This window comes from Phoca vitulina, unplaced genomic scaffold, assembly GCF_004348235.1.
Source record: "Phoca vitulina isolate PV1807 unplaced genomic scaffold, GSC_HSeal_1.0 scaffold19, whole genome shotgun sequence".
Taxonomy (NCBI): Eukaryota; Metazoa; Chordata; class Mammalia; order Carnivora; family Phocidae; genus Phoca; species Phoca vitulina.
The window spans coordinates 12,465,377-12,537,465 of NW_022589722.1; the positions used below are offsets into that span (position 1 = coordinate 12,465,377).

Below are 72,089 nucleotides of genomic sequence, written 5' to 3' on the forward strand. Positions count from 1 at the left end.
GTTAATGTTCCTTCTCCCCTGGCAACCTTTGCATGTATAGCATGTATCTGTAAAAATACTCACTTGATCTTAGCTTGGACCAAGCATGTTATCTCATTTGTACAAAATCATACTCTTGTGAGGCAGAGCAGGTAATGTTACCTTGTTAATCATTTTGTGATAGCAGCCCTAGCAAACTAATACAGTTTCTTTGGAGAACTGCTAGTTCTCCAGCACTGCTGGAGAGGAAGAGAGAGAGAAAGCTATTGAGGTAAAACAGGAGTCAGATCAGTCAGGACCTCCTAACTAATTTGGATTTTATTCTGAGGGCAAAGCAAAGCTATTATTCAAGACTATGACAAGGTCAGCTCTGGCTTTACAAAGAATGTAAAAAATAAATAAATAAAATGGCCTCGAGCTGTTGTTTCCAGACCAGTACCCTATGAACAAGTTAGAAATGCAAATGTTCAGGTCCCACCCCATACCTACAGATTCAGAAAAGTCTGGGGATGGGGCCTAACAATCAAGAGTTTTAACCAGGCCTTCCAAGTGATTCTGAGGGCCAGCTAAAGTTTGAGAACCACTGGAGGTCCCACTTAACCTGACAGCATTGTTAAGAGAATCAAACAAGGCACAGCATAGGGAATATTGTCAATGATACTATAACAGCGTTGTATGGTGACAGATGGTAGCTACACTTGTGGTGACATAGCATAACATATAAGAGAAGTTGAGTCACTATGTTGTACACCTGAAACTCATGTAACATTGTGTGTCAACTATACTCAAAAAAAAAATTTTTTTTTAAAGAATCAAATGAGATATACATAAAAATGTTGTAAAGCAGTATATATATAGTATATATATACATGTCATTATTTATACTGCTGCAGCTCTAAAACTGTTACTTCACAGGTTCCAGCTTCTTTCCAAGTTTGGACATCTGTACTTTCCTAGAATAGCCCATTTGCTGGCTTGCTATAACTTTGAAACAATTTGAAATCCAGTACTTCATTTTAACTTTAACTTCTACAACCATTATATAGGAATGATGTCAGGAAAGAGGCTCTGAAATACAGATCCATATTTGAATTCCCACCTAATAGATCTGTGATTTTGTTCTTTTCCTCTAAAAACTTTCCAGGCATTTATTCTTCCAAGTGGATTTATCCACTACTATCGAATGCTCTGAGCATTTATTTCACCTGTTTAATAACCTAGGTTTCTCTTTTGAGATTATTTTTAATCAGTTACCTAAGACTGATGAGCTGATAAAATGGAGCCTTTGGAAATATAAAACTGAAAGACTGAATTCTGATAAGCCAAGTGATTTCCCAATTTCTCACACTAATTCCAAAAGAAAGGTAGTTATATTTATAAAAGCATGTGTTCATTGTAGAAATCTTGATAAGTACAGAAAAAATAAGAAAATAAAAATTACTTGTTCCCCACCACCTAAACAAAATTACTACAAACATTTCTAGTCTTTTTTCTTTGTATATATTTTAAATAAACACATATTCATACACACTGTTCTTTACAGAACTGAGATCTTACTCTAATATGGTTCTCTATTTTTTTCTACTTATTTTTACTTAATGCTTTATTGTGAAAATCCTTTCATATTCTTAAGAAAAATGTCAAGAACATGACTTTTATGACCATCATGTAGTATTTGGTCATCTGCTTTGTTTGAGGTGACACCTTTAAATTCACAACCAAGCTCTATGCAAAACGGAATAATGAAAAACAAGTCAGCTGTATGTTAATAACATTAAAAACTTCAAAAAGGAAAATGAAGGCAGTTATCCAAGTGATATGGAAAAAAAACTGTCAGAACAGTTTTCTGACAAAGTCATTCCATTGATTTATTTTTTAAGCTGTGGCTTCACATAGGAATATCTTTTCACTGTTTCCCAAGGTTTTTGGTATCAATGCTGAAACATTCTAAATTTTTTTTAAAAACCTAAAACATAAATAAATAAATAAATAAATAAATAAATAAATAAAACCTAATACCTGTTTCAACATAAAAGGTAATTTTTAAAATTTTTATTTTTATGAATATAACAAAATAAAATGCCCAGTCTTTTTTTTTCAATCAAGAAATTTCACAGGGCAGTAGAGCATGTGACTCTTGATTTTAGGGTCATGAGTTTGAGCACTATGCTGGGCATGGAACCTACTTAAAACTAAAAAAAAAAAAAGATTTAAGAAATTTCACAGATGATGACTCAAAAAATCCTTGAGCAGGAGAGAAGGATGAAATCCAGAGTACAAGGGGTGGCGTTCTTTCTGATAGGAGTTCTCTGTTTTCCATTGAAACAAAAAAGATGCAAGAGCAAATGAGCACAGAAATGACCTTCTTAAGTTGAGGCATTCCCTGCAGATGGTTTCCAGTTTCTCAAGTATGATGCAAGTTCACCAGCTGAAAATGGGGACAGGTGGGGGGAAAAGGATGTAAAAGATTTGAGTAGAGAAGCTAAGGTGTGAATGGTTAATCCAGTGAACGAATAGTTTTGCCAGCCGGTATGAAGTGCTCCCATGAGGTCTGAGGTCATGAATTAAAACCAGTCAGCCCTGTCATATGATTTTTCTATAGCAATCTTTGCTACTTGGATACCAGCAATTGAATGGAAAAGTTTGTTGCAGTAGGGTTCAGTCCAAACAAGACTAAGTTTCTACCTGGAGGTTCCTCCAAGTAAGAAAGATAGAGACATTGGGGTAAGAGAATTGAAAATGTCTGCAAAAGAGCAATTACAAGGATTAATTGAGGAATCTAAGTTGGATGAGTTGGAAGTGTTTATGATGTCAGAATCATATTAATAGTTTTTTTTTAAGTATTGGGCCTAATGGATTGGAGGTGTTAATAGTTCAGTGAGAGTATAATAAATGAGCTGAGGAAAAAGGCTAGTGATTGACAATTGGGATGCTTGAAATTGAGATTTAGAAGGCAAAACAGTTATTGATGACAAGGTTCAAAGTCTCACCACTTGGAGTGGATGGATGATATGGAATAGAGGAACAAGTTGTTGGAGATGAAGAGGTTAAAAATCTAAAAGGCCAAGTGCTGAGGGTGCCTGGCTGGCTCAGTCAGAAGAATATGTGACTTTTGATCTCAGGGTTCATGAGTTTGAGCCCCATGTTGGGTGTAGAGATTACTTAAATAAATAAACTTTTTTTTTTTAAAGATTTTATTTATTTATTTGACAGAGAGAGACACAGCGAGAGAGGGAACACAAGCAGGGGGAGTGGGAGAGGGAGAAGCAGGCTTCCTGCAGAGTGGGGAGCCCCATGCGGGGCTCAATCCCAGGACCCTGGGATCATGACCTGAGCCGAAGGCAGACGCTTAACGACTGAGCCACCCAGGCGCCCCAAATAAATAAACTTTAAAAAAATAAAAATTAAAAAAATAAAATGATGGTGTTGCCCAACAACAAGACAGAAGAAAGAGAAATTAAGGAGTCGATCCCATTTACAATTGCACCCAAAACCATAAGATACCTAGGAATAAATCTAACCAAAGAGGCAAAGGATCTGTACTCAGAAAACTATAAAATACTCATGAAAGAAATTGAGGAAGACACAAAGAAATGGAAAAACGTTCCATGCTCATGGATTGGAAGAACAAATATTGTGAAGATGTCAATGCTACCTAGAGCAATCTACACATTCAATGCAATCCCCATCAAAATACCATCCACTTTTTTCAAACAAATGGAATAAATAATCCTAAAATTTGTATGGAAGCAGAAAAGACCCCGCATAGCCAGAGGAATGTTGAAAAAGAAAAGCAAAGCTGGCGGCATCACAATTCCGGACTTCCAGCTCTATTACAAAGCTGTCATCATCAAGACAGTATGGTACTGGCACAAAAACAGGCACATAGATCAATGGAACAGAATAGAGAGCCCAGAAATGGACCCTCAACTCTATGGTCAACTCATCTTTGACAAAGCAGGAAAGAATGTCCAATGGAAAAAAGACAGTCTCTTCAACAAATGGTGTTGGGAAAATTGGACAGCCACATGCAGAAGAATGAAACTGGACCATTTCCTTACACCACACACAAAAATAGACTCCAAATGGTTAAAAGACCTCAATGTGAGACAGGAGTCCATCAACATCCTAAAGGAGAACACAGGCAGCAACCTCTTCGACCTCAGCCGCAGCAACTTCTTCCTAGAAACATCGCCAAAGGCAAGGGAAGCAAGGGCAAAAATGAACTATTGGGACTTCATCAAGATAAAAAGCTTTTGCAAAGCAAAGGAAACAGTCAACAAAACCAAAAGACAACTGACAGAATGGGAGAAGATATTTGCAAATGACATATCAGATAAAGGGCTAGTATCCAAAATCTATAAAGAACTTATCAAACTCAACACCCAAAGAACAAAGAATCCAATCAAGAAATGGGCAGAAGACATGAACAGACATTTTTCCAAAGAAGACATCCAAATGGCCAACAGACACATGAAAAAGTGCTCAATATCGCTCGGCATCAGGGAAATCCAAATCAAAACCTCAATGAGATACCACCTCACACCAGTCAGAATGGCTAAAATTAACAAGTCAGGAAATGACAGATGTTGCCGGGGATGCGGAGAAAGAGGAACCCTCCTACACTGTTGGTGGGAATGCAAGCTGGTGCAGCCACTCTGGAAAACAGTATGGAGATTCCTCAAAAAGTTGAAAATAGAGCTACCATATGATCCAGCAATTGCACTACTGGGTATTTACCCCCAAGATACAAAAGTAGGGATCTGAAAGGGTACATGCACCCCAATGTTTATAGCAGCAATGTCCACAATAGCCAAACTGTGGAAAGAGCCAAGATGTCCATCAACAGATGAATGGATAAAGAAGATATGGTATATATACACAATGGAATATTATGCAGCCATCAAAAGGAATGAGATCTTGCCATTTGCAACGACGTGGATGGAACTGGAGGGTATTATGCTGAGCGAAATAAGTCAAACAGAGAAAGACATGTATCATATGACCTCACTGATATGAGGAATTCTTAATCTCAGGAAACAAACTGATGGTTGCTGGAGTGGGTGGTGGAGTGGGAGGGATGGGGTGACTGGGTGATAGACACTGGGGAGGGTATGTGCTCTAGTAAGCGCTGTGAATTGTGCAAGACTGTTGAATCTCAGATCTGTACCTCTGAAACAAATAATGCAATATATGTTAAGAAAGAAAAAAAAAAAGAAGAATGTAGCAGGAGGGGAAGAATGAAGGGGGGGAAATCGGAGGGGTAGACGAACCATGAGAGACGATGGACTCTGAAAAACAAACTGAGGGTTCTAGAGGGGAGGGGGGTGGGAGGATGGGTTAGCCTGGTGATGGGTATTGAGGAGGGCACGTTCTGCATGGAGCACTGGGTGTTATGCACAAACAATGAATCATGGAACACTATATCTAAAACTAATGATGTAATGTATGGGGATTAACATAACAATAAAAAATTAAAAAAAAGAAATTAAATTGGCAATAAAATAACTTTTTCTGGGAAAAAAAAAATGATGGTGCTGCATGGGCCATCTATAAGAATGTTAAATTCACAGAGACTATAGACAGGAATGGTGGGGAAACCTAGAGCAAGGAAAAACAGCCTATAATATCTGAGGGAGAGTGGCCAGAAAGTTGATAAATGATAAAGATGATAAAGGGTGATTTAGCTAGATGATATGAACTTCAAATGTTTCTGAAGGAGGAAAGAGGGCAAATGTTTTGAAGTATTAATCAGGAACAAAGAAGCCACCCAAACTCTGTAGCCCAACCTCTAGGACTTAAGGTACACAGAGTATGAGGGAAAAAATAACTCCTACTTAGGAGCTCTACAGCAGAGTTAAAAGCAAAAATTACCTTCATCACTAAAAATTAATAGTGCTGGGGATATAGCTGGATGCATCTAGGACAATTCCAAGTCTGAATTGGGTAAGTCATGACTTTGTGGATGATGTAGAAAGGCGATCTCACTGTCTGATAGCTTATGACATCAACCATGTCTCCTGAGAAATGTAGAATCTGCAAGTAACCTCCAGTTGATAGTGTCTAAGGATAAGAAAAGGAGAGACAATTAATGAAAGGGAATGAAAATGTTTTTGCTCAAGGAATATTCATTTCAAGGATCTAGAATGCAGTTCTTTGTGAATTATATTATCTTTACTGTTGGCCTGTAGGGCATAGTACTTGTCTATTTATTTTAAAGATTTTATTTATTTATTTGAGAAAGGGAGAGTGGGGATGGGGAGAAGCAGAGGGAGAGGGACAAGCAGACTCCATGCTGAGCTCAGAGCCCCACATGGGGCTCAATCTCATGACCCTGAGACCATGACCTGAGCTGAAATCAGAAGTTGGACGCTTAACCAACTGAGCCACACAGGTGCCCCATACTGTGTCTATTTAAAACAACTTGCAAAAACAAGCGAACACCTTGCAAACTCAACAGGTGATTTTTTTTAGCGTGTGGTTAAAAAGTAGGATGAAAATTTAAAAAGATTAAAATTTAAAATTTAACCTTTAAAAATTAAACGGCCTGGAAAATGGAAAAATATCTGGTGCAAGGGCCCTTTCAAAAAAGTCATTGCACTATCCTTGGGTGATTCTGTGACTTCATCATTGTATTCTACTCACATCAAATTTAGGTAGAATATTATCCTCAGGTATCAGTGATGCCTGCCTCTTTAAGGATCCATTTCAGGGACCAGGCTGCTCAGGTTACCTCAGACCATAGGGCAGCTGTCAGAGCCCGGAGACCCTTCTATGTACCCAACCTGGTCAGATCATATATAGTCCTGGTAACTCTGACCCTTTTCAGATACAGCAGCAAAACCTACCTTTTAAAAACTGTTAGTACAGTCAGGCCGGAGCCAAATTCTTCAACTTGCTAATTCAAATAGGGTAGCATAGACCCATCAACTGTGTTCTTGCCAAGATTATGCAGACTGGGACTATCCCACATGTATTAATTACATTTGTGGTGCAAAATCATGGTTCTTTGCCTCTCAGCTCAGTTACCCCTATGAAGATAAAAGCAATTGCCTATGCGCCCAGGAAAGCTGTGGGGAGAAAAATGAGGTAACTTTCACAAGGCATCCTAAAAATGTACAAAACAATTTGCTACTTAAAGTACAATTTTTAATTTGCATTACTAGCTTATTACTATTGCTTAAATATATGTAATACTGAGAGTTTTAGAAAATAATTTAAATATAAAATTGCCCCTAGGAAAAGAATCCATCATTAAATAGTGTCTCCTCAATTTGAACAAAATAAAATGACTTAACTCATAGGGAACATTTTTAGTGAAGGCATTTTTTAAAAATTTCCTCAAACTTAAAACAACCATGCAGAAATCAGATAAACATTTTTTTAAAAATTTAAGCAGCTTATAAAAGTTTGGAGGTCAGAATTTGGGGGAAATGATTAAAGTACCCTAAATGCAAGGTCAGTTTCTTTTCTTTCTTGGAGGAAAGCTTCTTGGAACATATATATATATATATTCGTTAAGAAACACAAATATTTGTCATCAGTGTTGTTTTCAGGAAGACATTTTAATCTTACTACATTTCTGAGACTTTTTAATTTGGATCAGTAATATAGGTTTGATTAGGGTTCCCAGCCTGATTATAGGTCACCAGTCTATTCTGATTGAAATGTAGGTATGCACCATTTCAGTTATCTTAAGTTGCCCATTAAGGCATTACTAAACGTTTTGCTTCATCCTGTTGTATTACTAAACATTAGATTTGATTAAGTTATGGTAAGATACTTATGTAAGACTAACCCAGAGATGCTCTCAACAAAAATGCAGTTGTGCCCCAATGTCCAAAATGAAATAATTCAGAAACGTTCCAACCTGTAGGGTAAAAAACGAATGGAGTATCTGACGATACAATTTTGTCACAAATTCAGGGGCATTTTAAAGTGCCCAGTAGTCGAGGTCTGGCTTTTCCTGAATTTCAGGAACAAAAGAAGCGTTCGCAAGCAGAGAGGGATTTAACTGCTTGCTCTCACCCTTTCCACCCCCCAGGTAAACCAAATCAAGGAAGATGAGCGCCGACAGGCACGCCTTGCTCCTTTTCTTTCCCTTCATGGTGAGCGTTTGGGGAAGGAAAGGCTGTGGTCATTCTTCGGTAAATCAGTGTCCTACGATTTAGAAAGGCCCAGCCCAGGGTCCTCGCAGCAGGCGTGAAATTCGACCCGTTCGAAGGCGATCGACCCCAGAAAGGAAAGCTTCTTCTCAAGCAGGGCGCGGGGGAAAGGAAACCGCACACACAAGTAGTACGATTTGTCCCTTATCAGCGTCTTAGGGGAAGGGTGGAGAAAAGGGAAACAGAAACGGACCAGTCGCCCAGGATCCCGCCCGAGCGGCTTTTAAACTGCGTTTCTACAACCTCTCGCACGGTGCAGCGGCTAATGGAACCCGCGCGAGGGCTCCTACCAATCACCGCCCGGCTTCCTCCCACCGCGGACCAATGGCGGCGCGCGTTCTTGGGGCATGGGCGAAACAGGCTGTTCTCTCCTTGCTTGTGTAGTGTGTGGGCTGGGGTTGGTGGAGGCTCCTATCTTGGCCGCACTTGGTCTGCACTTGTGCTTGGGGGGCTTTTGTGTCCGGCTTTTGCTTTGCTTTGTGTGTGCGAGTTTTTGCTTTGCTCCGCGGCATTCCTCCCGGGCGGGAGCCGTGAGGCTCGAAGGCGGCAGCGCGGTCCTCCCCCCCCCCCCCCCCCGGGCAAAGAGCGAGCGCGCCGGCGTGAGCTGCGGGTGTGAGGTCTGCGGGGAAGGGGATTCGCCGCGGAGATGCCGGAGTTCCTGGAAGACCCCTCGGTCCTGACGAAGGAGAAGTTGAAGAGTGAGTTGGTCGCCAACAATGTGACGCTCCCGATCGGGGAGCAGCGCAAAGACGTATACGTGCAGCTCTACCTGCAGCACCTCACGGCGCGCAACCGGCCGCCGCTCGCCGCCGGCGCCAACAGCAAGGGGCCCCCGGACTTCTCCAGCGACGAGGAGCGCGAGCCCACCCCAGTCCTCGGCTCCGGGGCCGCCGTCTCAGGCCGCAGCCGGGCCGCAGTCGGCAGGGTAAGGACGCCCGGCCGGGACCACAAAGGCGGGCGGTTGGCGGTTGTCGCCCCTACCCCCCCGCCCCGCGCGCGCTCGCAGCCCTTCCTCCTTGGCGCCCCCTCGGGCCTCCTCGGCGCCGGGGCTGTCCCCGCGCGGGACCGGGAGGCAGGCCTGTGGGTCTGCGGACGCAGGATTCGGCTCCTTCGCCGCGGGCTTGCAGGCTCTGGAAGGGGAGGCCGCTGGAGGGGAGAGTCGCGAAGTTGGGGCCGCGGACTAGAGGTTGTGTGTCTGGAAGGTGTGAAGTTGGCGTTTGCTCTTCTGTGGCTCGCGGATAGCTCGGTGTTCCTTGACCGTCGGGAGTGGGTATTTCGACGGGGACTTCCGTGCCCGATTCGGAAAGCCTTTTGAGGAGGGTCAGCCTGAAACTGCAGTAGGTTACGTTCGAGCGTTTTCCCGCTTTATTAACTGAAATGACTAGTAATCGAGTCTCAGAGCGCTCCCTGGAGGGCAATTTGTGACATACTAATTTCTAACCAAAATTTGAAATAAAGAAATTCCCGCCTTTTTATGGTTTTGCATATGGAGGGCTTTTTGAACCGTTTGTTTTTCTTGTTTAAGTTTTCCAGCAACAAGCCATCTTTTGGCGGGGCAGTGTTCTGATTTAAAGTGAGCCCTTAAAAATAACATCTTTAAGCGGTTATCCTATACGCTCAAATGTTTGGAAATTGTAGTTACTGAGCTTGGGTTTTTGTTTTGTTTTTTGTTTTTTTTTCCTTTTTGGTAAATTTTGGATAAGAAAAGGAAAGATTTCGGAACTCATTTCTTGACATTCTGACGTATCAATGATTGCAATTTGGAATATCTAATCCTAGTTAAATCTCAGATTGGTTCTACCAGATGCGTATTCTGTTTGAGAACAGTTTTTGTTCTTTGGGTTTTTATATGCTGTTTTGTTGGCGTGAACTGCCTACTCAGATTTCAAATCATGACAGACTGTAGTTAAAACTAGTGATTGGATGTAATATACGTTGCTTTGTAAGACTTTATGGAGTTTAGAGTTGTTGAGTTTTGGTAACTCAAAAGTACTGCGTCTTTGAAAGTTGTGTTGTTAGTTTTTAAGAAATCTATCTGATGTGTTTTTCTGGACTACCAGGTGGAAATGAAAGATGTAATGTAGATTTAACTGAAAATCTTAGCCTGAGCTTTAGAGAAATTCAAAATCTTAATGTCTTAAGTCAGTGCTTGGCAAATAGGAGTGTCAAATATTTGTGTGTTAAATGAAATACTGACTGCACTTTATTGCTTCTGATGTCTTTGGATTTGAAGAAAGCCAATTTACTTCTCCATAATAAAGAGAAGTTTAAGAGATTTCTTAAAATAAAGAGAAAGTAAAGCATATCCGTTATCTGCTTTTTCCCAACCCCTATGGAAAAAATACTCAAACGATTTTAGTAAAGATTTTTGGTGGGAATGAAATCTTTTCCATTTAAATCAGCACACTTAAAAAAAGAGAGTCTTCTGTAGAACCCTATATTGTCTTCTGTGTAAATGTATTATTCTTGAGCCATGGAACTACTTGGTTGTGTTTATAATAGGATTGGTCATTCTTACTTATTTTTATGATTCGTTTTCAAAAGAAACCTCCACCTCGGTTTTGATGTTTTTCCTTCGGAAAATTTTTTAAAGACTATGTCCCAACTAATATAACATTGTATGTTAACTATACTTCAATTTTTAAAAAAAAGTATGTCACAATCTACTCTGTGTTCTTGGAGGTGTAAAAATTTCAGTTCAGTTATCCAACATTTTTGAATTCTACCAAGTGCTGGTAACTACTGGAGATTGATTTCTGCAGACCCTGTCCAATACCATAATTATATAATTTGTTGGATTTTTTTGTATGTTAATTGATCGTGTTTGTTACTCACACATTTCATATCAAATTTCCCATGTTATCAAAGTTGGTCAGCACCACGCAAATAAGTTTGGGTGAAAGGAATTAATATTTTAAGAGAATCTATAATGTCCAGTGGCATGTTAAGCCCTTTATATCTCATTTAATGTTTTAATCCGTATTAAGAAGAACTATTTGATAGCCATAGATTCAAGTCTTACCTGCCTTGAATTTTTAAAACTCAAATGCCAGGCTCAATGGTGTCAACAATTTGAAAAAATTAATAGTGGTAGTTGGGCATGGTAGCATCATTTTCTGTTTTAAAGCACATTAAGTAAAAGTGACTTATAATTGAATTTAGGAATATGATAGACTTTGTCAGGCATAGGAAAAATAATCTTGAATTTACAGGAAAAGAGCCTTAGGGCATTTATAATAATCGATAAAATTATTCTCCATGGCACATTACTCTTATGTGTACAATATTTTATGTTGTGGCCATTGTTAGCACCATATGTAAAATAATGTCACATTTCTTAAAGAATATAATCTAGCAGAAAGTCAAATTATGTTTGAGAGTTGTAGATAAGGCAGATTTTTTTAAGTGGTACATTTTTAGCATTTTAAAACAAACATTACTGTGGATTGGCCAAGGACAGAGCATAACCTTCTATTTAAACGTGAGTTTATGAGGAGTATTTTTAATTAAAGGAGAAACTTTCCATTTAGCCATGGCCACGGTCTCTTAGATTCTTTTGGTGTGATATGACAAAAATACTTGCATGTTCAAAATTTGGTTTTGGTTTTCAGTTTTCTTGTTTCTAAGCTTTTATTTAATGCATCTTGATGACACCAGTGTTTTAGGTGTTGAAATTACCTAGATTGTTGACACAAAAATAAACAATCACAAAGTTGGCGATCTGCCTAATCATTCCAAGGTACAAAGCGCAGGTATAGCTATTTGGAATCCAATGGAGCATAGCATTCTTGAATGGTCTGATCTAGCGGATCATGAATTTTTAACAGCAAATATTTAAAGACGTGGAACAGAACAGTAAAAAGTGTGTTAGCGATGGTGAGTTAATCATAAATTGACTGCCATACTCTACAGTAAGGTGTTAAAGTGTAGAGACTTTTCAATCAGAGTGTTCTACAGTAGGGATTAAAATTCCAAGCCTGCCGCTTATTCGTTTATTCGGATGACTTTGAACAATGAACATTGTCTATCAGATGCTCAGTTTTCATCTGGAAAATAAGAATAATCTAGTAACTACTAGTAGCTACTTAATTGAGGATTATTAAAGGTTGCGTTTGTTAAGGTGTCTAGTGCTCAGCAGTTGATACCTATTACAACATGTGATTTCTGAATGTTGTTGTTATTTAGCTCCAGAGCAATACAATGTTACCATAATATTTTTTTCAGAATTGGATGAGGTAAGTTTTGAAAGTGATACAGGCATAAAGTCTGTTCAAATGTTACTGTATTGCTGGAGTTAGCTGTGCAACTTTGGCCTTCAGTTTCCTCTCCTAAAATGGGGTTGTTAGTATCTCTCTCATAGGATTTTTAGGATTCTGTTAGGTTAATACATGTAGGAAGTTATCCAGAACACAACTTGATATATACTAAGTGCTCAGTAGAATCTATTTTATATTAATTATTGTTGTACTTCATCTTGCTACTAGTGGTGGAAATTTAAAAATAAGAGTAGCTGGGGGCGCCTGGCTGGCTCAGTCAGTAGAGCCTGCAACTCAAATCTCAGGGTTGTGAGTTTAAGCCCTACGTTGGTCGTTGGTCGTGGAACCTACTTAAAGTTTTAAAAAGTAATAAAATAAATAATAGTAGCTCATAGGTGATATTATCAAAGAACTGTTGGATTTTAAAGTTGAAAAAGACATTAGAGATCATCTGGTAGTTGGGAAGAAACTGGAGAGCGAACAGTGCCTGGCACATAGTAGGTACCTGGTATTTTTTGACCGAATGAAACTAAGATCCTTTGATTTACTCAGAGGAATGAAACTCTGGATGCAGAAATCGGTACAAGTAATGGTTCCTTCTTCCTGATTGAAACTGCTGGCTTGATAATTATGGTAAGACACTACGTGTCTCCCAGTTTGTATTCCTGTTAAATTTAATATTTCATAAAAATAGCATTACATTTCTGGAACTTTTCTCCCTGCAAATTAAAGATAAAAATCAGGTAACTTGTTATGAATTCCTCCTTTATTTGACTTAAGCTAGTTTATTGGCCTCTTAGATTTCTTTGTACAGCTGTAATCTTTCATTAAGTTTTAAGAAAATATAAGACTGTTGGGTTCCTCTTTGATTTGATAAGCCTTTGTTATTTCTTTTTTTTAATATTATTATTTATTTATTTGAGAGAGAGAGCGGGGATGGGCAGAGGGAGAGCATCTGAAGCAGACAATCTACTGAGCGCGGAGCCAATGCTGGGCTCCATCCCATAACCCTTGAGATCATGACCTGAGCCGAAATCAAGAGTCAGACAGACACTTAACCCACTGAGCCACCCAGGCACCCCAAGCCTTTTGTTATTTCTTAATAAGAAATGGGTTTTTAAAAATTAATGACTTATTTCTTCCTCCCTAGATGGCACTTTCATTCATTCACTCAACAAAACATCTGTCAGATACCTACTCTTGTGTCAGGCAGTCTTTTTTTTATTTTAGATGCTTGGGATACAATATGAATATGACAGTGCCTCTTCTTTCTGCTACTATCTTAAATGCTGCATCCAAAACACCTGAGATACACGTTAAAATACAGATTCTCAGGCCCAAGATTAGGACTCAGACTGGGGTAAGACTTTTTAAAATAGGGGTTAACTTTTCCAAAAGTTTTGAAGTTCTGATAACCAGACTTAGGGACGGTTGCTCAAGGAATTAACCATCTGGAGAAGAAAAAGTATGTTTACAAATAGGTGGAATGTGGTGAGTGCCAAAGAAAGAGATTTCTTGAAAACCTCAGGCTGTTGTAAGAAATTAAAATTCTTGGATGTTTTCTTGATAATAAGATTTGAAAATTCTTAGGGTGGGAGGGATTATCTACCAGTAATCTGTACTTGATTGATTTTCTTTTATTTAAAGTATTTATGTTATACAGGGGAGTTTTTCTTCCCAACCTTTTGGAAAATTCAATTAGGTCATTAACACAGGATTTGGTCTATTTGATGAAAAAAGAAGTTTTTTCTCTAAAGAATTCAAGGCTATGCTATATAGAACTCTTAGACTCTTGGTAACTATTTTGACATTACTGTGTAAGTTGCTTAAAGATTTGAGCCTGATCCTTTTTCAGTGCAATATGTGTATTAAAGCCTTCTGAAAGTACCCTCACTAACTTCGATTGCCATTTTTTAGTTATATTAAAGATTTCTCTTGAATTGATGTCATTGTTCTTATTAGCAGTTATCTTTAAAAAACAATTTCTCATAATCTTGCTTTATATAAAATATTTCAAATTTTTATTTGGCTAAAAAATAGAAATTCTAACACATGGCCAAATCATGTCTGATATTTCTTTTTCCCCCCCTCAGAATCATTGAAAGTAAGCAGTCCATACAACTATGGTTTTCACCATTTTGCATAAAATATTTCTAGGATTCAGTATTGACTCATTTGCCTTAAATAGTAATTTGGGCCTAAATTGACTTTGATATTTGTGGCCATTATTTAAACAGCCGTTTTTTTGTTCAGTTCTCTGATGCTTTCTGGGGTTACAGAGGCATTTTGTAAGGCTATCTGCCACATCCCTAGAAAGTACCCATACTTCTGCTCTCTTCTCTTGCTTAGCCTTGGAAGTTTATATAGTTTAGATAGTTTTTCAAGTAAATACTGCCATTGCTTAAGTTATTTTTTTAAAAATTCCTTTGAAATTTCTCTCAAAGCTTGTTCCATGTTCTTTCACCTTTGCTAAGAAAACGGCCACATAGAACTCAGTGTGGTGACAAAGCTGTGTCAAGAGGTGATAGCCATGAAGTGTGACTTCTTTCCTGGGTCAGAAACTGGCCACTAAAGTCACTGTATTCATTTGGGCTTCTTAAATTCTGATATGCTTGTTTAAGGAAGTCATTTTTAAATATAACTAATATCTTTATGGTATAGTCTTAAACTTCCATAGAATAAACTTTTAAGGATTTTTAAAAGAGGTCAGTAGTAAATCGTATTTCTGAATGTCTGGGTGAAAATGTTTAATCCCACTCTGTTTACTCTTGAATTTTTTACGCCATCACCTCTTCTTTAGATAGGCTAGCCAAAACTGACCATTTTAATGGTAATATCTTTAAAATATGAGTTACTTGTTATAAATCTTCAAATAATGAGTTGCTTTTAATTAAATTGCTAAGGCCTAATAAAGCTATAAATCGACGGAGGGTGAGTCTGCATGTTTATTGTATACAGTGTTATATAGTAGGTCAACATTTTTTAACTGGAAATAATAACTGGACTTTGTTAACAGAAAGCCACAAAGAAAACTGATAAACCCAGACTAGAAGATAAAGATGATCTAGATGTAACAGAGCTCACTAATGAAGATCTTCTGGATCAGCTTGTGAAATACGGAGTGAATCCTGGTCCTATTGTGGGTAAGTTGGTAAAATTTCCTTTTCTGTGAGTGCCCCACATTGTTTTCTTGTCTTGTCTAGCAGTTAGAGTTTGGGTTCTAAGGAACAGTGTATCATTAATTATTTATATGACCCGGACACAGTTTCCTTAACTATAAATGAGGAAAATGAGAGAAATGAATTTAGATAATCTCCAAGATTATCTCTGTTGTTGAAATTGTTTCATATGGTGCTCATGTCACAACTACCTGGTGAGACATAGGGATCTTACATGACAATTGAGGAAAATCTGAGGTGACATAGTTGGCCAAATTCATCCAAGTCAGTAAATTGGTGACAGACTTATTAATATAACTCAAGTTAATCAGTTCATAGCACAGTACCCATTTTCAGTTATCATTAAAAGTACCGTTTTTAAAGTCTTGTTTTGATTGGAAATCAAGAATGATCCCTTAACAAACTAAAAGAAGAAAACTTGGTACTAAATACACTGGATTTCCATCATTTGGTTACTGTCGGTGATTTTTGCCTTAATTTTGGAGGGTCTTGACAAGTAACCTCAAGATGAGAAACGTCTGTTTTGGTCTTCTAAGTTATGTAAAATTTTGAACACTGGACAAATCATAAGAGACTTAACCATAGGAAACAAACTGAGGGTTGCTGGAAGAGACGGGGGGGTGGGGGGATGGGGTAACTGGGTGAGGGGCATTAAGGAGGGCACGTAATATAATGAGCACTGGGTGTTATACGCAACTGATGAATCACTGTTAACTCTACCTCTGAAACTAATAATACACTATATGTTAATTGATTGAATTTAAATAAAATAAAATTTTAAAAAATTTGAACACTGGAGATTTGGGATTTTTTTTTTCCTATAGGTGAAGTTGCAAACAAAAATTTAGAATGTTGTCTTTCATTTTATTTAGCACACTACTTCCAAATAGCTGGTAATAAGCCTATGAATATAATTACCAACACACATTTGATACCCTTTTTAATTTTTCATTTAAAATTCCAAAAGGGAGATGCTGCAAAAATGTATATTATATATCAATATATATTAAGTTATATGTTAGCATACCAGCAGTTCATTTTTTCCCAGCTTTTTTGAGGTATAATTGACAAGTTATATATATTTAGTGTGTATAATTTGATGTTTTTGTATTATATATTGTGATGTGATCACCATGATCAAGCCAATTAATATATCCATCACCTCACAGTTTTATTTTGTGTATGAATGTGTGATGAGAGAGCACTTAAGGTCTACTTTTGCAGATTTCAAGTATATTAACTATAGGCCATTATATATGTTAGATTTCCAGAACTTACTCATCTTACAGAAATTTTGTACCCTTTGACCAACATCTTCCATTTCCCCCTCCCTAGCTGTTCATCTTACAACTACTTATATAACATTTTGAGATGTGTTGTTTCTAAAAAATGTATATTTATTATCATTTTATTCATCTTATAGGAACCAGGGAGATATACAGCTAGTCTAAAATAGAAAATAAAAGCTATTTTTGGTGGTTTTTTTTTTTTTTTTTTTTTAAGAATTTATTTATTTGACACAGAGAGAGCGAGCGACAGAGGGAACACAAGCAGGGGGAGTGGGAGAGGGAGAAGCAGGCCTTCCGCCGAGCAGGGAGCCCGATACGGGGCTCGATCCCAGGACCCTGGGATCATGACCTGAGCCGAAGGCAGACGCTTAACCAGCTGAGCCACCCAGCCACCCCGAAAATAAAAGCTACTTTTGGCTTTAAATTGTCATTCATGCTGAAATGTGTTAAAAATGTGTTTATAATCCATTTTACTTTGTTATCTAATTGGTATGTAATTTCTGCTTGTGGCACACATTTTCCATAAAAGGTCATTTTAATCACAAAGTAGTTTTATCTAAATGTGATTTAACACCTTAAATTTATACAGATTTTTTTTTTTTTAAGATTGTATTTATTTATTTGAGAGAGAGCACGAGCGGGTAGTACAGGGAGAGGGAGAAGCAGGCTCTCCACTAAGCAGGGAGCCTGATGTGGGGCTCAACCCCAGGATCATGACCCAAGCCAGAGGCAGACACCCAACCCACTGAGCCACCCAGGTGCCCCCAAAATTTATACAATGTTATATGAAAATCAACTGAAAAAATGATTTATATGACTTTCCTTTTCCCATAACTGAGTGGCTCTTTTTAGGCATATTAAACTCTGAGAGTTGTGGGGTTTTAATCATGGTATTCAGAGGAATACAGTCTGTTTATAAAAATGACTTTTTCTACAAGGGAAATACTATTACATACTACTGGGAAAAAATATACAAAGTCCAAGACTTTTCAGTCAAAAATACTTGGTCATACATGGCTCTTTAGTAGCTGATCTGTAGTAAGATTTATATCAATCTATGTATTCCACGTTACTAAAAGAAACATTGTTGTAATCATGTATTTAAATCTCAGAAAAACACCTGTTTTAGAAAAGAATCTTTTATATAGTTTTTAAAGCACTTAAATGTAGAAGAGGAAAGAGTGAATGTAACATTTTAATGTTGCTAAAGACAATGAGCAGGATCTTAAATAAGACAATACAAATGCTAAAGCAAGTTCTGCCTTAATACAGGAACAACCAGGAAGCTGTATGAGAAAAAACTGTTGAAACTGAGGGAACAGGGAACAGAGTCAAGATCATCTACTCCTCTGCCAACAATTTCTTCATCAGCAGAAAATACAAAACAGAATGGAAGTAATGACTCTGACAGATACAGTGACAACGAAGAAGGTAAAATTTTAAATGATGTTAGTCAAATATATGTAATTTTTTTTCAGACTCATAAGATACAGTAACCATGAAGAAGATAAAATTTTAAATATTACCAAGTTATATGTAATTTTTGTTCATATCATCAGTAATCCTCCAAGTAATTTGATTTAAATTCCTTTTGTTGAGAATTATAAGAAACAGAAATGTACAAATGTCTGATTTTTTTTTTTTTTGTCACCTAAAATTGCCAGGTACCTTTATCTTTTTTGCTTCAAATTTCATTTTTCTAAAAGAATAAAGTATTAAAAATAAACATGAAGTTTCCCCACTTACCCTTTCCAAGTATTATTAACACAGAAGCAACCACCATCATTAATTTGGTGCTGATCTTTCCAATCCTTTTTAAATACTTTTTTTTTTTTTTTTTTGTGGGCTTGAATTCATGACCCTGAGATCAACACCTGAGCTGAGATAAAGAGTTGGACACTTAACTGACTGAGCCACCCAGGCGCCTCTAAATACTTTTTCATATGCATCTAAAACATAACATTATTTTGAACTTTAAAAAAACTGTATAAATATCATGCCAAATTTTATCACTTGCTTTTCTTTATTCTGTTATCCTTTTGAGACCTTATCCTACTGATAGATTACATGTGTCCAGTTTATTATAATTAATATATAGTGGTAGTATTTATAATATGGCATATATTCTCTGTTTTCTATTGCTATTTAAATTTATAGTTTTTGCTAGGTAATGTGATTTCAAGGCAGCTATGAAGCAAATATTTTGACATATTTTTAGTAGACTATTTTAAGAAAATTTGACCATAATATTTAAGTAGTTTTTGAAACTAGTACATGAAATTAATGACCTTTCTATAATAAGAACAACTTGATATTTATAAAGTTTTAATTCATATGACTTGTTTGTCAGTTTCATGATTATTTAATTTGACCCAAATTGCTTATATCTTCATAAGCACTGCCTGCCAGGGCACAGTGTGTCGAATTGCTTGTTCAGAATATGAAATATAGTCTTTTCCTTCAACAGCACTATGTTAGCAAGGAGGCAAAGAATAAAATCAACTTAAACACAAGTAATGCTTAAACTTCCTGCCTCTTTTGCCTCTACAGGAAAGAAGAAAGAACACAAGAAAGTGAAGTCCACTAGGGATTTTGTTCCTTTTTCTGAACTTCCAACTACTCCCTCTGGTGGATTTTTTCAGGGTATTTCTTTTCCTGAAATCTCCACCCGTCCTCCTTTGGGCAGGACTGAACTACAGGCAGCTAAGAAAGTTCATACTTCTAAGGGAGACCCACCTAGGGAACCTCTTATTGCCACAACCTTGCCTGGCAGGGAACAGTTGCAGAAGTTAGCCTCTGGAGGGAATTTGTTTACTTCCTCCAAGTCTAGCCATGATAGATGTGTAGAGAAAAGTTCTTCGGCATCTTCTCAGCATGAACTCGCTGCCATGTTGGTCTCTGCTGCAGCTTCTCCTTCACTGATTAAAGAAACCACCACTACTTGCTATAAAGATATAGTAGAAAATATTTATCGTGGAGAGAAAAGTGGAATTCAACCATTGTGTACTGAGAGGTCCCGTGTTTCAGATCAGTCAGTTCTCTCCAGTGAAAGGAAAGCACTAGAAGAGTCTGAGAGATCACAAGTAATTTCTCCACCACTTGCTCAGGCAATCAGAGATTATGTCAATTCTTTGTTGGTCCAGGGTGGGGTAGGTAGTTTGCCTGGGACTTCAAACTCTACACCCCCACTGGATGTAGAAAACAGATGGAAGAGAATTGATCGATCTGATTATCAAGACACTGAATCCCTGTCTCCTCCACGAAAATTCCCTAGGCTAAGTGAAAAGTCAGTAGAGGAAAAGGATTCAGGTTCCTTTGTGACATTTCAAAATACACCTGGATCTGAACCGATGTCATCTTTTGCTAAAACTGTTGTCTCTCATTCACTCACTACCTTAGGCATAGAAATGTCTAACCCATCACAACATGAGGAAATAGATGCCCCAGAACTATCTTTTCCCTTCCATGAACGTATTTTAAAGTTAATTGAAGAGGAGTGGCAGCAAATTGACAGGCAACTGCCTTCATTGGCATACAAGTATCCACTTTCCTCCAGAGAGGCAACGCAGATATTATCAGTTCCAAAAGTAGATGATGAAATACTGGAGTTTATTTCTGAAGCCACTCCACCAGTAGGTATTCAGGCAGCTTCCACGGAGTCCTGTGATAAACAGTTAGACTTAGTACTTTGTAGAACATACGAAGCTGCAGCATCAGCATTGCAGATTGCAACTCATACTGCCTTTGTAGTTAGGGCTCTGCAGGCAGACATTAGTCAGGCTGCACAAATTCTTAGCTCAGATCCTAGTCATATGCACCAGGCACTTGGGATTCTGAGCAAAACATATGATGCAGCCTCATTCCTTTGTGAAGCTGCATTTGATGAAGTAAAGATGGCTGCGCATAGTATGGGATCTTCCACTTTAGGTCGCCGCTATCTCTGGCTGAAGGATTGTAAAATTAATCCAGCTTCAAAGAATAAGCTGGTGGTTACTCCCTTTAAAGGTGGAACATTATTTGGAGGAGAAGTATACAAAGTAACTAAAAAGCGTGGAAATAAATGCTAATAAAGTTAAGAATAAAGATACCTATTTGATCTTTGATATGGGGAACTTAGCAGCTTCCCTAAGAATTTCAAGTGCTTTTATGCCAAAATTTTCTTTGAAGATCTTTTTATTTAGTCTCTAGGTTGGGCTATTTTCAAAGTCAAGCTTCTACCCATCAAATTACAATATAAAAGTATTTGCTTACATAGAACTACCTTTTTTTTTCAGTTGCACAGATAGAAAAAGCCTGATACAAACAATTTAAAGATTTCTAGGTCACATTTTTGCCTCATACAGTTCATTCTCTCCTATTAAGATTTTACAATTCTCCAAAACTAAGAAAATGCTAATAACTAGAATGTAAGTGGAGTCTTCACTGATTTAAGTATTACTAAATATCTTTTCACTTTCTGGAACTTGTCTATATTTTTTTTTCTTTTATTCTTTTGTTTGTTTTTTACTTCTGTATTCCTTCGTAATATTCTAGATCAATGAAATTCAAAGTGCCAGTCTACAGACAGTTACTGACACAGATAAGTATGCACCAGAATTTGGATCTAGAGACACTTTTTAGATCAATGACGGTGTTTGTTTTTGTGGCAAAATTTTATTGATAAAACAATGTGCCAGTTTACATTCTGATACAAGTGTCTAATTTCTTCAAGGACTGGTAGCAAACAGTTCATGGACCACACCTTACAAAATACTTCTCTAAACCATATAATTCTGGAATAGCGCATTCTCATTATCACTATAGTTTGTCAGATGAACTAGACACTGGAAAAGTGGGGCTTTTTTTTTTTTTTTAATACTTTCAAGTTATGTTGTGGTTCATGGATGATTAGGTTTAACCTAAATTCTAAAAAGCAAATTTATTAGTTTTTTAAAAATTCATAAGAAATCATACTATATTCCTTTGTATAAAGCAGTATATTATTCTGTGTTTTCATTTCTATGATTGTAAGATGAGTCTAACTGTAGAGGCATTTAATAATCAAATTTCTTTGTATTTTTATGGAAAACAGTAGTATTAAGTATCAGCAAAATACAGTCCCTTTGGTACTCCAGGCCATTATTATATTCTTAGTATACATGTCCATCTTTGCAGCTTCCTGGGAGTAATTTTATTTGTTATTTGTCTTCTGGAATGTACATGTATACATGTACCTACTAAGTGCTATGTGACTTTTTTAAAATGTATTACTGTAGAATGCTTCTGCAAATTCAATAAAGTTGTAATTTGAACAGTTTTGTGTGGTCTCCAGAAACCTGTTGTATGTGTGTTTTATTCTTGGAGTTGCAACAAGTTAGGTATTTGTGCATGAACATCCCTTTTCCGTTTCTTCAGTGAAACTTGCTTGAGATTCCAATGGTATAGTTGAAAATATTCTATTTATTGTTGTGTGGTTTTTCTTCTATTAAAGACCAGGTTTTTAGCTGTTGGAATTTAAATTTGAGAGGAATTAATCTATAACCAGATACTTTGTTTAATCAGTTTCTGCTTAATTACTACTGGGTTCTTTACTTTGTGATTTCTCATTCTTAGATTTTGAGTTAATAAAACATAAGGTTTATAATGCTAAGGGTTGTCCCTTAATATATAAATATATCAATATCCACCCATTAATAGACATTTGGGGAGGTGGGGGTGGGGTTGATACTTTAATCCTAAGTAAAATTGAACTGTTTGAACTAACATGGTAAAAATCACTGTTTGGGGGAAAATTGCAAGTAGACTCTGGACTGACTAGTACTAGACTAGATAGTTAGCAAAACCTAACTGTCCTGACTACTTTTTAGCACCAGTGCATCAAGTTCATGAAAAACTAAGCTTTTTAAGAATTGACTCCATTTCTATCTCTGGTAGGAAAGTAATCTAACTTAAATTTATGGTAATAAGTTTTAGTAGTCACAACAGACATTAATTTTGCTATCCTATGATTAATGGCCACAAAAATGTGGGAGTTAACTAAAACTTTTACAAGTTTTTAAAAATCTAGCTCTTCAGGGGTACCTGCCTGGCTCAGACGGTAGAGCATGTGACTCTTGGGGTCATGAGTTCAAGCCCCATGTTGGGTGTAGAGATTAAAAAAAACTGGCTCTTCAAATGGTGATAAAAATCAAGGCCAGGAGAATGGAATATTGAAGACTATGAAAAGATATATTTGAGCTGTTTGGCATCATGGTGATATGCTAATTAATATATATGAACTAGCTTCTCTTTAAAGAAATGTTATTTTTATTATGGAGAGGAGGAACTCGAGAAATGACCTGTGAGTGTTATTTTCTGTGAACAGGATTCTTCCTTAACTCCTCAGTTGTACCCAGGTTTTTTTATAATCACATTAAAACAGAAGTGAGGACTTTTATTTTATTTATTTATTTTTTTCCAGAAGTGAGGACTTTTAAATTGTACTAAAGTAGTAACATCACTGCACTTACTTGTTATTAGAGGCTTGATACCATACAGGTGTTTTCAGTCTTAAAATTCCTTATAGCTTTCTTCCATATTTCAAATTTTAATGACTGACCTTTGTTTATATAGTAGTAATGCACTGTATGGACAAAAGAATATTAACAACTATGTGTTTTAATATCCTTTCCCCACATCCAAGTAGTTTTTTGTGAAAAGCCTCCATGGGCAGTTTGAATTCACTTTATGTTTTAGGCTGTTAGTTCCAGAAAAAGGAAAGAATAAATAGGAGGAAGCGGTGATCAGATGAAGGAGTCGGGGAGATAAACAAAAATGGGATAAAATAAGAATGGGAAAGTAAAGTTTTTAAAGACAGAAATTGCAGTTGAACAGTCATGGTCTGTTGAGGTAATAACCAATAGGCAAACTTGTTTTACATAAGAATGTGCCTAAAACCAAGGTTCCAGAGTAATGTTAGGATGACATTATAGTTTATTATGTATTTCAGAGAGTAATGTTTCTCCGATGTTATTTCCAGACTCTAAAATAGAGCTCAAGCTTGAGAAGAGAGAACCACTAAAGGGCAGAGCAAAGACTCCAGTAACACTCAAGCAAAGAAGAGTTGAACACAATCAGGTATCTTTAGTTTTATGATCACTGTGTTCAGGTGTAAGTAATCTGACAACACTAATTTGCTTGTGTCCTAGCCTTTGGTTAAATTCCAGTGTACTCAATGAAGTGTTCATTCCATTTTTCATTAAATGGCATTAGAAATCTAAACTTCATGTTTTTTGTCAGTAGTGTAGCCTGTGCTTACTGCAAAAGCAAGTGTTTAATAAATGTCTCATTTGTGTTTGATTCTGTGCAGAGCATGGTTCAAAGTCAGTCATACTGCCTTTTAAGGGAAACATTTTTAAAGATGGAAATAAATGCCTACCTAAGCATAATTTTTTTTTAAAGGACGGGAAGGATTTTATACTTATTAACTTTGCCTAGATTTCTAACTTTGCTTTTACTTTTGCTTGTCTTCTGTGACTTTTCCCTCAACTCCGAAGCTAGTCTGTTCCTAAGACCACACTTTACTTATCTGAGGTGAAAATTTATCTTTTTCATTGTGGATGAGGCAGTATACAATTTTTCAAAAGGAAAATGTAGGAAACTAAGGGAGAACTAATAAGCACAGGTATAAATGAACTAATTTACAGAGAACAAATTATTGACTAATCTAGCATTGATTTGGCTGACCTTTACAAGATGGCTATCCCTGGAGTCATTTTCCTTACCCTTATTTTGTCTAGCTGGAAAGATTTGTCTAGTTGGTTATTTATCTTTTCCATCTTCTCTTTGTCATTTTAAAGTCACACATCCTCAGAGAAGTTCTTGATTTCTTAAGCCATGTCTGTCTTGGTTTGATGTACTTGATAAGTTGAATTTCAGAATTATTTGTTAGAAATAAACTTGGTGATTATGGAGAATGTATAGAGCACTCAGTGAAAGATTTTGTTCAATATAGAACCAAATACTGGAATAAAGATATTATTGCCCTTTTATCTCTATTACTAGGGGAGAACTACAGGGTCATGCTGAAGAATAAGGAAATAATAGAGCAAGAGAAACTAGGAAAATCTGGTGAAGGACAATGAAATAGACAAGTATAGAGAATTTTAGTCTACAGTATGACGGCAGGATGGTATAGTGCCATCAGGAATGCTGGACTGGTCAGATAATGGGTTAAGAGCCGGGATGAAGGATGGTATTAAATAAAGATGGTTTAATTGAGTTGGGGAATCCAAACTGAGGGACAGGGTAAATAGTAGATTTAGGAGATGATGATGGCCTTATACAAAATTTAAAACATCAAGAAAATGGGAGGGAAGAGTTTAATGACCCTTTAGTCACAGAGCCTCGTAAGTTTTAAACATTTTACTAGTTTTGTTTCATCTTCACCTCTACCCTCCAGCTTTTTAAATTCCTTTTGGTTTTGTTATCTTGTTTTTTGCTGGAATATTTTAAAGCGAATCTCTGACATCATTTCACACATTAAAGTGTTAGTATTTCAGTATATATCTCTAAAAGATAGGAGCTATTTCATATATACATACATAATAACAGTGCTACTATCACATCTAATAAAATTAATAATTCTTTCATGTCTAATCTGTTTAGATTTCTCCAGTTTCAGAAATACCTCTTTTATGATGATATTACTCAAATCAGGATCCAAACAAGCTACACATACCGTTTGGTATTTTTTTTGTTTTGTTTTTATCTCATAAGCCTATAGCTATCTCCACTGTAAGTTTCCCCTCCATTAATTTGGTGAAGAAGCCAGGTCAGTGCTCTCCAGAATTTCCCAAACTCTGGATTTGGCACATTACTTCTTCAAGTGTCATTTAATCTTATTCTGTAACTCTGTGCTTTCTGTAGACTGGAGTTAGACCTATAGTAGAACTGGGTAGTAGACCTTTCTGTGATGATGGAAATGTTTTTTATATCTCCTGTCCATTGTGGTAGCCATTAGCCACATGTGGCTATTGAATACTTAGAATGTGGTTTGTGTGGTAGAGAAACTAAAATTTTAATGTTAAATTTAAATAGCCACATGTGGCTAATAGTTACCATATTGAACAGCATAGATTTAGAGGATTGGTTAGATTCAGGTTCAGTTTCTTTGACACGAATACTTCATAAATGGTGTTCTCGTTTTCATATTGCATCTCAGGAGGCAAATGATGCTAATTCCACATCACCCTTTTCATTTAATGGTTACGACTGCCATTTATGATTATTGCCTAGATCCACTATTTTGTTTGAGGTTGTAAGGTAGTGATTTTTCTCATTCTCTTACTCCATTACATCTATAACCGGAATTCTTTTTAAATAACTTTTCCCTCATGATCTGCGTAGTTATCTTCAAATAAAATTCACACAGGAGAGCCAGCATAATTTGCCAGCTTTCAAATTAAAGCCTAGTCATTTTGAAAGGTGATCAATAAAATTTTTTTTTAACTAGTAATGGTTTTTATACATTTCATTTATGATCAGTTACACTCATCATTCTTTTTCCTTGTTCAAATTGTGCCATCTTTAGTAATTGGGTTCCTGTGTCATTCTGTGTTAGTTCCTGTGTCATTTTATTGACCCTGTTTGTCTTTGATACTTTCTTGTTTTCTGCCACAGTAAGATGTCCCAGGCTCATGTATATTGCCTGCCTTTTACCAAATCAGCCATTTTTCTGTAGAACCCTAATCCTTTCCATTGAAAATATTTGGGGTGTTAGGTTGTTCATTTCTGCTGGGTTGTCATTGCTTCTAGGCCTTTTTACTAGGTAGAGCTAGGAGTACTTATTTTTTAGAAAGAGAAAATAAATCATGAGTTCATCAAAATTATGAATGCAAACTATCTAACTTCTGGGTGTTCTACCTATCTCTCTTTTATGCTGAGTATCTTGGTTCTTAAAATGTGACTTATGTAGTTATCACTATATAGATGTTTCTAAATAATGACAGTACTCCTGATCATAATGCTGCTAAATGGCAGTTTTGGGGGTTTTTTGCAGTTTTTCTTGTCTTTTGAGCATAAAATCAAAATACTGTGCATAAAATTACTTGAATGAATTTTTTTTCTTTCCTAACTATTTTTTAATTATTGAGAATATGTATATAGTTTTGTTTAGGCAAAATAAGATGGAGTCTGAAATCTGGCTTTTATCTTTGTTCCTTCCATTTATAGGTAGCTGTTTCTATTAAGTTTGGGTTAATATTTTTTTTGAAAACAGTAAGTAAATACATAGATTTATACACTTATTTTTGCTCCCCTCCTTACATACAAGGCAGTGAACTTGCACATTTCTACGTTTCTGGTAATCTAAACATGGAGGTCACTCCATATCAGAATACAGTATAGCCATCTTCCTCATTGCTCTGTACCACTGCATGTCATTGCATTTTATGGATATACTGTATTTTATTCAGCCACTTTCCTTTGGTGGATATTTGGATTATTTTCAGTTATACTGTTTAGGTAATGCAAAGATGAACTGATGAACAGCCTTTTACATGTATCATTTCATATTTTAGCCAATTTATCTTGGGGAAATCTAGAATTGAAATTACTGGGTAATTTTGCTAGATGTTATCAAATCCCCTGCATAAGAGCTGAAGCATTTTGCATTCCCACCAGCAATGTATGAGATAGGACACTGTTTTGAAAAAGTTAATATGAGTTAACCAGATTACTAAATTGATAGTTCTTCGGAGTAAAGTGGCTTTTAATTATACTATTTCTTTTTATAACTTAGTTTTATGTAAACTTTTTGTTTAGAGCTTGTATTTTTACTGAGAGATCTATAGCCTCCTTTAATAGCCCAGCTCCTGCATTCTCTTGTGCCTCAACTGCCTACTGTCTTTTTTGCCTGATAGCTTATTGAAAGGCAATATGAGAAGGTTTCTGTTTCTTTCTCCTGTTGGCTTCCTGATAAATTAAGAGGAGTTGTTGGAGAACATCTTTGTTGAAAGTAGATGACGCTGCAATTAGTATTTGGACACAGAGTATATAGCAATCACATTAACTACTAATTTTACATAGCAATGAATTTCTTTTCAATCAATAATTTTCACTTGTTTATAGTGGACTCTGGTAGAAAAACTACAGAATATCTTTTCTGGTGTGTGAAGAGTTGTCAATTTTCTGTGAAGGTGATTAATTCTGAATTAGATATTAATAGTGAAAGAACTAATAAAACTAGTTGACAGTCCTCAACCAAAGAATTTAATAAACCTGGACAAAAGGAAGTATAAATGATTTATAGTGAAAAGTTTCTTTCCCGCCCCTTCCCAGCTGTTCTCACAGGCAACCAATGTGTTTCTTGTGTTTCCTTCCATAGAAAAAAATAAAAGAATCTTTAAATGGAACTTGACCTTAATGTCAACGATGACTAATAGAAATGTAAACATGTTTTTTTTTTTATTAACTATAATAGTTTCAGTAGGTGTTGGTAAAATTTTTGATGAAGAGATTATTTCAGTTCAAAATATAACATGGAAAATCCTGGAATTTGGTAGATAAGGAAGAGCGATATTTCCCCTCACCCCCACCTTCATGGACAAAGATAAAATATCTGGTCTTTATATTTTATCAGTTTTATTAGCCCTTTTAAGAAATATAGGGGCGCCTGGGTGGCTCAGCCGGTTAAGCATCTGCCTTCAGCTCAGGTCATGATCCCAGGGTCCTGGGATCAAGCCCCTCATTGGGCTCCCTGCTTAGTGGGGAGCCTGCTTCCCCCCTTCCTCTCCCTCTGCCACTCCCCCTACTTGTGCTCTATCTCTTGTTGTCGTTCTCTCAAATAAAATCTTAAAAAAAAAAAAAAAGATGTAGTGTTTTAGGGGCACCTGAGTGGCTCAGTTGGTTGGGTGTCTGTCTGCAGCTCAGGTCATGATACTAGGGTCTTCCTCAGCGGGGAGTCTGCATCTACCTCTCCCTCTGCCCCTCCCCCGCACTTGGGCAAGCACTCTAGCGCACTTTCTCTCTCTCAAATAAAATCTTTTTTAAAAAAAGAAATGAAGTTTTTAATTCTTCGAAGAGTTTTAAAATACTTAGTATACACTGATAATACCAGATAGACTCCTCAAACCAGAATATTTTTAAAATACTGCTTCTAATTTACTGGCACTGAGCAACAATTGACTATGAAAGAGGAAGCAGAATTGAAAGTAATTACAGGAAAATACTTGACTTTGAGATGCATCACAGTTCAGTTACAATATCTTAAACCATGTGTTCTCAACGCTGGCTGCATATTAGAATCCCCTCAGGAGTTGTAAAAATTAACTATGCCCAAGGCCCTTCTAGAAGAGATTCTGACTTAATTGGACCAAGGTAGGGTTGGGGGCATTTGATACTTCTCAGAAGCACCCCGGTTGATATTGTGCTGCCAGGATTGAGAACCTCAGGTTAAAACTATTGTTCCTTTCTATTCAAATAATCAGGAATTTAACTATTAATGAGCATTTATCATATTTTATGTAACTTAACAGATTTGACTGACCTTAAATTTGCATTCAGCAAATATTTCTTAACTGATAGCAGGAAAAGGAACCCAGAGTTTCCAATTGCGAGTTAAAGAGAAACTCTTATAATGTTAATCCCAAATATAGATAGATATGAAATTAGTTATGTGACTATGTTTGTACCTTGTGGGATTCTGGTAGTAATGTTTCCAGTGAAATAAACATTCTTATTGGATAAGCGCTCTTGTCCCAGGATAAGAGTAAAATACATCTGTCTTTAAAATTAATAGGCACTCACTTGAATACAAAAACAACAGTTATTTAGATAAATTATTAGCTTGAAAGCAGAAGTGACAATATAAGCACACTCTAGTATAATACTAATCACTGATGGATGTTCTCTGGTTAATTTATCTGGTAATAGTAGCTTCAAAGTTGAATAACTTGCTTCTTGGAATGCAGAATCTCAGGCCCTACCCCAGAGCTGCTGAATCATAATCTGCACTTTAACAAAAGCTCCAGGTGATTGATATGCATATTGTAGTTTGAGAAGTACTAGTCTAGTGGTTTTCAAACTATTATGTAAGGACTACTGAATTATTTTTTAAATGAAGAAAAATCAGTTGCCTTTTCAGGGAGACAGAAATCTGAGACTGGAAGATACCAGTGACCCATCACTATTGGTATCTTTCTGTAGTGAGGAGTGGGTAAGCATTGGGTTTGGCATTGACGTTATAGGCTTGCCAGTTTGTGAAAGAGGTGACCACCAGGTTTTTGTTGCTCAATATTAATATCTGTTTCTAAGAAAAAGTTTGACACCTGGGAACTTTTAAGTTCAGATAGCTGCGTGTAGATTATAATTTAAACTGAAGCTATTTAAATAATCCTAACTACTTGAAAAAGATAACATTTAATTTGTGCTAATAATTACAAAATTTTATTTTGTTTTTAAAGGAAACTGCCTTGTTATAATAAATGACTTTCTTATAAGTCATGATCAGCCTGCTTTTTGTTTAGAAAGCCAAAGAGATGCAGTTGTGATACGAGAGCCAAATAGCAAACAGCAAGTCACAGAAGGAGCTGGTGATAAATTATGTGCTTTTTTTCTTCTTGCTTTTATTACAATTTGTGAGCTCCTGTGTATTTTACCATAGTTTAAGTGTTTTCCGATGCCTACATATTGGTTCAGTCAATACATTTAGAAATACTTTGAGGGCACGGCATTGTTTGTAAATGCTGGCATTTGGAGATTTTTCATGACTTCTCAGTGTGCTAGCTAATGGCCATCATTAAGGTGTTTGATATTAGAATATGACTTTTTTAATGTGTCGATGCTTGAATAGAGCTATTCTCAAGCTGGAATAACTGAGACTGAATGGACAAGTGGATCTTCAAAAGGCGGACCTCTGCAGGCATTAACTAGGGAATCCACAAGAGGGTCAAGAAGAACTCCAAGGAAAAGGGTGATGCAAGGCTTATTGCTTAGAATTGGGTTTTCAGATTGGTAGGGTTTTAGTGATTATTTTATATTTATTGTTTTTGTTTTGTTTTCAAACTAACAGGTGGAAACTTCAGAACATTTTCGTATAGATGGTGCAATAATTTCAGAGAGTACTCCCATAGCTGAAACTATAATGGCTTCAAGCAACGAAACCTTAGTAAATATGTTTCATAAACTATACAAGTGGTATTCTTTGTAAATTACCCTTTAATTAGAATTGGGGAGGTGGTAAATTTTGGCAAATCTCAAACTTGTGTTTTAAACAATTATATTTTAAACTCATTTTCCCCATATAATTCTGAATTTTAGAATTTTTCAGTATAGCCAAGTTACATATATATATAAATTTGTACAAGAATCCTACCTCTAAGTATTATAAGGAAACTTTTTTGCTAAAATATTTAGAGTGCTAAGGCTTCACGTGAGAAGTACTAAATATGTTCATTTCTAGGTTCTTTTGCCTAAATTTTTATTAAGGGAAGTTTTCAAATATTACAGAAATAGAGTATCTTTTTTTCTTTTTACATGTCTTTGCTATGTTTGGATAATTCTGAGTCTGAATAATTTGAATCTTGGCAGGTTGTCAATAGGGTGACTGGAAATTTCAAGCATGCAGCTCCTATTCTGCCAATCACTGAATTCTCAGACATACCCAGAAGAACACCAAAGAAACCATTGACAAGAGCTGAAGTAAATGCATAAAATTTAGATCGATGCTATCATTGATCTTTTAAAGAGGAAATTTTTTATATTTGTTTTTTGCAGTGGGAGGGAGCAGAGCTTTCTTAACTGGGTGGGGTGTGTTTGTGTGTGTGTGTGTGTGTGTGTGTATAATTTTAAAGATACACTTTTATTAGTGACAATCGAAAGTAATATAGTATGATATGCTAATACTATCTGCTTGCTACTGTGTGCCTCTTAAGTTCCACTTTTCAAGGGAGTATTCCTTTGTGTGCTGCTTCTAATATGTTCTCTTTGTTATTGATGTGGGTTGAAAGTGTTACTGGGCTGTTGGGAAAGCTATACTGTCTTTCACCGAAAGGTCAAATAATGGGACTTTAATGGGACTTTGTGTGATGCTTGAATTGATTAACTCCTGTATAATTAAGCTTTAAAGTACTAACTGCATGATACATTTAATGAATTTTCACCAAAGGTGGTTTTGATCTGGGCATAACAATAAACAGCAAAACAATCAGGTTGTTTAAAAAATCATTTTATGGTTTTTTTAAGTTAGGAAGATTGAATTGACTCTGTAGTTAAAAGATACACTAAAATGTGTTAAAGATCCATGTTAATTTGATATCTTCCACATTTCATCATTTATTTTATCACAAAATTCTCAACAGAAGAAACAGTGTGCTCTTAATATTAATGAAAAGCATGGGAAAATCCAGTGGGGGAACTTAATGCTGCCATATTAGCTGTGCTGAATTTTAGTTTTGTGGGTTTTTTGTTTTTTTTTAACTTGCTTGAATGTGTGGCAATCCCCCATTACCACATTAACGTATCTCCATATTGAAGAAATTTGAAGAGAGCTTTGGAAGTATATGGGTACTTAGGTAATGAATTCAGGAAGGGCAGTGGTAAAAGCTGGGGCAGACTTGAATGCACTCTGTTCTCTGAAAGCTTTTTCTAAAAAAAAAATAAAAATAAAACAAATAAATTATGTTTTAATTACACATTTATACTAAATGTTAACTTGTGGTTGTTTGTTTCTTATTAGGTGGGAGAAAAAACAGAGGAAAGAAGAATAGAAAGGGATATTCTTAAGGAAATGTTTCCCTTTGAAGCATCTACACCAACAGGAATTAGGTATTCAGATACATTAAAACAAGAATTAGTGTATTCTACTAGTGTGTTTTTACTTATTTACTTATTCTCACTTTTATTAAGGTGTAATTGACCCATAAAAGTTGTATATATTTAGGATGTATAACATGATTATTTAATATGCATATATAGGAATTTTAATTTTTAATTCTTCACACGGTTATTGTACCTGTGTTCTCAGAATTAAACTGTTCTTTTGAGAGCAGTTTAATTCTTCTAAGTCACTAGTTCATATTCTTAAAAGTTGAGTCAGATTCAAAGTTAACTTTGATAAACTGAAGTATAATAAATAATTTGCTTACCATCTAATTCTTTTCTCTAAACAAAAACATAATAAGAAGGAAATACTTGTTTTCCCTGAAGGTTTCCCTTTTCTAATCGAAAAGACTGTTTAGATAAGAGCTGAATTGTTTCCTGACTGAAAGAATCACAACCAAACTACCTTATTTTTTTCCTTCTATCTCCTAAATATACTGGCCCTGAAAAGAAGACAAGTTTAGTGAATATTTATCAGTGTTCTGAATATTATTTTCTAATAGAATGAGCATCCAACATTTTAAATGAAAAATGTATAGAGATTTTAAATAGGCTATTTACATGTGACAGTTTTCTACTATTATCTCAAGGAATGTGTTTGAAATTAAGAGTGGTAATGACATTTTATATTTTATATTATATATCAAAATCATGACTTTTATCTAAATTTATTTTTATTTTTTTCTTCCTGTTTTCACTCCCAACAGTGCTAGTTGCCGCAGACCAATCAAAGGGGCTGCAGGCCGGCCGTTAGAACTCAGTGATTTCAGGATGGAGGAATCTTTTTCATCTAAATATATTCCTAAGTATGTTCCCTTGGCAGATGTCAAGTCAGAAAAGACAAAAAAGGGACGCTCTATTCCCACGTGGATAAAAATTTTGCTGTTTGTTGTTGTGGCCATTTTTTTGTTTTTGGTCTATCAAGCTATGGAAACCAACCAAGGAAATCCGTTCACTCAGTTTTTTTCTAATGACTCTGAAAAATCCATCTGAATGATATCTCTTTTGGCACACTCAGTTTGATCTCCTATTTTTTCTAATAACTGTATAAACATTTGTGTACACTTGTTGACTCGAGAACTAAAAATAATGTGATTTCACCTCAATAAATGTAGTATTCCATTGAAAAGCAAACAGGATATATAAATGGACTTCATTTAAATGTTTTGGACTTTGGACTAGTAGGAGATCACTTCGTGCCATATGAATAATCTTTTTTAGCTCTGGAACTTTTTTGTAGGCTTTATTTTTTTAATGTGGACATCTTATTTCACTTTTGAGAAAAATGTATATTGTTTTTGTGTATTTGGGAAACAAGAAGGGCAAAACATGGTAGTATAATGTGAAGCTACACATCAAATACTTTGAATTCTTACAGAAAAGATTTTAAGAATTATTCTCTGCTGTATAAAAACTTTAGAGATATGTGAAACATGAAATTTGGTAAGAAAAAAGGTAACTTGGGTTGTACTTTTTGTAACTGCCACAGGTTTGATGTGTTTATGGAGGAACATACAGCAATAATCTCTTCTGTAACTTTTATTAATAGTAATGTTATTGTAGTCCTGTTGTACTCACTTTTTAAAAGATTTCTAGTATCATGAATGTCCTACTTCAGTAAGACCCATTTAAATGCTGTTGATATTTTAGCAGGGATCTTTAGTGCAGCATATACATGTTTTAGAGAATTGTTAGCTGGCTGTACATGTTTTTAGAAACTGTTTAGCTAGCTATAAGGCTGTAATTGGAAACTTGTACTTTTTATTTACAGCAAAACATTTATTCTGTCAATCCAATTTGCTACCAAAATATTTTTTAGATAAATAAGTGTGTGTCTGTTTAGAAGTTAGAAACTTTAAACACTGGTCTGAGGTTCCATTTGGATTCATTTTTGCATTGTCTTCCGTTACCAAAAACAAAATTTGCCAGGGTTTTTTTTTTTTTGCCCTACATTTTCCAACAGAATTTGATTTAAAAGTACAAAAAGTGTTTACTTTAAAATTACATAGTAAACTTTTCTTAGATACAAAGTAGTTAATACATAAATTTATAAACTCTGAATATGGAGTGGGCATTATGATTTTTGTATACTCTTGAAATGGTTAACTTATCTTTGTGGTTGATTTATCTTATTTTTTAGTTAAAACTTACCTCATGTATAACTTGGTTAAGTAAAGTAGTAGGTAATTGAAATTTTAGTAGAATCAAGTAAAACAAATTTAAACTTATTCATTTGAATTTCAACTTTACAGTCATTGACCATAAAGCACACTAAAAATATAAGTTATTTTAAATATCATCTAAAATAAAAAGATACTTTTTAAAAAGCAAAAAGCTTAATATGTATATTTAGACCAGCACACAATTTTGATTTCATTAGCTGTATTCTGATGTTTAGCTTTGAAATATTTTGTAGACTTTTTTCACTTACTTTGCAATTGATCAGAAACTTTTGTAGGTCTGGTCCCATGGGGGAGTGGGAAACTTACTCCTAGATCAGAAATGCTTGCCTCTCTGAGTAAAAGTGTTTCTTTGAGATGAGCCACAGAGGGGGCACATTTTACTCTTTCTGCAGTACAGTAATAGCAGTCTACTTTTTCCTTGTTTCTAAACTTTGCTTCCTATATAGTTTTCAGTCTTTTCTTTTTGATTAGAAATTGTGAGAAGCTGCATTTAATGTTTTAAAATATGGGAAAATAAATTGAACTTATATGTATGTAAGATCAATTTTTCTAATAGAAAGGTATGGTCCAAAATAGTAAAAGAAGGACCAGGTAAAACATGTAGTCTTTTTTTTTTTTTTCTTTTAATGTGTACTTGGTCTTTTGTCTGTGTCTGTTTTATTCCACTAGAATAAATGTGTCCTTGATGTAAATGCAAAGCATTTCTTCCTGATTAAATTGTAGATGTAGACTTTACAATATAATTCAATAATAAAAATGTAATTAACCTCTAGTTTTGTCATTGTAATAAATGCTTTTCAGATAGCACAAACTATAAAATACCTGATAACGTTTCTTAGGTGATTTTTATGGATAGTTGAGCTTTAGTTCTCATTTCAGTCTACTCCTTTATGTTTTGCTTCTAATCATTTCATGATCAGCTCCTTATTTGTTCATGGATAAGCAGTATATGGCCATTATACTCACAATCTTAGAGGGAAGCTTTCAAAGGCACCTCTCCCACTCTCCAATACAGTAATATAGTACAATATAATATACTTTTTTCAGTCTCCCTTTCCTTTTTTTCTCCCATTTGTACTGTGTTAGTATTTATCTCTGACACTCATTGTTAATTAGTCTTGGGGTGATATTAAGCAAAGATGTTGCCAAGGTATATTATTATGGGGCTGTGTTCATATAAGATGAAAGTGCTTTTCTCTCTCCATCATTCATGTGTTCCCCAAAGGTGAGTTTATTTAAATTAGTGATTCTTAAAGTAATTTATATCCTTTAATTAATTAGAAAGCATATAGCATCAAAGACTTACCATGCTTATTGCATGCTTCCCATGTGCTAGATACTGCTTCATACCCTTACCATGTATTGACTTACTTAATCCTTGTGATAATCCTATGAAGTAGGTATTTTCTTACTGTCTCATTACAAATGAGGAAATTAATGCTCAGAGGGGTTAAGAAACTTATTCCCACAGCTGGGAAATGATGGGTCTGGTTACATATGTATGATATGGCTGAAGGGACATGAAAGACCAACATCACGGGGCGCCTGGGTGGCTCAGTCGTTAAGTGTCTGCCTTCGGCTCAGGTCATGGTCCCAGGGTCCTGGGATCGAGCCCCACATCGGGCTCCCTGCTCTGTGGGAAGCCTGCTTCTCCCTCTCCCACAACCCCTGCTTGTGTTCCCTCTCTCGCTATGTCTCTGTCAAATAAATAAAATCTTAAAAAAAAAAAAAAGAAAGACCAACATCCCACAAATATACTCTGTACCCATTTTCTTGTTCAGCCTTGCTCCTTCCACAATTTTGGTTCCTCTAAGTTCCAAATTTCATTAGGGGTTCTTTAAGATCCATTTCTAGTTTTAATCTTTCTCTGTAGCCATTTAAGTTTCTTTTTTTTTTAATAAATTTGACATAATACATTGTATAAATTTAATGTGTACATGTTACTTTGATACATTTATTTATTGTGATATGATTGCTGTTGTAGCGATTTATCACATTATATAATTATGATGTAATATTGTTGTTTATACTAAAGACCAAGCATTCTTCATAAATAGTGGGATCTCTGTTCAAAGTCCAAGTTTTGCTGGAAGTTATTTTTAGTTTGGCATCATAATCATAGTACATTAAAATACAGTGATCAGTATCACCCTATCCTATCATGAATTATATACCAGCTTTAAATGCATAAATACTGTCACTTTTTCTCCTTAAATTTATTTTTTTAAACAAAAAAATTATTTTAAGATTTTATTTATTTGTCAGAGAGAGCACAGAACCAGGGGGAGCAGGAGAGGGAGAAGCAGGCTCCCTGCTGCACAAGGAGCTGGATGCAGGACTCGATCCCAGGATCCTGGGATCATGACCTGAGCTGAAGGCAATTACTTAACCGACTGAGCCACCCAGGCGTCCCTGTCCTTAAATTTAAAACGATGATTTCAGGGGTGCCTTGCTGGTTCACTCGGTGGAACATGTGACTCTTGATTCTGGGGCTGTGAATTAGAGCCCCACATTGGGTGTAGAGATTACTATAAGTAAATAAACCTTAAAAAAATAAGTGAAACATTTCAAAATAACTTGTGATTATATTAATTTCCTTAAATATGTTATTTTCTGATTTATATCTTGCACATCCTATTTTTTCCTCTTTAAGTTTCATTTTTTTTTAATTCCAGTATAGTTAACATACACTGTTACATTAGTTTCAGGTGTACAATACAGTGATTCAACAATTCTATACATTATTCAGTGTTCATTAAGATAAGTGTACTGTAAATCCCTTTCATCTGTTTCACCCATCCCCCACCCACCTCCCCTCTGGGAACCATCTGTTCTCCATAGTTAAGTCTGGTTTTTTTTTGTTCACTTGTTTTTTTTTCTTAAATTCCACATATAAATGAAATCATATGGTGTTTGTCTTTTTTTTTTTTTTTTTTTTTTTTTTTTTTTTAATAGGCTCCACACCTAGCATGGAGCCCTAGGCGGGTCTCAAATTCACAACCATGAGATCCAGACCTGAGCCAAGATCAAGAGTCAGACATCTAACCAGCTGAGCCACCCAGGCACCCACATGTAGTATTTGTCTTTGACTGACTTTTTTTAAGATTTTTATTTATTCATTTGACACACAGAGAGAGTACAAGTAGGCAGAGGAGTGGGAGGAGCAGGCTCCCTCCTGAGCAGAGAGCCCAATGCGGGGCTCCATCCCAGGACCCTGGGATGAGTACCCAAGCCATAGGCAGACACTTAACTGACTGAGCCACTTGGGTGCCCCACTGATTGACTTATTTCACTTAGCGTTATACTCTCTAGATCCATCCATATTGTTGCAAATGGCAAGATTTCATTCTTTCCTATAACTGAATAACACTCCATTGTGTATATGTATATACCACATCTTTTATCCATTCATCTATCGACAGACACTTGGATTGTTGCCATAATATGACTGTTGTAAGGAATGCTTCAATAAACACGGGTTCATATATCCTTTCAAATTAGTGTTTTCATATTCTTTGGGTAAATACCCAGTAGTGGAATTACTGGATCATAGTGTAGTTCTATTTTTAATTTTTGGAGGAATTTCCATACTGTTCTCCACAGTGCCTATACCAGTTGCATTCCAACCAACAGTGCATGAGGGTTCCTTTTTCTCCAAATCCTTGCCAATACTTACTTCTTGAGTTTTTTATTTTAGCCATTCTGGCAGGTGTGAGGTGATACCTCCTTGTGGTTTTGATTTGCATTTCCCTGATGATGAGTGATGTTGAGCATCTTCATGCATCTGTTGGCTATCTGTAGGTCTCCTGTGGAGAGATGTCTGTTCATGTCTTCTGCCCATTTTTATTATTTATTTATTTATTTATTTATTGGTGTATAGTTGGCATAAGTTCTTTATATATTTTGGATACTAACCTTTTATTGGGTATGTCATTTGCAAATATCTTCTCCCATTCAGTAGGTTGTCTTCTGTTGATTGTTTCCTTTGCTGTGCAGAAGCTTTTTTTTTTTTTAATGTACTCCCAATAGTTTATTTTTGCTTTTGTTTGCCATTCTAGAAAAAATTGTTGCTGTGGCTAATGTCAGAGAAATTACTGCCCGTGCTCTCTTCTACGATTTTTATGGTTTCAGGTCTCACATTTAGGTCCTTAATCCATTTTGAGTTTATTTTGTGTATAGTGTAAGAAGGTGTTCCACTTTTATTCTTTTCTGTGTTACTGTCCAGTCTTCCCAGCACCATTTGTTGAAGAGACTGTCTTTTTCCCATTGCATATTCTTAACCTTTTTTGTTGAGGATTTTGTTTCTTAATCTGTTTTCCCATCTTCATACTGTTTTTGAAATACATTGTCTTTTTTTTTTTTTTAAGATTTTATTTATTTATTTGACAGAGGGAACACAAGCAGGGGGAGTAGGAGAGGGAGAAGCAGGCTTCCCACTGAGCAGGGAGCCTGATGTGGGGCTCGATCCCAGGACCCTGGGATCATGACCTGAGCCGAAGGCAGACACTTAACGACTGAGCCAGCCGGGTGCCCCGAAATACATTGTCTTTGACATCTCACTTCTCTCCCATTCTGTCATTGTGGTAAACATTTTTAATTTCCCTTTTCAGTAATAGAGTCTCAACAGGAAGAGGCTGTATGGTCAGGCTGTCACCTTGAATTAGCAGTCACTGACTGCTTTTCAGAATTCATATAGCACCCTCCCACCAAAGATTGGGAAGGAAGTAGAGGAGACCCCGAGACTTGAGTGCAGGGCGACTCCAACAGATTGATTCCACCGTGTTCTGGTATAGAATCATTAGTTTAGCTGACATTTGATGGCGTTTATGCTATATTCACAGTGTATTGAAATTGATTGCTTGTAAAATTTTACCACCCACTTGAACAAATATTTATTTGATATATCTGTGCCGGGTATCATTTTTGGCAGTGCGGGATACAGTTTTAGAAATATCTTTGAACTTGTCTTGGTCATTCTTATGAGAAGTAATTTAAAAAAAAAATTTTTTTTTAAATTGTTCCATTAACTAATAGCAATATAGGTTTTTCAACAGTTTAAATATTGTTGCCAATTTTCTTTACCTTATTGAGACAAATTAATAATGTTTAACTCTTCTAAGTCAAAGAACCAAAAATTTGTCAGATCTTGTTGGGAATAAATTATGAAAATACAATTCTAATCAAACTCTAATAATTTAGACCACTATGGACTTTATAGTTGAGAATTTAACACATTGATCTCGTGATAGTGCATAATTTGAAATTGTGAGGCAGTGTAAAGTATACCTGTTTTATTTGTCTTAGTAACAGAAATTACAGTTTATCACAGCTGTGGTTTAATTAGAAGAAATAAGTTATCTGTTAGTATGTAATCAAAACTCAGCAACTCAATTATTGCCATTTCTATGGGTCAAAAATCAGGGAGTGACTTGGCTGCGTGTGTGGTTGTGATTCAAGGTCTCATGACTTTGTAGTTGAACTGTCAGCCAGGGCTGCACTATCGTCTAAAAGCTTGACTAGGGTAGAATCTTACTCAAGCTCACAGTATAGTTGGTAGGCCTTCGAGGTTCCTTACTGAGTTCCTCCAACTGTTGGGGAGAGACATCACAGGTTACCTGAGTCCCCTCATGACGTGGCAGCTGGCTTCTCCCAGAGCAATCCAAGAGAGAAAGTGCACCCATGATTGACGACGTCATTTACATAACCTAATCTTGGAAATGACACACCATCACTTTGTATTGGTCTTACAGATACAGATGACTGTTAAAATGGAGAAGGTACTACAAAAGATTGGGTACCAAGAGTCAGGGATGATTGAGGTTCGTATTGTGTAGTTTGGCTACCACAACTGTCTCGAACTGACGGGTTATATGAATATTTAATTTGGCCATGCTATACCACTTGGAAACAATGTATAATACTGCTTTGGAATTCATATGGACATTTACTTGCTTTCATCTGTTCATCATTTCAAAAATTGATTATAAAATTAAATGTGAATGAACAGCAATGAGACTAGGGAGATAAGTAGATTTATCTTTCAGAGGTAAGTCCAACAGACTTGATTAATCAGATGGTCAGAGAGGGATGATTAAAAAATTACCTAAAAGTCTTTTACTTGGTTGGCCTAGTGGAAGGTGGTGCCAGTCACTGAAAGAATTCTAAAGGAAGACTAAATATGGGAGAAAGAAGATAGACTTTGGGTTTGAGTACATTGAATTTATGTGAATAAATCCAAATGGAGATCATCTGTTGGCAGTTAGGATCTGAAGCTTAGGAGAGAAACTGGGAATAGTTGGGCGTCTATAAGAAATCTATATAATTCAAGTGACGGGAATATATAATATCATCCACAGATTTGGAAGTGGGAAAGAGCTAAGGGTGAATATCCATATTTAAGGATTAATGGATGATGTAGGAAGACCAGGAGAATGCAGTGTCCCTGGAGAGAACATTTTAAGAAGAGTGGTCCATAGTTATGCTGCATAAATGTAGGCAGAGAAATGATGTCTACTAAATTTACCATCAGATGACTTTGGTGAGAATTCCAGTGTTACGGCAGGGACAGAAGTGTAGACAGCTCTAAAAATAGGGCAGTGGTCTGAGAGTTGGCAATATGTTAAGGAAGCATTTTGTTTTGTACCTAAAATGAGACTTTACAGCCCCACACAGTTCAAGAAAATATTACCAATCCCCCAGACTCCTCTCCCTTCTAGTTTCTACCCCTCCACAACTCCCCCCCTGTAGTAACCACTGCACTAACAACACATGGTTTTTTTTCTTTTGTTGCTTCGTAAATAAAGTCATACATATTATATACTCCTTTGAGTGGCTTTCACTTAACATTGTGAGATTAATCCATATAATTATATGTAGTAGTAGATTGTTTATTGTCATTGCTATGTTGTATTTTTAGTATAGTGTATGTTTTTTCATATAGAGATTTTATTCATTTGAAAGAGAGCACGAGCAGGGGGGAGGGGTAGAGGGAGAAGAAGAAGCAGACTCCCTGCTGAGTAAGGAGCCCAATGCAGGACTCGATCCCACGACCCTGGGGTCATGACCTGAGCTGAAGTCAGATGCTTAACCGACTGAGCCACCCAGGCGCCCCTCCTTTTAACTTTTAACGGGCATTTGGGTTGTTCCAAGGTTTTGGCTATTAACAAAAAATGCTATGAACATTTCTTTGTGTCTTTTGGTGGGCATATATGTATTTCTGTCTGTTGGGTTATAGGATCTGCTTATGTACCAGTGACAACTTTCATACTGATTCGTATTTCTTAAATGTTCTGGATATTAGCCCTTTGTCAGTCTACCAGATTCTAATCAGGAGGCAGAAATGACACCAGTTATTTGAACAGAAATAATTTAAAGAATTAATAATCGGGTGCCTGGCTGGCTCATTTGGTAGAGCATGTGACCCTTGCTCTTGGGGTTGTGAGTTTGAGCCCCATGTTGGGGATAGAGATTACTTAAAAAAAAAAAAAGAATTATTAACCAAAGTTATTAACTAGGTAACTGAAAGAGTAACATGAGAATTTTGAGTAACAGATTTATTCTGTAATATGAATATAGCAAATGAAGCAGAAATAGATGAGTCACTTCATAATTTGTTCATGCAGTTCTGCCCATGAAAGGATGATTTTTAAAAAATAAATATAGAGAATATAGTCGGTGATATTGTAATAGTGTTGTATGATGACAGATGGTAGCTACACTTGAGCTAGCATAGCGTACATGTAGACTTGGGTTGGACACCTGAAACTAATGTAACATTGTGTGTCAACTACAAAAAAAAAATCCCTAGAAGAAAGTTCCCCAGTGGAATTTGAGATACAGAAAAAAATTTTGTCACCCAAGCATCAATAGAACCACATGGTATTGTGTTCAGCACATCACAAAACCTTTTAACACTTCTGTTAGAGCAGTTGTAAATATTCACAAATACAGACCCAGATATGCAGTGTATTTTTGTTTCTGAACTTCAGTTGGCTGATCCTACACCCCCATTATGCTATTTCAGTAAAAACAAACTAAGCACTGCCAAGTTAAAAAAAAAAAAAAAAATAGTGCCAGAGAAAGAAGATCTCTATATAGGAAAAAATTAACCCTTAACTCCTAGTATGCACAAAAATTAATTTGAGGTGGATCATTGACCTAAAAGTGAAAGCTAAATCAAACTTCTAGAAGAAAATAGAAATCTTCTTTTTTTTTAAGATTTTATTAATTTGAGAGAGAGCATGAGAGGATGGGGGGCAGAAGGAGAGGGACAAGCAGACTCCCCACTGAGCAAGGAGGGAGCTTGATGTGGGGCTTGATCCCAGGACCCTGAGACCGTGACCTGAGCTGAAGGCAGATGCTTAACCGACTAAGCCACCCAGGCACCCCTGGATGTAGAGATTACTTTGAAAAAAATAGCCATTTATTATTTCACAGTTTCCATGAGTCAGTAGTCTGGGTACACCTGAGTTCTCTGCTTAGGGTCTCAGAACACCAAAACCAAAGATTCAGTAGGAGAGGCTCTGGAGAATAATCCACATCCAAATGCCTTCAAGATTGTGGCAGAATTCAATTTCTTATGCTTTGCACCTGGCCCCTCTCTATCTTCAAGCCAGCAAAGGTTGATGAGTCCTCACGTTTTGACTCTCTGCCTTGTTCTGCTTTTAAGGGCTCATGTGATGACAGTAGGCCCATTTGGATAATTCAGGATAATCTCCCTATTTTAATAATTACATCTTCAAAGTCCCTTTGTCATATAATGTAACATAAGCACAAATCAACACCAGGAAGGGGAAGGTGTTTGTAGTCAAAATTTGCCTACCACATGTTCAACTGGAACTGGAACATTAATCAAAATTGACCATATGTTGGGCCATAAAGCAAGACCTCCAAATATTTTTTTTAAAAGATTATTTATTTGAGACAGCATGAGGAGTGGAGAGGGGCAGAGGAAGAGGGGAAGCAGACTCCCTGCTGAGCAAGGAGCACGACATGCTTGATCCCAGGACCCTGAGATCGTGACCTGAGCTGAAGGCAGACGCTTAACCAACTGAGCCACCCAGGCACCCCAAAACCTCCAAATATTAAAAGACTGAAATATTTTATAGCGTATTCTCTGACTACAGTGCATTTGAGCTAGAAATCAATAAAGAACAATATTAAGAAAACCTGTTCTTGGGAATTAAACACCACACTTAAAAATAACTCATGAATCAAAGAAGAATACAATAGAAATTAGAAAATATTTTGACCTGAATGATACTAAAGATACAACTATGAAAATTGGTGAGGTATAATCCGTGATTAGAGCAAACATCATACCCTGGTAAAATTTTAAAAGCTTTCCATTTAAAATCAAGAGTAAGACTGGGGCAGGGTGCCTGGGTGGCTCAGTCATTAAGCGTCTGCCTTTGGCTCAGGTCATGATCCCAGGGTCCTGGGATCGAGCCCCGCATCAGGCTCCCTGCTCGGCGGGAAGCCTGCTTCTCCCTCTCCCACTCCCCCTGCTTGTGTTCCCTCTCTCACCGTGTCTCTCTGTCAAATAAATAAATAAAATCTTTAAAAAAAAATTAAATCAAGAATAAGACAATGTCCACCATCAGCATTTTTACTCAACATTTTACTGGAGTTCTTAAGAAGGCAGAATAAATAAAAAGGAAAAGCTTTCGGAAAGGAATAAATAAAATTATCATTATTCACAGATGACATGATTGTATATGCAGAAAAAACAAAAGAACCTACAGATAAAGAATTAGAATTAATAGGTTTATTTATTTAGCAAGGCCTCCGAATATAGGGTTATTGCATTGAGATCAGTTGTGTTGCTGTATATCAACAATAAAAAAAAATAGAAAATGAAATTTTGAAAAAATGCCACTTATAATAATACAAAAAGCATCAAACACATGGAAGTATATCTAACAATGTGAAAGACCTTTCACTGGAAACTACTAATTTTAAGAGAAATTAAAGGAAATCCAAGTAAATACCATGTTAATTAACATAAAGATCTTAATTCTCCCCCAACAAACAGATTGAGTATAATCCCAATCAAAATCCCAGCAGATTTTTGATTCAAAAATTAACACAAAATTTTGATTTAGCTGACTCCAATATTTAGATGGCAATGCAAAGAGTTAAAAATAGCTATGGCAATTTTAAAGAAGAATAAAGCTAAACAGTAACACTGCTAAATAACATGACCTATTATAAAGCTGTGGAAATTTATTTTTTTTTTTAAGATTTTATTTATCTATTTGACAGAGAGACACAGCGAGAGCAGGAACACAAGCAGGGGGAGTGGGAGAGGGAGAAGCAGGCTTCCCGTGGAGCAGGGAGCCCGATGTGGGACTCGATCCCAGGACCCTGGGATCATGACCTGAGCCGAAGGCAGACGCTTAACGACTGAGCCACCCAGGCACCCTAAAGCTGTGGAAATTTAGACACTGTGGTTTTGTTCCAACAATGGACAAATAAGCCAATGGAACAGCACAGAGAGTTCACAGACAGGTTGAATAGAGTCACCTGATAGATGACAAAGACTATTTTGCTGTGTAGTGCAGAAAGGATGGTCTTAGTATGGGTCAATAGAATATCATATGAAAAAAACATTAAACTTAATCCCTGCTTCACAATCATATAAAAATTCCAGATGGATTATCCTTAAAATTGGAAAGATAAAGCAATAAAGATTTTTTTTAAATATAGGAAATAAATAAAATCAGGAAAATAATATCTTTATGAACTCTGAGTAGGTAAAGCTTTCTTAAATAAGACACAAAAAGCACCAACCATAAACTAATTGATAAATTGAACTCTAGTAAAATTAAAAACTTTGTTCACCAAAAGACATCATTTAAAGAGAGTGCAAAGGCAAGTCAAAAAGTGGGAGAAGATATTTGCTATATATGTGTGTCTGACAAAGGGCTCATATTTGGAATATGTGAAGAATTTCTAAAAATCTATATAAAAAAAAAAAAGCAACCAGGGGCACATGGGTGACTCAGTGAGTTAAGCGGCTGACTCAAGATTTCGGCTCAGGTCATGATCTCAGGGTCATGAGACTGAGCCCCTGTCGGACTCCGTGCTGGGCATGGAGCCTGCTTAAGATTCTCTCTCTCTCTCTCTCTCTCAAAAACAAAAAAAATGAAAGCAACCAGTAGAAAAACGGGCAAAAGACAGGCATTTCACAAAGCAATATGCCCAAATTTCCTATATATATGTGGACTTTATGCATAAACAAGAAGACAATTCTGACTACATTAAAATCAAGACCATTTCATCAAAAGACCTCATAAAAAGAGAAAACACAGAATATGAGAGAAAATACTTACAACATATATAGGTGACAAAAGACAATCCAGAACATAAAGATTCCTACAAATAAATGAAGACAATCTTTTGCTAAAAATGAGCTAAAGTCTTTAACAGGGAGTGCACACATCGTGAATAAACATAAAAAGGTGTTTGGCATCATTGGTAAGTAATTAGGCTCATGTAAAGCAAAACCACAGATATTATTACACGTTCACCCACCTGCCAAAAATTAGTATTACATCAAAAAAGCATGTGGAGTATAATGGGGATATCCATGAGCTACTGGTGAGACTGTAAATTGCTACAACTTTGAAAAACAAGCTGACATATATGTTGAATATAAGTGTACCCTAAGAATGAGCAATACTACTCAAATATATACCCTGGATAAACTCTTACACTTGAGCATCAAGATGCATGTGAGGGTGCCTGGCTGGCTCAGTCAGTAGAGCATGCAACTGTTGATCTCAGGGCTGTGAGTTCGAGCCCCACAGTAGGCACAGAGATTACTTAAAAAAAGATGCATGTAAAGGTTTATTTACAGTACTGGTAGTAATTACTAAAAGTAATACCAAAAGAAACTTAATAAGCTGTCCTTCAGTAGTAAAACAGATGGATAAATTGTGGTATATTTATACAATGGAATATTACAATGTATGAACTACAGCTAGACAGCATGAAAGAATTTCATGATGTTGAGCAAAAAATGCAAGTTAAAATAATACATAATATAATACTAATTAAAGTTCCAAAACAGGTAAAATTACATTGTTTAAGGATGTATACCTAAGTATTAAAACTATAAGGAGAGGAAAATAATTTTCAGCAAAGGCTGAATACTGGTAACCTGTGGAAGGAGGGGATTGTGATCCAGAAAGAACACAGGCATAGGGAAGTAAGTGGAGGGTAGTGTTGTATTTCTTGACCAGGGTGGTGGTTTTATGGTCATGGAATTGTATATTTATTGTATGTACCTTCTTTATGATATGGCTCATATTCTTTTAAGTCCAAAAACGTTTCCAAAGTCGGCTAAAAAGTGGTTGAGATCATAAATGTGAGAAAGTGATTTTAGGAATTATAAATGTTATATACTTTTGTTTTTCAAAAGTCAGAACCTGAATAGCCAATAAAATCTTGAAAAGAACAAAGTTGGAGGTCTCACACTTTCTGGTTTCAAAATGTATTACAAAACTACAATAATTAAAACAGTGTGGTACTCACATAAGACAGATATATGGACCAATGGAACAGGATAGATTCCAGAAATGAATCCTCACACATGGTTAAATGATCGTCAACAAGGTTGCTAAGACCCCTCAATGGTGAAAATCTCTTCAATAGAGTTCGGAAAACTGGATATCCATATGCAAAAGAATGAAGTTGGACCCTTCCCTTACACTATATATGAAAATTAACTCAAAATAAAGACTTAGGGGCGCCTGGGTGGCTCAGTCGTTGGGCGTCTGCCTTCGGCTCAGGTCATGATTCCAGGTCCTGGGATCGGGCCCCGCATCGGGCTCCCTGCTCCGCGGGAAGCCTGCTTCTCCCTCTCCCACTCCCCCTGCTTGTGTTCCCTCTCTCGCCGTGTCTCTCTCTCTGTCAAATAAATAAAATCTTTAAAAAATAATAGTAATAAAGACTTAAATATTTAAGATTTAAAACTAAAAATCCTAAGGACGCCTGGGTGGCTCAGATGGTTAAGCGTCTGCCTTCGGCTCAGGTCATGATCCCCAGGGTCCTGGGATTGAGCCCCATGTCTGGCTCCTGGCTCAGCAGAGAGCCTGCTTTTCCCTCTCCCTCTGCCTCTCCCCCTGCTCATGCGCTCTCTCTCTCTCTATCTCTGTGTCTCGAATGAATAAATAAAATCTTTGAAAAAAAAAAAAACTAAACTAAAAATCCTATAAAAGAACATAGGAGTAAGCCTTCATGACACTGGATTTGGCAATGATGTCTTGGAAATGACACCAAAACCACAGGCAACAAAGGCAAAAATATGCAAATGGGACTAAACCAAACTTTAAAACGTCCACGCATCAAAGGATACAATCAACAGAGTAAAAATGCAACCTAGAGAATGGGAGAAAATACTTGCAAATCATACATCTAATAAGTTGGTATCCAAAATATATATTTTTAAAACTCCTACAACTCGACAGCAACAAAAAAACCCCAAGTAGCCCAATTAAAAAATGAGCAGGGGTGCCTGGGTGGCTCAGCTGGTTAAGCACCTGCCTTCGTCTCGGGATCCAGGGTCCTGGGATCCAGCCCCGCATCGGGCTCCCTGCTTAGCAGGGAGCCTGCTTCTCCATCTCCCTCTGCCCCTGCTCCCCTTGCTTATGCTCTCTCTCTCTCTCAAAGAAATAAATAAAATTTTTTTAAAAATGAGCAAAGGGCTTGAATAGATAGTTCTCCAAAGAAGATATACAAATGGCCAGGAAGCATATGAAAAGATGCTCAATATCACTACTCATTACAGAAATGCAAATCTAATGAGATAACAGCTCATACCCATCAGAATGACCACTATCAAAAAAAAAACACTATGCAAAACAAGTGTTGGGCAGATGTGGAGAAAAAGGAACCCTCATGCACTGTTGGTGGGAATGCAAACTGGTGCAGCCACTGTGGAGGACAGTATGGAGGTTCCTCAAAAATTTTAAAATAGAACTACCGTATGATCCCATATGACACTACTGAGTATTTACCTAAAGAATACAAAAACACGGGGCGCCTGGGTGGCTCAGTCGGTTGGGCGGCTGCCTTCGGCTCGGGTCGTGATCCCTGGGTCCTGGGATCGAGCCCCACGTCCACCTCCCTGCTCAGTGGAGAGCCTGCTTCTCCCTCTCTCTCTGCCTGCCTCTCTGCCTACTTGTGCTTTCTCTCTGTGTGTCAAATAAGTAAATAAAATCTTAAAAAAAAAAAAGAATACAAAAACACTACTTTGAAAGATACATGCACTCCTATGTTTATAGCAGTATTATTTACAATAGCCAAGATATGGAAGCAGCCCAAGTGTCCATTGATTAATGAATGGATAAAGAAGATGTGGTGTATATACATAATGGAATATTATTCAGCCATAAAAAAGACTGAAATCTTGCCATTTGCAACAACATGGATGGATCTAGAGAGTATAATGCTAAGTGAAATAATCAGTAAGAGAAAGACAGACAACATATGATTTCACTCATGTGGAATTTAAGAAACAAAACGGGAAAAAGACAAACCAAGAAACAGACTCTTAACTATAGAGAACAAACTGATGGTTACAGGAGGGGAGGTGGGAACAGGGATGGGATTAAAGAGTACACTTATGATGAACACTGAGTAATGTTTAGAACTGTTGAATCACTATATTGTACACCTGAAACTAACACTGTATGTTAACTATACTGGAATTAAAGTTAAGAACTTAATAATTTTAAAACAAAACAGTATGTAATAAGGATTTGGAGAAGTTGGAAGCCTAGTATACTATTGGTAGGAATGTAAATAGTACAGCCACTATGGAACAGTATGGATATTCCTCATAAAATTAAAAGTAGAATTAAGCGTATGATCTAGCCACCTTTCGGTATATGTTGAAAAGGATTGAAAGCTGGATCTTGAAAATATATCTATCTGCACACCCATGTTCATAACAGCATTATTCACAAATAGCCTTGAGGAAGAAGCAGCCCAAATGTCCACTGACAGATGAATAGATAAGCAAAATGTAATGTTCACACAATGGAATATTATTTCGCCTTGAAAAGTCCAGAAATCCTGTTGCCAATCCACATGCTACATGGATGAAACCTGAGGATATTGTGCAAAGTGAAGTAAGCCTGTCACAAAAAGACAAATACTGTATGATTCCACTTATATGAGGTATCTGAAGTAGTCAAATTCATAGAAATAGACAGTGGATGTTTGGGGGAGGGAGTAATGAGGAATAGAGCTTTGCAAGATAAAACAGTTTTGAAGATGTATTGCACAACAATGTGAATATACTTAATACTAATGAACTGTATACTTAAAAATGGTTAAGACAGCAAATATTATGTTCATTTTTATTTTTTTATTTTTATTTTTTTTAAGATTTTATTTATTTATTTGACAGAGAGAGACATAGTGAGAGAGGGAACATAAGCAGGATTCCCGCTGAGCAGGAAGCCCGATGCGGGGCTCGATTCCAGGACCCTGGGTCATGAGCTGAGCCGAAGGCAGATGCTTAACGATGGAGCCACCCATGTGCCGCTATGTTCATTTTTAACCACAGTTAAGAATTAGAAAAAAAAAATTAAGTCACTTGTGTCTGAATCTATGAATTTCGAAATTGTGTCCTAAGTAAAATGAGTGGGGCAAACATAGAGGATGTTATTTAAATATTCTCATAGTTATTTTGTGCTAATCGTGCAGTTTTTGTTTTAATTACAAATGATATACTATGTTTTCAAGCTTCATCTGGTTTTGTGAGTTATTTTTATTATGGTCCAAAAATCATGGACTCACAATCCTGTGTCTTTTTAAACATGTTGCTCCTTATAATTTCAACTATGTAATCATCTCAAAAGATGCAGGACAACCATTCAATAAAATTCAGTGCCCACTCACCAATAATACATTATATGTTAATTAATTGAATTTAAATTAAAAAAATTCAGTGCCCACTCATTATTAAAATAAAAACAAAAACTTTGCAATCTAACAATAGAAGGGAAGGTCCTTAATTGATAAAGGTTAACTATCAAAAACCTACAGTGATATATTACACTTAACAATAAAACAATAGGAATTTAAAAATAGTTGCTAAATAGTTATTTTAGGAACTAAATAAGAATGCTTACTATCATCACCACTTGCTCATCTCTAGGAAGCAGACTAAATCCTCATTTTGCCACTGAGAAAACTAAAGTGCAAATGGATTAAGTAATTTTCAAGAGGCCACACAGCTACTAATCAAGACTGAAGTGGTTTTTGTTGTTGTTGTTGTTGTTTTTAAAAGATTTTATTTATTTGAGAGAGAGAGACAGTGAGAGCAGGAACACAAGCAGGGGGAGTGGGAGAGGGAGAAGCAGGCTTCCCGCCGAGCAGGGAGCCCGATGCGGGGCTCGATCCCAGGACGCTGGGATCGTGACCTGAGCCAAAGGCAGACGCTTAATGACTGAGCCACCCAGGCACCCCAAGACTGAAGTTTTGAACCCAAAGCTGACCAAAGGGTTTATATTTTTACTTGTGATAGCAACAAAGGAATGTCAAACCAGGCACAACCAAGTAACTCCAAACATTCAGACTCAACTCCTTTGTTAAGTGAGGATTTGGTGGATAGCTCTGATTAATAAAATGAGGGCTGTCATAATCAGATAACAGAGTAAATCCAATTTTTTCTCTGGTGAAGGGGACAGAAGGGCTTCAATTGAGGTTTGTTCAGTTAAATTAGCTTGGCGATGTAACACTAAAGTATTTGTTTCTAGGGTATCATAGTAATACTGACACTTTTCTTAAGACCATTCCAAATCAATATAACAGGAAAAAGTTATATGGCATTATCAGTAAATAGTCACTTTATGGATTGTTTTGTTTTTGTAAATGAGTCATTTTGAAGCTATTTGGATCTTTTTATCATACTAAATAGAGATGTACCGTGAGAACCCCAAAGAATACCACATTTTATACTGTAATCTAAGGATTAATAAGCGGACTTTGGTTAGGCTGTTTACTTAAGGATTTTAAATATAGTGACTAGTCATATGGCCACAAGATACTATCTCAGAAATATCAGAGTCTAAGCAACCTTACAAAAAGGGAACACTAGATGTCGCTGCAGGACTCGTAGTTTGTAATATAGCCCCCCCCACCCCCCCACCCGCCCCCCTCGACAACCACCCCATCCAAAAGTAGAGTATTCCTATGAAACCTTTCATAAGCCAATATGGCATAAAGTGAAGAAGCACTCAGCATTGTGTAAAAACAAAAATCCTCTTTGGATTTCTTTTGGTTAGTGAAAAACAGGTACTAATGTAGGACTTTTGTAAAAGTGAAGTGGCCTAAAGCGAACTTTCAGGTAGAGGGGAAAACCTGTATTTCTTACTATTGGATAACTTTCCTAAGTAGAGTCTGTCACTTGTAAATAACACTTAAAATGTTGAGTCGCTAGGGGTTCTTGGCCAGCTCAGTTGGTAGAGCATGCAACTCTTAGTTTCTGGGTTGTAACTTGGAGCCCCACTTTGGGTATAGAGAAATAAGATCTTAAAAAAAAAAAAGGTTGAGTTGCTATTATTGTATGCTGGATCAAAAATGCTATTAGAGGATTACTGGCTGGCTCAGTTGGTAGAGTGTGCAAGTCTTGATCTTGGGGTCGTGAATTCAAGCCCCACATTTGGCATGGAGTTTACTTAATTTTTTTTTTTTTTTAAGCTACTAGACTCCAGGAGTGCCTGGGTGGCTCAGTTGGTTGGGTGTCCAGCCCTTGATCTCAGCTCAGGTCTTGATCTCAGGGTTGTAAATTCGAGCCCCAAATTGGGCTCCACGCTGGGCATGGAGTCTACTTAAAAAAAAAGAAAAAAGCTATTAGACTGTAATCATTATGTTCACGTCATTACACTAAAATGGCCATAAAGGCAGAGTAATAGGAAGTCAGTAAATAGGAAATAAGCAACCTTAATTTTGACTTAAAATTTCCAATATAATATAACTTGATTATCAAGGTTTTTAAATCAGCTTAGGTTAATTTACCCTCCACTGACAACATAATTTTTTTTAAAGATTTTATTTATTTTACTTAGAGAGAGAGAGAGCGCGCACAAGTAGGGGGAGCGGCAGGCAGAGGGAGATGCAGGCTCCCGGCCAAGCAAGGAGCCCCATGTGGGACTGGGACTCGATCCCAGGACCGAGGGATCATAACCTGAGTTAAAGGCAGACACTTAACCGACTAAGCCACCCAGGCACCCCTGTACTACAGTTTTTTAATGAACACTTCCTAATAACCCAGATGTTTACAAGGGCCACTCTAGGAAAGAATATATTGACCTTTGGACTAAAGATGGCTCTTACAGGAACATGATCCTGCTAACTACTAATTCTTGCTAGAAAAAAGTGGCTTTACTTTTTTTTTTTTAAGATTTTATTTATTTATTTGAGAGACAGCAAGAGAGAGCATGAGCAGGGGCAAAACAGACTCCCCGCTGAGCAGGGAGCTGGATGTGGGGCTCAATCCCAGGACCCTGAGACCATGACCTGAGCCAAAGGCAGATGCTTAACCCACTGAGCCACCCAGGCACCTGGAAAATAGTGGCTTTAAATAGACTAACCCAACACCTAATCATTTTTTATAGATGACTACTGCATTTTACTAGTGTATATCTAAGGGCTGTTCATAATAGTTTACTCATTGTTTCCCAGTCAACCTTTTTGTTACCTTCCAAGACTGTTCATCAGGAAGCTACACTGTCGTCTAGATATAAACAGAATCTATTCAAACGTGTCTACAGTGGTTAAGAACGAGACGGTCACTGGTCCCTCAATATCCATATGCGCCTCTCCCTTTCTCAGTCCTATGCATCTGGGTGGTGTCATGAGATTCATTCTCACTCAAGGAACATGAGCAGAAGGGATGTGTCACTTTCGCTCTGAGGCAGGTGAATGGGGGCGTGCCTTCCGTTGTTCTAGCTCTTCCCCTTTGGCCAAACCTAGATGGTCATGTGTTGAGATGGCAGAACTATAAGATGAAAGCAGCCTGGATCCGTGAGTCACCCCTGGGAGAACTCTCTGGAGAACCACCTGATCAGCACTAAACTTTATAGGAGCAAGAGGCAAACTTGTACTGATAAGATGCTAATCTGCTAAATTGAAATAGCCTGAGCTGCTTTCGATTCCTCTTTCTCTTCTCCCTTTCTTTCTTTTCTACAAAAAATATTGATTGGTTTCTCTTCTCTGGTTTATTGGTTTCTTTTCTTCACTTCCGGTAGCCAGGGCCAGTAGGATCTGTAAAGTGGATGCCAAGTAGGCAGCCAGCAGGACTGGGAAGTTGGTTACATACAGGGGGGATGAGCAAATAAGGGGCAATATATTGAAGATAATGAAAACCAATTTTATCTCTGTCAGAGAAAGGAGTTACAAATGTGGAAAGGAAAAAAAAGCTAGAATGAGTCCTGTGGTATTCTAATTTGGAATTGGAGGTATTAGTTGAACTCATGGTTTTAAAAGGAGAGAGAGAAAAATGTGTATGTGTGTCTATGTAGAGCCTAGAAGCAATAAGCCGGAGCAATAAGCACATTTTGCTCGCAGATCAAATGCTATTCTCCCCTAAAGAGAACTAGAGCTCTTTGGAGAAATGGCTGATTCCAAAGCTGGGGGAGAAAAAGTAGATGAGTCTGGGGGAAGTTGGGTGGGGGGAATGAGTGAAATAGGTGATGGGGATTAAGGTGTGTACTTGTGATGAGCACCAGGTGTTGTATGGAAATGTTGAATCACTCTATTGTACACCTGAAACTAATATTACACTGTATTTTAACTAACTGGAATTTAAATAAAAACTTAAAAGTAATAGCAAAAAAATTATAAATAAATAAGTAAATAGATAGATAGATAAATAAGTCTGGAACATTTACTGTACCAGAAAGTAACAAAGTGCTCAAAAACTGATGGGGACTTATCAAAAGAACACAGGATCAGTTTAAAGAGGTTTCTACTGGCCAAATCTGTGTTAATATAAGCATCAAAAAAAAGAATGTTTGTATTAGATTATAACTCATTGAATAAAATAGGAATCCATTAAGTCCATACTGATATAAATAAATGAAGAATGAACTAAATAAATGAAGAGAAAGTAAAGCCCCTCCTTACTGTAGAATAATAAATGTAGGACCAATAGAGTTAGAAAATCACCATTTGGCAATTATCCCAATAATAATTAATTCAGGCAACAATCAATGATAGATGCAAATTACTTATTAGTTACAGATAAAAATAGTAACTTTAAAATGAAAAAACTTGACAAACACCACCTTGACCAAGTGATCAAAATTCATCTGACCAGGGGCACCTGACTGGCTCAGTCAGTGAAGCATGCAACTCTTAATCTCAGGGTTGTGAGTTCAAGCCCCACGCTGGGTGTAGAGATTACTTAAGGGATAAAATCTTTTTTTTCCAAAGATTTATTTATTTGGGGCACCTGGTCATCTCAATTGGTTAAGCAACTGCCTTCAGCTCAGGTCATGATCCTGGAGTCCCAGAATCCAGTCCTGCGATGGGCTCCCTGCTCAGCAGGGAGTCTGCTTCTCCCTCTGACCCTACCCCCTCTCGTGCTCTCTCTCTCATTCTCTCTTTCTCAAATAAATAAATATTTAAAAAAATAAAGATTTACTTATTTGAGAGAGAGAGAGAAAGTGTGAGTGGGGGGAGGGGCAGAGGGTGGAGGGAGAATCTCCAGCTGACTTCCTGCTGAATGCAGAGCCTGAGGCAGGACTTGATCCCACAACCCCAAGACCATGACCTGAGCTGAAATCAAGAGTTGGACGCTTAACTGACAGCCATCCAGGTGCCCCAGAATAAAATATTAAAAAAAAAATTCATCTTACCAGTAATAGGACAAGTCAACATTGTGTGCCTTCTGGTATGATACTCTGAAAAAAACAAAGGATCACTTCCATGATATTCCTGCCCTAAATGCATACTATAGATCTAATCATGAGAAAACACCAGAGAAATCCAAATTGTCTTGTACTTCAAAATAAGTGTCTTGTACTCTTCAAAAATGCCCAGGTCATGAATGACAAAGGAAGGTAGAAGGCTTATTCCGGACGGAAGAAGCTTAAAGAGGCATGGAAATTACATGGAATGTGCTCTTGGACTGGATACTGGACTAGAAGAAAAAATATTTTTGGTTTGTCTTGATTTCTTTTTTATAAGCTATAAATGATATTATTGGGAAATTTGGAAATAGGACCTATGGGTTGAATGGTAGTATTATACCAATGCTCATATCCTGATTTTGATGGCTGTGCTTTGTCTTTTAGGAAATACACACTGAAGTATTTAGGAGTAATGAGGAATCATGTATTTAACTTAACTCTCAATTGGTTCAGGAAAAATGTCTTTGCATGTACATATAGATATGCATGTATATTTATGTGCATATTCATAATCTATATCTATACATATAAGCATATTATATATGTGTATGTAGCAAAATGCTAACAATTGGGGAAACTGAGTGAAGGGTATATAGAATTTCTTTGTACTAGTCATGCATCTTTTCTGTAAAATTACTTCAAAATTTAAAAAAGTAAATACACAAAGCCAAAAAATATGAAGAATAAAATATTGAGAATTTCCCCATAAATAATGAAAGCTAATCCCATGGGAGTAAAGGAGAGTCCTGGGAAGAGAATGTAAAAGAAGAGAGGCCAAAGACAGAACTTTGGAAATACTCAAAGGACCCTAAACTGGGTGTTCAATAGATATTAGATAATTTTTAAAAGATAGCCTAGGGGCACCTAGGTGGCTCAGAAGAATCTGCCTTTGGCTCAGGTCATGATCTCAAGGTCCTGGGATGGAGCCTGAGCAGACTCAGCGTCTGCTTCTCCCTTCCCCCCCCCCCCCCCCCCCCCCCACCTTGTGATCTCTCCCCTCCTCTCTCTCAAATAAAGAAATAAAATCTTATTTTAAAAAAAAGATAGCCTAGACTAATCTAGCCATTATATTGTTTTTCAAAGTTAGTGTACTAAGATACTTCTATTTTTCCTAGACATATTTATGGTTGTTTTTTTGTTTGTTTTCTGTTTTGTTTTAAGTAGGCTCTGTGCTCAATGTGGGGCTTGAACTCACCACCCTGAGATCATAAGTCACATGCTCTATCAGCTGAGCCAGCGAGGCACCCCATATTTACATATTTTAACAATTATGCTACCTTACATATTTTTTTTTGATTTTATTTATTTATTTGACAGAGAGAGACACAGTGAGAGAGGGAACACAAGCAGGGGGAGTGGGAGAAGGAGAAGCAGGCTTCGTGCGGAGCAGGGAGCCCGATGCGGGGCTCGATCCCAGGACCCTGGGATCATGACTTGAGCTGAAGGCAGACGCTTAACCGACTGAGCCACCCAGGGAGCCCCATGTGGGGCTCGATCCCAGGACCCTGGGATCATGACCTGAGCTGAAGGCAGACGCTCAACCAACTGAGCCACCCAAGCTTCCCTAAAAAAAATTTTTAAGAGTAATTACATTTCCATTTACACAGACTTCAGGTGTTTTATCATATTTTTTTAAAAAAATAAAAAATTGGTCCTAAGCTTCAGCCATACCACTTAAATAATGAAGTAAATAATATTGATTATTTGTTTTTAAGACTTTTATTTATTTATTTGAGAGAGAGAGAGCAAGTGCATGTGGGAGCGGGGGAAGGGCAGGGAGGGGGGCGCAGAGAGAGGGACAAGCAGATTCCGCCCTGAGCTCGGAGCCCCATGCAGGGCTGGATCTTGCAAACCTGAGATCATGACCTGAGCTGAAATCAAGAGTTGGCCGCTTAACCAACTGAACCACCCAGGTACCCCTATTTATTTATTTTTAATAATACTGATTATTTAATTCAGACATCTAGTCTGATCATTCAAATGCCCAGGAACAGTTATTCCGACCTATAAATTTCCCTGGGCAAGAAAATTAGATAGTTGACAAAGCTCTATTTTTCTTTTTTCCTACTCTGTAATTTAAATGATAGATGCTTTAAATATTTTTCTTTTTCTTTTTTTAGAAGAATTTTTTTTTAAAGATTTTATTTATTTATTTATTTATTTGACAGAGAGGGAGAGAGAGCGCGCGCACAAGCAGGGGGAGTGGCAGGCAGAGGGAGAGGGAGAAGCAGGCTCCCCGCTGAGCAGGGAGCCCGATGTGGGGCTCTATCCCAGGACCCTGGGATCATGACCGGAGCTGAAGGCAGCCACTTAACCGACTGAGCCACACAGGCACCCCTAAATACTTTTCAAATTGGCATTCTTAAAATCAAAAGAAAAATATTTCTTTTCCATCTGTCTTAAAACAGCACAAATTATAGAAGATTTGAAGAATTGCTAGTGTTAGTAGGTTAATTGTAATTGTATAGCAATCCTACCAACATTTGAAGTTACTGCTCTCTAAAGAATGCATCTGATTCCCTAAAGCTAATCCTTCCCAAATGACTACCTTCCAAGTTTAGAGATATAATAGCCGAATTCAAGAATTTCCCCTGAAATTTCATTACGTATGCAAATTTTAATTTCATTTAGGATTGGCTGCAATTGCACTGTATTCATTTGTGAATAGGCTCCTTAGTTACCTACAGCAAAAATATCATAAGTGACATGAGGTTTGAATTACAACAAATTACAATACATTTCAGTTCATAATGACCCAGGGCATAAACAGAAACTTGGGTACACTCTGTCCTACGTCTCTAAGGCTGAATGGAACTATTTCTACTCCTTTTAGTAAAGCCTAATCCCTTCATTTTATATTCATTACTTCTCATATTTGCTGTTTTTTGGGTGTATATATTTCTCCCTAAAACTTCCTATATTGTTACCAAGTCTGTGGGTATGTCCATCTTTGAGCAGCTGATATGCCCGTCCCCACCCCCTTTTTTTAAAGATTTTATTTATTTATTTTACAGAGCACAAGCAGGGAGAGGGGTAAAGGGAGAGAGAGAGGCAGGCTCCCCACCAAACAGGGAGCCTGATGCGGGGCTCGATCGCAGGACCCCGGGTCTCGATCCCAGGACCCCAGGTCTCGATCCCAAGACCCCAGGATCACGACCTGAGCCGAAGGCAGACGCTTAATCATCTGAGCCACCCAGGCGCCCCTCCGGTCCCCCTTTATAGTTAAGCAGTTGCCCCATTTTATATGGCGTCCTGATGGCACACACCACAGGCTTGCACCTTGCTCTTGCAGGTGCAATAACAATGTGAACAGTCAGCTGGAAGCAAACCAGATCAGCTGGGATTCCGTTCTAGTAAGTGAGCACTTCACATCCATGGCAAACCAGGCAATTGAGGATGTTGTCTCATTTTACAGATAGGAAAACTTGTGTCAGACTCATTCTACGGGCTCATGCTTTGAATTCCTTAGATCATTGATTCCTAAACCTGTTTATAGGAATCACCCAGGGATCTTTAAAAAATGGCAGATTCCAGGACTCCTCATCAAACTTAGTAAGCAGAATCTTTTGAGGCCTGAGAACATCTGTGTCTAAAAAGCTCCCCAAGTGCTTTGATGAGAAACCATATTTGGGAACTTCTAATTTGTGATGACTGGGACTCACTTAAAAGTGTCCGAGTGGTGGATAATAGCCAAGGAGTGACTAAAGTCGCCATCTATGTGTGCACCTTCTATGTGAACTATTTTAGGGTCTGCCATATCTAGGTATGCCTCTCCTCTGAGCCAAACCATATTTTATGCTTTTAATTGCAGAAAGAAGGAAATTTCAAAATATCAAGAGATAGACTGGGTAAAAGTACTCACCTGCCTTTATTTCCTATAAAATACAATATCCCTAAATATGCAGATCTAACTTAGACAGTTTTCATCCCCCTGCACAAAGATGTGTGACTTCAAGAGTTTGAACCTGGGTCCCAGAGCTCTTGGGGTGCACTTAGGGTGCACTTTGTGCTTTTGGGGTCCACCTCAGTAAAGGGATCACCCCTAGTCTTACAGTCAAGGTACTCTAGGCTCCACCTAAGATACCCTTCCAAGAAGGATGGGGATGGTTTGACCTTTTAAAACTTTTTTCAGAATAGAAATTACAGCCCCATGGTGAAGTCCATTTTATTTTATTTCAGATGGAAAAGACAAATTTCTGCCTAATCTCTTTACAGAGACATGAAAACAAACAAACATGATTTCTAATCAAAAAAGACAATAACTAAGGTGCTAGAGGGTGCTACCCTTTTTTTCTCAAGGAAGATATGAAAAGGAGTTTTAGTTTACTTGCATAATTTGTTATATCCCTCTATTAGATGGGAGTAGTAGGAATTATTTAAGGGTGTTCTGTGATTCCCCCATGACAGGCATGATCCTCAAATCAGTGCTACCTTGACCTCTGGCTCTAGGTTTACAAGGGCCTGTAGGAAAGTTCCACTTGAATGTCCTATCTCTGTCTAGCATCTCAAATTCTCTTTATGTCTCAGATATGCTTCTGTGTTAAGACTGGCCACAGGGGAAATTTGTGCAAGATTTCAAAGGCAGAAGTGAAACCCTTATGCTCTGAAGGTCAGTGTGAGATGTGAAGCACTGGGGCAGCTCATGCACATGGATGCTGATCTGTTGGCTTACCTGGGAGTGGGGCAGTGGCCACATGTGGAGCTCTCTCAGCAACTCTAGGACCTTCTTCAGTTTCTCTGAGTCCTGGGCCAGATGCATGTGCAGCGCCTTGGCTCCTATGAGCACTTGCAGCATGGCTCCTGCGGGCAACTGCATTATTGAGATTGTAGGTGTCAGAGACAGATGCACAGTTTGCACAGTCTAGTTTATCCTCATGGGATCCAGCAGTTCTTTGTGGATTCTGCTTTGTCCCTGCTCATCCTCACTTCATGTCCAGCTTTCCTGACTGACTCTAAGCTCTATCGATTTACAGAAATTTCAGGTCCAACCCCAGACACACAGGCAACCTCTTCTCCAGCTCCCACAGTTGTTTAAGACCTAGTCCCTAAAATAAACCTCTTATTTATATGACTCACAGTGCTTATGCTTCTCTGGTCAAATTCTGATCCAGACAATGGTACTGGAAGTAATTCCAGAACTAAAACTTAAGAATGGGATCTATGAATTTGTTCCGGGTTATCTGATCTGATTGGATTTAAAGGCACTCACAACCAGTTGTCAATGACAAAGGTGACACTGGTCGTCCATGGCATGCATTAGCAAAAAACAGTTTCTTAAATCATCACCTATGGACACCTGTAATCAAGTGCCTAAAGAAGGCAAGGCTTTGGGTAACCACGTGGATACTTCCATAAAATATTTAAACAAAAATAAGGAGTATAATGGAGTTGGTTGGTTTATCCTAATTATGTTGGATAACTGGGGGAAAGGAAATGATGAGCTTAGGGCTTTGAACGTTCCGTTCAAGATAAAGGATCAGAAATCTTATGTGAAAAAGAAATCTTATGTGACTGTCTTCCTATATCTGCAAGGCTGTACTTTCTAAAAATCAAATCCAAAATCTAATCCTGATTTACAATGCAGTTGAATTTCCAACTTGAAGATCTCATGTTAAAATTAATTTTTGTTTTTGTTTTTGTTTTTGAGCAGCAGTGAGATCCTGAATATTGGCATGGGAATGGGAACCTATGGGCAGATTGATGAGACTGGAATCATGAACTTCTAAATTCTGCTGAGCATCTTTTGCCTTTCCTCCCTTGCCTGAGGAACTTAGTCTCTCCTTACCTGTAAAATCTGTATTGGCCTCTCCTGGGATAGTTAGTTGCCTTGTACACTTATCATGATGAAAAAAAATAATAATAAAATGGAAAAAAAAATTCTATCAACTTAGCTTAACCAAAAACCTCCTCACCTTGATATCTATTTTTTTTTTATTTGAGATAGAGTGCGTGCACGAGCAGGGGGGGAGGGGCAGAGGGAGAGGGAGAAGCAGACTCCCCACTGAGCGGGGAGCCCAATGCAGGGCTCATCCCAGAACCCTGGGATCATGACCTGAGCCGAAGGCAGACACTTAACCGAATGAGCCACCATGCGCCCCTTGATATCTATTTTATTTACTTATTCTTTTAGTAATCTCTATACCCAACATGGGGATTGAACTCACAACCCTGAAATCAAGTGTCACATGCTCCTTCAACTGAGCCAGCCAGGCACCCTACACAGCCTTGATATCTGATTACCCTCAATACCTTATCAAATTCCTCATTCCCCAAGTAATATCTGATTACCTTGGACTGTCTTCAGCAAGAATTCTTTTAGGTCAAGTTAGCAAGAATTACCCTAACCTCTTAGTAACTTACTGACCACTGACCCTCTCCCCAACTCTGCTTGACTAAAATCCCCACATTTAGACATTGTCTCATTGAGTTCTCATACACTTTGCAAGATAGATGTTACTCCCATCCAGGACCAGCTATGCAATTTGTAATTTCAGTGCAAAATGAAAAATGCAAGGCCTCTTGTTCATAAATTATTAAGAATTCCAAAATGGTGACAACATAGCATTGAATCTAGCACAGGCCCTATATAACTGTACAAGCCCGTGGGGCCACCCCTTGCTTCCATCTTAACATTTAAGAAACAGGTTCATAGAGATCAAGTGAATTCCCAAGGTTACTTTGTCAAGAGCCAGGACTATATCAGAGCCAGAATTGTAATAGGGGTTTGACCCCTACTAAACTCTCCCCCATTAAACGAGGCCCTTTTGTGTTGAACTGAATCTAATGAAGATTTTTCTAAATGTACTGAACACACACACAATCTGCTGCCACTCACTTTCACTCTAGTTCAACCATGTACCCCCAGGTAGTCTTAAAATGCATTTACTGAATGTTTTAATATGTCGTATAAACTATTGTGATGAACCCCCAGAGTTCTTGCTGCACATTTTCTTTTAAAATACTCTCCTGCAGTCTAACGGAAAAGGCAGACATGTCTATGTGTAATGTCAATGCATGGAACTTAATTTAAAAAAAAAAGTACCTTAATGGCAGGCGTTGTAACACAAAATACTGCGGTAACATTCTAACTGCAACACCGAAAGAGAGTATCATCACACATTTGGGTTTTTTTTTCTCTTTTTGTTTAAGTGGCTACTATCAACTGGGACTCAATTAAACGTAAAAAAAACTGAAGCCCCCGCGTCAAGGAAAGACGCTTGAATGTGAAGGGACAAAAAGAGGAGGTCACGAGCACAACCCCACACCACTCAAAAACCCGGCCTTGGAATGCGCGCATGCGCAGAACGAATCCTCCTGCGCAGAGGCCGGGGCCGGAAGGGCTGGGGCGGACGGGGGCGGGGATAGGGTTGCTAGGAGAACGCGATGACGCTACGGCCCCGGCGCTCTTCTCCGCCAATGGGTGCCGCCTGCTGCTGTGACACGTAATGTGCGTCACGCCGACGACGCGCGAAGGGCACAGATCTAAGGGTCGGGAGGACGTTCGGCCTCTGTGAGCCGCAGCCTTTTCGAGGGAGCGGTTGTGTGTTCGCCATCTTAGGAAGTGAGTGTGCCGGGCCTTGCTCCCGGTGGGTGCGGGGAACGGAGCCCCTCTGAGGAGTTGTTTAGGCTGTAGGCCTTGTCGATCTCCTTGGGGGAGGCCGCCATGACCTCTTCAAGGGCGCGGAGGCTGGAAGAAGGAAGGCCCGTGTCGGGGTCCTAGGGTGCCGGTGACTTTGGTGGCCTGAGGGGCCCCTTTGCCTTTCCTCTGACCGCTGCTCCCTCTTCCCTTAGGAAGATGTTCTCGTCCGTGGCGCATCTGGCGCGGGCGAATCCATTCAACGCGCCCCACCTGCAGCTGGTACACGATGGCCTCACGGGCCCCCGCAGCAGCCCCGCGGGGCCCCCGGGCCCGCCCCGCTGTTCCCGCAATCTGGCAGCAGCCGCTGTGGAAGGTGAGCTTAGACCCTGCCCCGATACGGTCGTTTTGTGCCCTGGTGGTCCACTCGGTCTTAGTGGCCTGGAGGACAGAGAAGAAGTACGCTCCTGGCCTCCTGCACCACAGGACGGCGCCTAGTTGCTTGCCCTAGGATGTCAGCCCTTTTCGCCCTAGGCGGTGTGTCGGATCCTTGGCCCTCCCTCAAGGGCGTGGAAGGGCCCAGGCACAGTTCCCTCTGTGACCTCCACGTCCTCGGGAGAGTATGGAGGCCGTGACTAGCTCCTTATCTTCTCCGCCGTGAGCCCTCTTGGTCAGCAGACTGAGTGTTGGGTAAAGTCTCCTTCCTAGCCACTGGCCACCTGCAGTTCTATCTGTATTATCTGTTACTTGATCTGGCATTAATTTTCTTAAAAATACTCCTCCTCCTCAAGCATTCCCGAAGTGTAGTATTTGTTGACACGAGGTATATGAGATAATTGGGTTTCTTGTTTTAATGTAATTGGTAAAGGAGGGGACAGAAGCCCCAGATAAGCTATAAAAAGGAGATAAATAATTGGTAGGGATCCCTTTAGTCTTCTCTCTCAGGAATCTTTTCGGTTAGACTCAACTTGAACTTAATTGTTACGTTTTAAATCCCAGTGGAGTGTATGGGCAGAGAAACCTGAAAACCAAATTGTAGGAATTCTGTAAATGTAATCTACATTGTGTGCCTGTAAAATCTAAAGTTTTTGAATCATTTATGTGTTTCTTTTATGTCTTCGGTGTGGGTAAAAAAAAATCATTACACTGTTGTGTAGTAAATGTATTTTACTTTAGGACTTTGTTTATCTAATTTTATGCTTAACATGAATCCATAAGTGGGGATAGTATTGGTTAGTGACACACTTAGAAGTTTGAAAGTTTTTACTTAAGTCTAGTGCTCTTCCTGAGTTTGGTTTGTATTCTCAAGTGTGTTTTTATCAGCAGTAGATAATTTGAAGTTTGATTTTTATTCGAGTAGCTATTAATGTTGTCAAAGACTTTTTATTTTTAGTGTGGCAAAATAAGAACTAGTGTCTCACAGAACCTTCATAATCTAAATGATTCTTTGATTTTGGCAGTAAATGTCTTGTTACTTAACACTAGGTGGAAAATCATCTTTCAGCTTAATTGTAACCAGTGGCCAAGGCTGTTTAGTTGTGATAGCACTATTTCACAGGGAATCCTAGTTCTCTTTCATTCCCATGGCCTTAGTCATCTCTGAAGAAATACTTACTTGATTTTTTTTTCAATCAAACAGAGCAGTATAGCTGTGACTATGGATCTGGCAGATTCTTTATCCTCTGTGGACTTGGAGGAATTATTAGCTGTGGCACAACACATACAGCATTGGTTCCTCTAGATCTGGTTAAATGCAGAATGCAGGTTTGTTTTGCATGTTGGATTAAAAGCATATTGTTGAAGCATGGCTTTTAAGTTGTACAACATAGACCTCTACTAACAAGCTGTGTGGAAACCTAATTATCCGAGAGGTAAGTTGATAACCAGTAACATGAGTTTTATATTAAAATGCATGGTGTGTCTTGTCTTACTACAGAGTACAGTTGCGAATATGGCTCCATGAAGTTTTATGCACTGTGTGGCTTTGGTGGGGTCTTAAGTTGTGGTCTGACACACACTGCTGTGGTTCCTCTGGATTTAGTGAAATGCCGTATGCAGGTTTGTATTGAGATGGCAACAGTGAATGTATCTTTCATGTGTGACTTAATTCCAAATAATTTTAAAAGGACTTCACAAACGAGAAAATTTGAAGATATCACAACTGCTAGAAACTTTTGTAGGAAACCAAACCCAAGTTTTCTTAACTCATGATCTTTATTTTAATTAGTGTTTTAAATTGAAGAAATGCCTCTTTTAAAAATAAGATTATAGGCAGATTTTTGGATCTCAAACCCTGGCTATAAATGCTATTTTGGTGCTGTGCTCAGTTCTGACTAGCATTCCTCTTCAAGGCCTACTGGTTCTTTATGCTCCCAAATAATCATTTTACAAGCAGTTACATATTAGAGTAGATAATCCTCCTTAGTGTTCTTTTTTTTTTTTTTAAGATTTTATTTATTTGAGAGAGAGAGTGAGAGTGATCAGGGGGAGGGACAAGCTGACTCCTTGCTGAGTACAGAGCCTGACCTGGGGGTCCATCCCAGGACCTGGAGTTGATGACCTGAGCTGAAGGCAGACGCTTAACCGACTGAGCCACCCAGGTGGCCCTTCCTTAGTGTATTTTTGAAGTAACTTCATTTCTCTTATTTACTGAATAAGATCAGCGCAGAACATTATGTAGATTAGAAAAAATACTCTTCATTATTTTAGTATTAAAATTTTGTGGGCATAGCTTTTTGTATATTTATTTACATAACAGTTTTTTATGATTAGAATATCTTAATTAGGATTATTGAAACAAAAATAATCAAACGTCAAAAATTTATTTGTCCCAAACAGGATTAGAAGTCTACTTACCTAAAAGAGAGAGGAAGGTGAAATAAAGGAAGGTGAAGTGTTAGCAGGGAGAGGAAGGTGACGTATACCAGCCCTCGTAGTACTGGCAGATAGAGTGAAATTAAGATTTTTTTTCTTTTCCCATTAGTTAATAGAATGGATGTGAATATACCTTCACTGAAACGTATGCATGTCTCTTGAAGTGAATCTAAGTCAAAAGACAGATTCTCATTATGTTGATTTACCTTTTTAACTTGTATTTAATTTGCCTTAAGTTCATAAAACTCTATAACATAAACTTCTTAATGGACTAGTGTGTATCAGGGATATAGGCTTACCTCTTACTTAGGCAGTAGCTTGAAAACTAGTTTGTTTTTTTTTTTTAAAGATTTATTTATTTGACACAGAGAGACAGCTAGAGAGGGAACACAAGCGGGGGGAGTGGAAGAGGGAGAAGCAGGCTCCTGGCCGAGCAGGGAGCCCGATGCGGAGCTCGATCCCAGGACCCTGGGATCATGACCTGAGCCCAAGGCAGACGCCCAACGACTGAGCCACCCAGGCGCCCCGAAAACTAGTTTTTTAAAAGTGGTAGAGTTGGATGGTGAAAACTTTTGAGTCAGTTTTATCATGTATTTTTCTAGGGATTCTGCCGTCTTAACTAATCCTCCAAGACTTAAGTCTGACTGAAAGAAAGACCTTAATGTATAAAGTTAAATTCATGAAGTTGATTATAGATACTAAGTTGATATGCAGTGAATTTGTGTTTACCCACCTTTTGTATAGTTAGACTGAAGTTTATTTTAGAACCAAAGGAAAAACTAATAACAGTGAAATTAAATATTTATGAGAAGTGATAGCTCTTTGGTACATTTAATTAATTTTTTTCTTCTTGTTTTAAATAAAGGTGGACCCCCAGAAGTACAAGGGCATATTTAATGGATTCTCAGTTACACTTAAAGAGGATGGTGTTCGTGGTTTGGCTAAAGGATGGGCTCCGACTTTCATTGGCTACTCTATGCAAGGGCTCTGCAAGTTTGGCTTTTATGAAGTTTTCAAAGTCTTGTATAGCAACGTGCTTGGGGAGGTATGTAATTTTAACTTTTAAGACCAAAAAGGATCTTTTTTTGGTCTGTATTACTATACTGTCCTGCTTTCCAAGTAAGTTGGATTTTGAGTTTTTTAAAGAGAAGGGATCTGGGATTCCTCTGTGTAGTTCAAGGGCTAACTATACTTGGCACCTAGATGTTCAGAAAAATAATTCACATTGTACTGTGGTTGATAAGCTTATGGGAGAGAATATACATTCGGTCTCGTGTGTTACTTGTGGACCATATAAAGAAACACTGTTAGGTTGTCTGAAATGTAACTGTTTCCTAGAACTGTTCCTTAATTGAAATTGAAAACAGCCAATGCCATAGCGGTACATGTTCCTTCTTACGTTTTTCAATTAGGAGAACACCTATCTCTGGCGCACATCACTATATTTGGCTGCTTCTGCCAGTGCTGAATTCTTCGCTGACATTGCCCTGGCTCCTATGGAAGCTGCTAAGGTTCGAATTCAAACCCAACCAGGTTATGCCAACACTTTGAGGGATGCAGCTCCCAAAATGTATAAGGAAGAAGGCTTAAAAGCGTAAGTGAACATTTGTCTAGAGTTACAGTATAAAAATACTCAATTAAATGAACTCCATTTGTTAGCATTAAACCTACCAGACTTTTTTTTTAAGCTCTTATGTTAATGTCTATTTACCTTTTACATAGAACATAAACTCCGGGGCAGGGATAAGTTGATGCATGGCTTAAGCCCTGAATTAAAGATGTTTTTCTAAAGTAAGAACGTTTATCAATCTGCATATGCCTTGATATTTGACATTAATTGTTAACTTTTGGGAAGGGCTTGTTAGAATTCTTGTCATCTGTGTTCACAGCTAAGAATTTGCATATAGTCTGGCTACAACATGCTTCCTTAGATCCACCTTTGTGGATGCCAATCTTGAACTGAGTTCTACTTGTAAACTTCTTGTTTCTTGTAGTTCCAGCTAGAGAAACATCCAGCAACTTTTTTGGTTGTATAGTCAAAGGTGCTTGAGTCATTGGCATGTGAGATAAATACACCTGCATGTTAGTCTTAGGTTCTGATAGAAATGACATGCAATTGTGCTGCCATATTTTGCTATCAGGACTCGACTGGTGTGCGGACACTTCTGTTACTGATGAAAATCTCTGCTAAAGGAATAAATACAACTGAGTAAAATAAGTCTCCTGGTTTCCCTAGATTCTACAAGGGAGTTGCTCCTCTCTGGATGAGACAGATACCCTACACCATGATGAAATTTGCCTGCTTTGAACGTACTGTTGAAGCATTGTACAAGTTTGTGGTTCCTAAGCCCCGAAGTGAATGTTCAAAGGCAGAGCAGCTGGTTGTAACATTTGTGGCAGGTTACATAGGTATGAGTTACAACATGTTCATGAAATTAAGGACCAGTGATTATTTCCATTATTGGCCTCTTTTTGTGAGGAAAAAAAAATATTCCAAAGAAGCTTTATCTTCCCGTAGCATTTTCTGTACCTTTTTAGGATTCATAAATACTTATTGATGAGTTTCTGAAAGAATTACTTTCAGGTGTGCATGTCTTGATTAAGTTTGGGGAATATATTGATTTCACTGCTGTGCCATTTTTTTGGTCTAGTTTTTCAAGAATACATTTTTACACAAAGGAAAGTTGATTAAAATGTGAATATAAAAACTTGAAGGATTGTTCTGTTTTACATAGGGTAGAGTGCTGTGTAACATTGTTAGTCTCTAAATCTGATTTTTTAAGAACTAAAAATTAGGTAAAGATTGTTGGTTGTGATGTGAATTTTTTTTTAATTAATCCCATGTTGGATTATTTATCTTGACTTTTTTCAGCTGGTGTCTTCTGTGCAATTGTCTCTCACCCTGCTGATTCCGTGGTATCTGTGTTGAATAAGGAGAAAGGTAGCAGTGCTTCTCAAGTTCTTCAGAGACTTGGATTTAAAGGTAGGATTCTCCGCCCCCCCCACACCCAAACAAACAAAGAGTAACACTTGGGTATTATTTCATTTTTCATTCATGTTTCATATTTCAACCAGGTGTATGGAAAGGACTCTTTGCCCGTATCATCATGATTGGCACTCTGACTGCACTACAGTGGTTCATCTATGACTCTGTGAAGGTCTACTTCAGGCTCCCTCGCCCTCCTCCACCTGAAATGCCAGAGTCTCTGAAGAAGAAACTTGGGTTAACTCAGTAGAATGATCAAAGCAAATGTGGACTGAATCTGCTTGTTGATCAGTATTGAGGAAAGTGCAAGAGGAACTTTTATATATTTGACAGTGTAGGAAATTGTCTATTCCTGGTATAATTACTGTAGTCTCTTGCCTAAGGCGAGGGTTTCAAACCCACTGTTGAAATAAACCTAATTATTCATGATTTGTCTGTGATTCGGTGGTTATTTTTAAAAGCAGTTTTTAAAGATGTAACCCTAAAATGGAAGGAATTAAGTGTAAGTTAAAACCTCAAGGAAAAAAGCAAACTAATCATTGTTGGTTCAGTACTCTGATCCCCACTGATAAATTGTCATGTTTCAAGTTTTGTCACACAAGAGTTCCTATGCTCCTAAAAATAAAGGAAATACACCTGAATTTTCAAAAACTTGATTTAGCTGTAGTTAAATTGAAATATGGGTAAGTATTTGTGGTTATATTTTGACAAGTAAATTTCAGCATATAATCAAATTTTTGCAACATGTACTATACTTTTAAAAATCCTAATGAGTTTGCTAATCCTCATTTGTAAAAGAAGATCTAGGGGTGTCTGGCTGGCTCAGTTGGAGGAATGTGCAACTCTTGATCTCAGTTATCTGTTGGAGCCCTATGTTGGGTGTAGAGATTACTTAAACTTCAAAAATTAAATTGAAAAAAGTAAATCTAAATTAGGCTGATTGTTAGAATGGTAGTTCTAACATTCTAATGATAGTTATTTTATTTATTTAAAGATTTTATTTTTTTTAAGTAATCTACAACCAATGGGGCACACGAATTTAACCCCAAGATCAAGAGTCACATACTCTACTGACTGAGCCAGCCAGGTGCCCCTAGAATGATAGTTTTTAAAAGAACCATTTCAGACTAGAAATTCAAGGAAAATGCCCACTTAAAATTTTAAAATTTTACATTTTAAAATTTATTCATACTAAAAGATTCTAATGTCGTTTTAATAACACTTTTTTCACATTTGGTTTAAGAAAATGTCAATTCCATAAAGCAGAACCCAGTGGAATGAGTATATGTGATTAGTAGTTTAATTGAATTATGTTGTAACAGTAAGACGTGATAGAAGTGCAATAGTAGTTTCCAGGAGAGTCAAATATGATTCAAATTGTCTTTAAGAACAATTAAAACTCTGAGAAAGCCTGAGTTTTACTAAATTATAAATACCTTAATGACATACACAACAAAATTGAACAGAAGAACTAACAGCTGTATGAAAGCTTGAAAAGTTTTGACAATGTTTTAAAATGAGTTTAACGTTTTTGGGATAGATGATAGAAAAATGTCCACAATGTTCATGAAACTTGGTACATAGTCTTGCTGCTAAATTAGGAGCTACACGCTGTTTCTTTAGCATAAGAAATTAGATACAGTTGACTGTTGAACAACTTGGGGTGGGGGGTGGCAGTTAGGGGTGCCGATTCCTCCCCTCCCCCACACAACCAAATATAAATGTACAACTTTGACTCCCTGAAAACTAGTACCCTACTATTGACAGGATGTCTTACTGATAACAGTCGATTAACACATATTTTGTATGTTATATGTATTATATGCTGTATTCTCACAATAAACTAGAGAAAATTAAAAACATAAGGAAGAGAAAATACATTTACAGTACTACACTGTCTCGAAGACAGTTTGTGTATAAGTGGACCTGCTCAGTTCAAATATGTTGTTCAAGGGTCAACTATAATCACATTGTTTATACAATTTTTATCATTTATGAGATAAATCACAAAATAATTGTTAATCTCAGATACCACATGGTTAAGAAACAAACTGATCTAAAACTTCAAGGAAACTGTGGGTCATAGTTGAATGCTGTGCTGCTCCTGATCTATCAAAGAATGATGTGCTACCTTAATAAGTCAGCTACTCCTAGCAATTCTTAACCTCAGATACTACCTATTGAATCCTTTATCTTACAAGGCAGCCCCGACTTCACATTCTCAGAAGTGTTCATAGGAGTGTGTGTGATGTTAACCTCAGCATTGATACGGTTTATGAATCTTTTGGTTATTAAAATATGATGAGTTTCCTAGAAAAAAACTAAAGTTTGCATGTGTGCCATGCATGCAACAGTCACTTAAAGGTTAGCTATACTGAATGAAAGTCTAGGGGATATGTCTCCTACACAAGGTATAATTCCCACCTAATACTGTGATTCAATGTGCAAGTCAGCTGGCTTGCTTTGTGGAATGCAGCATATGCAAGATAGGAAGATGAAGGATAATTCATTCAAGGAGCAGTTTCCATTATTTCGAGCCATGATCTCCACACAGAGGGCTATATGAATCAAGATTAAAACTACTTCTAAGAAATCATTAACATCTGAACACTTGATGTGCCCAATGTTATTACTTGTGGATAAACACTGATTCTATTGACTGTACAGTGGTTAGACTTTATTTTTTAAAAGATTGTATTTATTTGTGAGAGAAAGCACAAGCAGGGGGAGTGGGAGAGGGAGAAGCAGGCTCCCTGCTGAGCAGAGAGCCCGTTGTGGGGCTCCATCCCAGGACCCTGGGATCATGATCTGAGCCAAAGGCAGATGCTTAACTGA

The 72,089-nt window shown here is 37.4% G+C and overlaps 2 protein-coding genes and 1 non-coding gene across 8 annotated transcripts; all 3 read left to right on the forward strand.

Moving 5' to 3' along the window:
* The first annotated feature begins 8,509 nt into the window (after nt 1–8,509).
* Nucleotides 8,510–36,423, forward strand: TMPO (thymopoietin). 5 transcript variants are annotated; one of them, XM_032416367.1, is made up of 9 exons: nt 8,510–9,069; nt 15,417–15,543; nt 18,141–18,299; nt 23,866–23,963; nt 30,679–30,798; nt 30,898–30,993; nt 31,416–31,526; nt 32,563–32,651; nt 33,413–36,423. In XM_032416367.1, the coding sequence occupies exons 1-9, from the start codon at nt 8,791–8,793 to the stop codon at nt 33,696–33,698; spliced, it is 1,365 nt and encodes a 454-aa protein (XP_032272258.1). In that variant the 5' UTR covers nt 8,510–8,790; the 3' UTR covers nt 33,699–36,423. The 5 variants fall into 5 exon arrangements, with proteins under 5 accessions (XP_032272258.1, XP_032272260.1, XP_032272261.1 ...); XM_032416369.1 differs by lacking the exon at nt 30,679–30,798; XM_032416370.1 differs by lacking the exons at nt 30,679–30,798; nt 30,898–30,993.
* Nucleotides 36,424–63,261: 26,838 nt separating this feature from the next.
* Nucleotides 63,262–69,683, forward strand: SLC25A3 (solute carrier family 25 member 3). 2 transcript variants are annotated; one of them, XM_032416594.1, is made up of 8 exons: nt 63,262–63,379; nt 63,610–63,770; nt 65,034–65,158; nt 67,134–67,313; nt 67,681–67,862; nt 68,505–68,677; nt 69,141–69,251; nt 69,344–69,683. In XM_032416594.1, exons 2-8 carry the CDS (start codon nt 63,614–63,616, stop codon nt 69,502–69,504), a joined length of 1,089 nt encoding a protein of 362 aa, XP_032272485.1. In that variant the 5' UTR covers nt 63,262–63,379; nt 63,610–63,613; the 3' UTR covers nt 69,505–69,683. The 2 variants fall into 2 exon arrangements, with proteins under 2 accessions (XP_032272485.1, XP_032272484.1); XM_032416593.1 differs by lacking the exon at nt 65,034–65,158 and adding an exon at nt 65,331–65,452 and having other exon boundaries at nt 63,263–63,379.
* Nucleotides 68,185–68,432, forward strand: LOC116640164. The gene has a single exon (XR_004300989.1). It is a non-coding gene; the product is annotated as a small nucleolar RNA SNORA53 (small nucleolar RNA).
* Nucleotides 69,684–72,089: the final 2,406 nt, after the last annotated feature.

Excerpts from the sequence above, each read along its gene's own strand:
- TMPO (XM_032416366.1), top strand. The coding sequence starts at position 8,791 with ATGCCGGAGTTCCTGGAAGACCCCTCGGTCCTGACGAAGGAGAAGTTG. Across the intron at positions 9,070-15,416 it reads GCCGGGCCGCAGTCGGCAGG|AAAGCCACAAAGAAAACTGA; the intron begins GTAAGGACGCCC and ends CTTTGTTAACAG. Across the intron at positions 18,300-19,418 it reads ATACAGTGACAACGAAGAAG|GAAAGAAGAAAGAACACAAG; the intron begins GTAAAATTTTAA and ends TTGCCTCTACAG.
- SLC25A3 (XM_032416594.1), top strand. The coding sequence starts at position 63,614 with ATGTTCTCGTCCGTGGCGCATCTGGCGCGGGCGAATCCATTCAACGCG. Across the intron at positions 67,314-67,680 it reads ATAGCAACGTGCTTGGGGAG|GAGAACACCTATCTCTGGCG; the intron begins GTATGTAATTTT and ends TTTTTCAATTAG. Across the intron at positions 67,863-68,504 it reads AAGGAAGAAGGCTTAAAAGC|ATTCTACAAGGGAGTTGCTC; the intron begins GTAAGTGAACAT and ends TGGTTTCCCTAG.